Source organism: Citrus clementina, unplaced genomic scaffold, assembly GCF_000493195.1.
Source record: "Citrus clementina cultivar Clemenules unplaced genomic scaffold, Citrus_clementina_v1.0 scaffold_2, whole genome shotgun sequence".
Lineage (NCBI taxonomy): Eukaryota > Viridiplantae > Streptophyta > Magnoliopsida > Sapindales > Rutaceae > Citrus > Citrus x clementina.
The window spans coordinates 23303787-23370867 of NW_006262688.1; the positions used below are offsets into that span (position 1 = coordinate 23303787).

The 67081-nt window shown below is 34.5% G+C and overlaps 12 protein-coding genes and 1 non-coding gene across 18 annotated transcripts; 5 read left to right on the top strand and 8 right to left on the bottom strand.

The window, feature by feature from the left end:
• The first annotated feature begins 3542 nt into the window (after window positions 1-3542).
• Window positions 3543-9292, top strand: LOC18051407. 2 transcript variants are annotated; one of them, XM_024190175.1, is made up of 11 exons: window positions 3543-3636; window positions 4330-4572; window positions 5437-5646; window positions 6208-6288; window positions 6373-6459; window positions 6546-6641; window positions 6774-6827; window positions 6941-7929; window positions 8154-8202; window positions 8298-8337; window positions 8914-9292. In XM_024190175.1, the coding sequence occupies exons 2-11, from the start codon at window positions 4336-4338 to the stop codon at window positions 9063-9065; spliced, it is 1995 nt and encodes a 664-aa protein (XP_024045943.1). In that variant the 5' UTR covers window positions 3543-3636; window positions 4330-4335; the 3' UTR covers window positions 9066-9292. The 2 variants fall into 2 exon arrangements, with proteins under 2 accessions (XP_024045943.1, XP_006447677.1); XM_006447614.2 differs by having other exon boundaries at window positions 3543-3603.
• Window positions 9293-9584: 292 nt separating this feature from the next.
• On the bottom strand, window positions 9585-13440 carry LOC18051408 (protein-tyrosine-phosphatase IBR5). Its single transcript, XM_006447617.2, has 5 exons — window positions 12876-13440; window positions 12148-12247; window positions 11068-11125; window positions 10713-10819; window positions 9585-10244 (listed from the first exon to the last, which is right to left on the bottom strand). Exons 1-5 carry the CDS (start codon window positions 13113-13115, stop codon window positions 9904-9906), a joined length of 846 nt encoding a protein of 281 aa, XP_006447680.1. The 5' UTR covers window positions 13116-13440; the 3' UTR covers window positions 9585-9903.
• An 810-nt stretch (window positions 13441-14250) lies between these two features.
• Window positions 14251-19484, top strand: LOC18051409 (3-oxoacyl-[acyl-carrier-protein] synthase, mitochondrial). The gene is made up of 14 exons (XM_006447618.2): window positions 14251-14583; window positions 14703-14932; window positions 15506-15613; window positions 15697-15768; window positions 15940-16026; window positions 16492-16643; window positions 17063-17143; window positions 17240-17273; window positions 17384-17450; window positions 17550-17626; window positions 18165-18225; window positions 18328-18410; window positions 18554-18625; window positions 18988-19484. The coding sequence occupies exons 1-14, from the start codon at window positions 14451-14453 to the stop codon at window positions 19150-19152; spliced, it is 1422 nt and encodes a 473-aa protein (XP_006447681.1). The 5' UTR covers window positions 14251-14450; the 3' UTR covers window positions 19153-19484.
• Window positions 19485-19661: 177 nt separating this feature from the next.
• LOC18051410 (tRNase Z TRZ2, chloroplastic) lies at window positions 19662-22578 on the bottom strand. Of its 2 annotated transcripts, XM_006447620.2 has the most exons (8): window positions 21979-22576; window positions 21427-21589; window positions 21273-21343; window positions 21029-21124; window positions 20836-20949; window positions 20553-20621; window positions 20380-20454; window positions 19662-19926 (listed from the first exon to the last, which is right to left on the bottom strand). In XM_006447620.2, the coding sequence occupies exons 1-8, from the start codon at window positions 22363-22365 to the stop codon at window positions 19834-19836; spliced, it is 1068 nt and encodes a 355-aa protein (XP_006447683.1). In that variant the 5' UTR covers window positions 22366-22576; the 3' UTR covers window positions 19662-19833. The 2 variants fall into 2 exon arrangements, with proteins under 2 accessions (XP_006447683.1, XP_024045817.1); XM_024190049.1 differs by lacking the exons at window positions 20380-20454; window positions 20553-20621 and having other exon boundaries at window positions 21979-22578.
• A 136-nt stretch (window positions 22579-22714) lies between these two features.
• Window positions 22715-26724, bottom strand: LOC18051411 (putative BPI/LBP family protein At1g04970). Of its 3 annotated transcripts, XM_024191904.1 has the most exons (7): window positions 26128-26724; window positions 25315-25454; window positions 24499-24850; window positions 24016-24046; window positions 23728-23945; window positions 23232-23357; window positions 22715-23135 (listed from the first exon to the last, which is right to left on the bottom strand). In XM_024191904.1, exons 1-7 carry the CDS (start codon window positions 26551-26553, stop codon window positions 22920-22922), a joined length of 1509 nt encoding a protein of 502 aa, XP_024047672.1. In that variant the 5' UTR covers window positions 26554-26724; the 3' UTR covers window positions 22715-22919. The 3 variants fall into 3 exon arrangements, with proteins under 3 accessions (XP_024047672.1, XP_006447684.1, XP_024047673.1); XM_006447621.2 differs by lacking the exon at window positions 24016-24046 and having other exon boundaries at window positions 23728-23976; window positions 26128-26723; XM_024191905.1 differs by lacking the exon at window positions 24016-24046 and having other exon boundaries at window positions 23728-23976; window positions 25315-25492; window positions 26128-26211.
• A 130-nt stretch (window positions 26725-26854) lies between these two features.
• On the top strand, window positions 26855-30588 carry LOC18051412. The gene is made up of 11 exons (XM_024192059.1): window positions 26855-27023; window positions 27288-27421; window positions 28079-28160; window positions 28268-28338; window positions 28471-28572; window positions 28655-28742; window positions 29367-29443; window positions 29552-29584; window positions 29704-29781; window positions 30030-30092; window positions 30179-30588. Exons 1-11 carry the CDS (start codon window positions 26969-26971, stop codon window positions 30347-30349), a joined length of 954 nt encoding a protein of 317 aa, XP_024047827.1. The 5' UTR covers window positions 26855-26968; the 3' UTR covers window positions 30350-30588.
• Window positions 30589-31631: 1043 nt separating this feature from the next.
• LOC18051413 (eukaryotic translation initiation factor 1A) lies at window positions 31632-33056 on the top strand. Of its 2 annotated transcripts, none has more exons than XM_006447624.2 (2): window positions 31632-31774; window positions 32316-33056. In XM_006447624.2, the coding sequence occupies exon 2, from the start codon at window positions 32330-32332 to the stop codon at window positions 32765-32767; it is 438 nt and encodes a 145-aa protein (XP_006447687.1). In that variant the 5' UTR covers window positions 31632-31774; window positions 32316-32329; the 3' UTR covers window positions 32768-33056. The 2 variants fall into 2 exon arrangements, with proteins under 2 accessions (XP_006447687.1, XP_006447686.1); XM_006447623.2 differs by having other exon boundaries at window positions 31633-31774; window positions 32319-33056.
• A 454-nt stretch (window positions 33057-33510) lies between these two features.
• Window positions 33511-35622, bottom strand: LOC18051414 (protein IQ-DOMAIN 1). The gene is made up of 6 exons (XM_006447627.2): window positions 35174-35622; window positions 34835-35101; window positions 34528-34734; window positions 34305-34418; window positions 33838-34215; window positions 33511-33717 (listed from the first exon to the last, which is right to left on the bottom strand). The coding sequence occupies exons 1-6, from the start codon at window positions 35243-35245 to the stop codon at window positions 33616-33618; spliced, it is 1140 nt and encodes a 379-aa protein (XP_006447690.1). The 5' UTR covers window positions 35246-35622; the 3' UTR covers window positions 33511-33615.
• Window positions 35623-37223: 1601 nt separating this feature from the next.
• On the top strand, window positions 37224-42211 carry LOC18051415 (transcription initiation factor TFIID subunit 6). Its single transcript, XM_006447629.2, has 12 exons — window positions 37224-37467; window positions 37694-37780; window positions 37865-37966; window positions 38055-38163; window positions 38670-38770; window positions 38860-38997; window positions 39091-39186; window positions 40010-40134; window positions 40379-40511; window positions 41300-41425; window positions 41548-41656; window positions 41765-42211. Exons 1-12 carry the CDS (start codon window positions 37342-37344, stop codon window positions 42139-42141), a joined length of 1629 nt encoding a protein of 542 aa, XP_006447692.1. The 5' UTR covers window positions 37224-37341; the 3' UTR covers window positions 42142-42211.
• A 95-nt stretch (window positions 42212-42306) lies between these two features.
• Window positions 42307-43048, bottom strand: LOC18051355. The gene has a single exon (XM_006447630.2). It carries the CDS (start codon window positions 42957-42959, stop codon window positions 42441-42443), a length of 519 nt encoding a protein of 172 aa, XP_006447693.2. The 5' UTR covers window positions 42960-43048; the 3' UTR covers window positions 42307-42440.
• A 1485-nt stretch (window positions 43049-44533) lies between these two features.
• Window positions 44534-45252, bottom strand: LOC18051356. Its single transcript, XM_006447631.2, has one exon. It carries the CDS (start codon window positions 45100-45102, stop codon window positions 44686-44688), a length of 417 nt encoding a protein of 138 aa, XP_006447694.1. The 5' UTR covers window positions 45103-45252; the 3' UTR covers window positions 44534-44685.
• Window positions 45253-46327: 1075 nt separating this feature from the next.
• On the bottom strand, window positions 46328-47082 carry LOC18051357. The gene has a single exon (XM_006447632.2). It carries the CDS (start codon window positions 46830-46832, stop codon window positions 46416-46418), a length of 417 nt encoding a protein of 138 aa, XP_006447695.1. The 5' UTR covers window positions 46833-47082; the 3' UTR covers window positions 46328-46415.
• Window positions 47083-56547: 9465 nt separating this feature from the next.
• LOC112101278 lies at window positions 56548-56653 on the bottom strand. The gene has a single exon (XR_002907405.1). It is a non-coding gene; the product is annotated as a small nucleolar RNA R71 (small nucleolar RNA).
• Window positions 56654-67081: the final 10428 nt, after the last annotated feature.

The following is a 67081-nucleotide window of genomic DNA, read 5'->3' on the forward strand; positions in this document are numbered from 1 at the left end:
TACAATCCACTGACAAGCAAAAGACTCAACAAGAAAAGAATCTTGAGCAATTAGTAAAAGTTAACATACCATTGCTAGAGTGCTCCTAAACTAGGACATCATCCATAGGTTCAAGAGGAAGAGGGACTGCAAGGAATTTATGTTGTCAAAGTTGGAAAGTATTGTTAAAAAGTCTCAAGAATTGACCAAGAATTTGTAATAATCAAAGATGACACTTTAGAATTAAGATGCGAAGCAATTTGCAGCTTTGGAAGAGTTTAGGAGAAACAAGTTTCGAAGGGGGCCATATTGATGAGCTTTTTATGAGTACTAGACATGCTGCCAAGGGAGAGATTAAACTGGCCTTTGAAGAAGATGCTCCAAGAATTTGAGAAGATATTCAGGCCGTTTTTAGTAAAGCTGCAAAATTCAGATGATTAAAATCTCGCAGCCCCAAACCACCTTTATTAATTTTTTTGAGAGCAAACTGTGGGCCAAGAAACTGTAACCAGATGCCTCCTGTCACAGCAACCTATCCAAATAAAGTTCTTTGTCCAGCAAGAGATTTGATTAATTAGTGATTTTGGCTATCTGTAGATCATGAAGCTATGAAGGAGCATCGCCTGAACAACTGATTGCACTAGATGAAACCTTTTAGCCATAGGCATCAACTTGCCCATCCAAGACTCTAGTTTAGATTTTATCTTATCGGTAAGACTTTGAAAATATTTTCATTTCGGTGGCCTTTAAAGATAGGAACTCCCAAATAATTGAAAGGAAATGAGCCTTCTTGGAATCCCAAAATGGGTTTGATGAAATCTTTTCTTTGAATGGCATGAGAACCACAGTAGAAGAAACTTTTGTCTTTATTGATGTACTGTCCGGAGGATCTATTGTAGTATTTCAAAAAGCACATGAAATAAAAATTAATTATTTTTGGTAAATATAATTAAAACTAGGAGTAAATGTATTAATATAAACTTTTTATTAAATAAATGTTAGGTAAAATCACATTGACGTTATAACTATAAGGATTTACTAAATATTTTATAACTGTGGCTATAAGCTACATCCCCCAAATAGCAGTTCCAAACGGACTTGGAGTGTGTAGAAGCATGTTTTAACTTCATGAGGTGTAGAGAAATCTATTAATTTTTCAATTTTTCTGTTCTTTTTTCTTTTAGCACGCACTGCATTTTTACATTGCAATGTATATGCTAGGGATGAGGAATAAGGGATCGTTATTACCCTTGTAAAATGTCTATTTCTTATATTAAGAAATGCATCTCTCTCCGAAAGACTGAAACCGTTGAGATTATTAAAGAGAGAGCTTTAAAAATTATGACATTAAGCTAATGATATAAAAATACTCGCTTTTTACATCTGCTTATAATTATAAAATTTGTTAATTTGGTACTGAAACAAGAAATAAACGAGCAAACAAATATGAACTACTAAGCTTTTATGATTTTGTAATTCGGTTTGTTCTTCATGTCTAGATTTGAACTTAGGAACAATTAATGGTGCTTATTATAAATTGCAGTATCATGGTCCCACAGAAACCCATATATCCACGACTCCAAAAACTTTTCTTATTGTTATCTTAACTATCAACCTTCAGAATGACAAGCTCAGTTCTTAAAATGTCAGTCTCGTATTTGCTTCTTGTTCTCTTTCTTTTCCTCTCTTTGCATGCATGCATGCAGTGCCCGTCATGGTGCCAATGATAAACTGACAATAAGCTAGGAAGCATTCACACTGTAGGTAAGGCTTCGATCGATGATGCAGAAAGCTGCAAGGCCAAAAGCCATGACATAAGCTATATAGTGTGGACTACGTCTCGTAATGACCACGCACCACTTGCTCCATCCGTGTGATTCACAATAAGCAACTGAGAAAGATTTACTGGGTTAGCTGGCCAGCTTTTGACCAGTGGATTCCAATGCCCTCACTTATCCACATAATATGTAATTTTAAAAAATTATATTTACCCAAAACAATTAAATTTTATTTCACTATTTCATAGCATTGCGGCTTATTGAGCCACAACACGACAATATCAGATTGAATCAACAACAATTATAGTCATTGTCTGCAAGCCTTCTTAATCTCAGTTTAAAAAGTGTAAAAATTAATTAGCTGTTAGGTAATTGTAAAATAAGTTTTTTTTTTTTGTCAAGATTAATTCGACCAGTGTAGTGGAAAAATATTAAAGATAAAAGGGTCCGTTTGAGATTGATTAAAAAGTAATTTTGAAAATTTAAAAGTTAATTTTGGAGTTTGGTAATTTTAAAAAAAATTAATTTTAGAAAAATCATCCCATTTTACATTAGATGTTGAAAAGTAGGGAATGAGTAGCTTTTCAAAATCTGATTTTGAAAATTAATTTTATGCTTAATGCAATTTCATCTATATTATAAAAATCCAAATAATCCTTATTAATTAGGAAATATAATTATTAACATTAAAGAGATTAATTATTATTGTTACCAATTATATTGAGATAACAAAATAAGAAATTACTAATATAAATATTTATTTTAGTTATCAATTATTATATATACATAGTAAAAAATATTTTATATACATGTATATAAATATGTAAATAAATTTTATTGAACATTATTTGTGTCCAATTCAATCATTTACATTCTTACAATAATTTAACACTAAGATTTATCAAATACATACTGCTTTTAAAACTTACAGAATTTTTAAATACAAATTTTACCAAATGCTTAACTAGTTAATTTTTCAGCTGATTATTTTTACAGTATAACTAATAATAAATATTTTAAAAGCTGTAGCATTACCAATTTGGCCCAAAATATTTCTAACTAAAAATAGTTTTCGTAATCAGTATTGTCCTTAGACATAATTTGTTCTACAATTAAATATTCAAACCGTACATCAAAAAACTAATCTAACAAATTTTAATAAATTTCTAATACAAATATTATAATATTATACTATAAAATCAGCATCATCAATATTAATTTCTTGGTCTTCACTTTTTTTTTATATATGTTTATATTTTTTCTTTTTCAATAACACTATATTTACTAAGTGTAGATAATTAGTTAAAATACTCTTTGACATGTCATCAATCATTTTATAACATGCGTATGATATTCATTAATTTTTTATTGATTATTAACTTTTTATTTTTACAATTCACTTAATAAATAATACATAAAAGGCCCACATTATTAAATATCTCAATTGAGTATTCAAAGTGAATAAATATACCATCTCTCTTTTTTTTTTAAATGTTGCAGTATACATGAAAAAATTAAAATATTTTATGTTGGAAGAAATTCGTAATCCAGCAAAGGATCCACTTGTCTTTGTTGCCAAACGGACCCTTCTAGACGTCTCCCCAACGACGCTACGCCAGCACGTGCGTAACGTATAGAAAGCGGTCGCTCACTTTAGCATCTAGCTGAAGAAAACTTGGCAAAATGCGCAGCCTCTTATTCTACGCCGCGATGCCTATATAAAGTAAATTTACCACTAAAATTCTCAGCCTTGGCACTCAATTTTTGTCTGTAATTAACCAAAAAAAAAAAAAAAAAAAAAAATCATATCCGCTTCTACGTAAAAAATATTCCGTCAATACTTGAGGTCAATTTCTTAATCTTGCTCTTTTCAATTTAGGTAATTGCTTCAAAACGCTTTTGTCAATGAGAAAATGTAATTTTTTTTTTTGTTCGAACAAAATTTAGACCAAGAAGGCTGAACGTGGGAACAATTTTTTTTCCCCGCTTTTGTGGGTTCTTGTAATGGATTGTTTTTTAATTTTATTATTATTCTTTAATTTGATGTTTTAGAGTGAAATGAAATGTCGGTACTGAAAATTGTGAGCTTTTGGTGATGTTTTTGTTCAATTTGCCACCTTTAGCTAATTGACTTGCTTTGGTGTGTTAGCTGAACATGGGTTTCATTTATTCATATTATTCTGTTAGTTGATGTTATGGTGATATTAACTGCTGTGAAAGCAGAAAGATTTTATCTGGGTTCTTTTATGGTTTTATGTTTTTAGTTTATTTTTGAAGGTTTTGAAGACTAAATGTAAAGAATGAGAAAAGCGTCACTCAATTCCTTGCGTAGTCAGCGTATTTACTTGTCATCACATAGATGATCCGATATTAAAAAAAGGAAACTTCTTTTGAATATATTACATATAGTATGTTACTCACTAGTATCTTTGTTTTCAGATTGTCATTAAGAAATTGATATGCTTAATTCTGGTATTACTTGAATTTGCTCTGTTCTAACAAAGGGCTTATGTTGTTAAATTGAGTGCTTTTATATTTTATTTATTTATTTTTCATTTGTCGTTTTCTTCAGCGTAAAATGCAGGATTTGGGGAGTATGCTCAAAGTCTCAGCTATATGGAGAAGAAAAAAATATGTTGTGGAAGTGAATTCTGGTTCACCTCTCAAGGAGCTTGGGCATGAGCTACAGAAATTGACTGATGTCAAGGCAGATACAATGCGGTTTATAGTTCCTCAAAACAAAGGCTCGAAACTGCTGTCTCCATTCTCTGATGAGCACTCTAGCTTAAGTTTGCAGGAAGTGTCTATTATTGAGGTATGTTGTTGAAACATGATAATTTACTAGAATACTTGAGGGATCAAAGTATGGATGGCAGAAATCTCCACATGGATGGGCCCCTGTGGGATTTTCTCCATTCGGGGAAGGTATGAGGATAATTTTATACCCAATTTCTTATTTGGGAAAAGTACGAATGCAATATAATACCCAATATCTTATTCAGGGAGGGGTCGGGGATTCGGTGAAATCTCCATTCCCTCCCCATTTGTCCATTTCTATTTTTGATTTTTAATTTTAATTTTATTTCTTCTAAAATTTTTATTAAATACATTTAAAATTTAAATTGTAATTGTATGGATGTAATGTAAATAACAAATATCATAATATTTATAAAAATAATATAAATAACAACTAATATTAGCACTTTAGGATTGACAGAGATAATTTTATTGATAATTTATACCATGTGACTTTTATGGATGTGTTCAATTTTGAAGCTTTACTTTTTCTTAATTTCATAGATTAACTTGTAATTTTGATGACATTGACTTGGTTTGATAGAAATAATTTTAATTACTTTGGTTTATTTTGATGTTTCTATGTTGGTAATACGATTTTATATTTGTACTTTAATATGATTAAACCAAGTTTAGAAAATAAAATTATCACTTATTTTGGGATTGGGTACCTCGGGGATCCCCATCCCCTACCTCAAGCAATTTTGAAGGGGACAAGGAGGATACAAGGATATACACAGAGTATTGGGATGTCGATCCCCTCCCCATTGCCATCCTAAGATCAAACCATGTCGTGCTTGTTCTTTTGTCACTTTTTAAGTATTCTGAAAAATCTTTAAGTATACTGATGGGGTCAAAGATTTACTGGTTTTTTCTAATTTAGGGGAAGTCCATCAGAATGATGGGAGTATCCGAAGATGAAGTTGACAAAGTTCTCCAAAATGAAAAGGCAGATCTTAGGATAGCTGGATTTGATGAGGAGGAAAAACGTCTCAGGCAGCGAATGCTGGATAGGACCAATGCTCCGCTGAAACTTCCTCAAGGACAATACATGTTCTGTGATTTTCGTACTCTTCAAATTCCTGGAGTAGAGGTACTACCAACTTTGTAGACTACTTTTTATTTTTTATTTTTTTATTTTTTCCCTTTGAGAAAATTTACTTTGTTTCTTTTATATATGTAGGAAAGAAATTGCATCGGAATAGTTTATGTTGGTTAAGTGCTGCTTCAGTTCACAAACATGTGATTTTTCAGTTGCTGAATCTAAGCTAACTTGTTATAACTAGGAACTAATAGATAGATTTGTAATTTGGTGCGACACGGATGATAGCTTTAAATTTCAAGTTGGATCCCTTAATTTTTAAAGTTTACAATGTCTTGATGCCTTGTGGATAAATTAACCTCGTTGGTGGCCATCAAAATACGGAATATTGCTTTAGCTTTATATTTTGGTATTTTAGTTCAATTTTCTCAAAGAGGAGTATAAAGTTTTTCTATGGTTGTAGTTACTAGGTGACAAGATTTTTGATGGTCTGCATACGATGCATATAAATGTGCTCTGTTGTGGCTTCTTGGATATCAGTTTCAAGGAAATAATTTTTTTTTTCCCTTCTCCCTTTTGAACTGATTTAAGGTGACTTTTGCTTGTCTATAGTTGAACCCTCCAGCTTCTGAGGCTTTAAAAATAATGCACATGCTTGCTGCAGATCCTGGAATAATTGCTATTATGAACAAGGTACTAAGAAATGTGCATTGTGTTACTATTAGTTGCCTAACTTAAATTGCACTAGCTCTGATATTTTCCTTTCTACTTTTAAAGCATCGTTGGCGTGTAGGAATTATGACAGAGTTGGCTCCTGTTGGCTATGTTGGTGTAAGTCCAAAATGTGTTCTCGGATTTAACAAGGTAACTTCTATTTTAAGCATATGAAACTATATCATTTATTTTACAACTATCACATAGTCCTTTACCGTTCACTCTTATTTGCTCAGAACCATGGAGAAGAGATATCTCTGCGGCTTCGGACTGATGATCTGAAGGGTTTCAGAAAATACGAAAGCATCAAGAAAACTCTTTTACATGAACTTGTAAGCTAGATTTTCAACAGGTTATGTTGAGTTTATGCATTCGTTTGGGCTGACTCATGGTTGTTGGCATTATGTTTGCAATTAGCAAATGATCTCTGAAGAAAATTACAATGTTCCATTTTTCCTATTCAGGCTCACATGGTATACTCCGAACATGATGCAAACTTTTATGGTCTTGATAAGCAGGTACATTTATGCTTGTGCGCTTCTTATTATATGTGGATTTTAAGTATTCTATGACTTAATTTTACGGTTCACTTGTAGTAGCATAATCTTGATTTAATGTATTCTCTGGGCAGCTGAACCAAGAAGCTGTTGCTTTAGATTGGACTAAATCAAGAGGCCACACCTTGAGTGGAGTCAGGCATACCAGCCATCATGAAGATGACCTCTTTGTCGGTGATAGTAGGAGTTTTTCTCAGAAGCTTGGAGGAAATATTTCAGATCAATTGGCAAGTGCTCGTGCGTCTTCTGTGGCTGCTGCTTATCGTCGTCTAGCAAATGCTTCTGCTAACAGTTTGGGGGTGTCTGAAGTACATGAAGAACCTGACCCTGATGATTCAGGGCTCATTATGCTTGGAGAATCTCATCATACAGTTTCAGCAGCAAAAGGAAGTCTGGATATTGAGAGTCCAAGTAGAGATCAGTGGAAAGGTCATGAGCCTGATCCTGATGATGATCCTGGCTATGAGAACAAGCTTGAGCCTGATCCTGATGATTCCCAGGATGGGGAACCTTTGGAACCTGAAAATTATTCTGACCCTGAGATGGTTCAGCAGGTGTCTCCAAAGAAACTGGCAGCCACAAACCCATATGAGGAGCCTGATCCTGATGACTCAGAAACTGCGTGGAAGTCTGGTGTTGTGGTGGAACCGGAATCTCTTTGCTCTCAGTTAATGGAGGTGGACGACACTGTTCAACTGAGGAGGACCAGTGCTGAACCTGATCCGGATGATTCAGAGGCTGAACTGAAAATAAAAATTGTGAATGACACCACGGAAGATCAAGGCCATCTATATAAGGCTCAAAGGGAACCCGATCCAGATGAATTGCTGGCAAATGAAGTCGTACAGCAAGAGCCTGATCCTGATGATAACTTGGTGCAGCTGCAGGAAATATGCAGTATGAAAATTGATGAGCCAGATCCAGATGATCAAGAATTAAGGAGTATACAAGACACTGTTACTGTTGTTTGCAGTCGTTTGCAGAAGGCCATTGAAATGCTGCGAGCTGAAGTAAGCCCTTTGGAGGCTAATACTGTCCTTAAAACCCTTTGTAAGATAATTAGGTATGGCTATTTAGCTTGATGATTTTGCAGTTCTTCCCCTGCTCCCTTGCACTCAAAAATTTGGTACCTGATTTTGCTTCTTTGCAACCCATAGTGGTTTTGAAGATTCAATCTAACATAGACCTCTAAAGAGATTTGGATAATTGATCAATCCTACAAATATTATGATTCTTTCTTGCACAGAACTTCTGATAAAAGTTCGATATGTTTGCCTTTGCTCTCAGGAATGTGATTGAACACCCAGATGAGACGAAGTATAAAAGACTTAGAAAGGTAGAATTATTTTCTTGTATGAATTTTCCTTTTTGTTTCCTTTGAATCTTCTCTTCTTCTCATTGTTAAAAATATTAATACATGGTATATTGCAGGCGAACCCCATAATCCAGAGGAGCGTTGCCAATTACAAAGGTTTGTATGTTTCTCATTTCGAGTTCTTGTTTTAGCTAAAGCAGATCTGTTGTGATCTAATACAACCGTTGGCATCAATGTTGTATGATTTACTGTTTTTAAATATAGTGGTAATATGATAAGTGATTTTGCCATCTTGCTCAGCTCTGGAAAAAGCTGGCCGACTGGTTGTTCAGGGAATATCCATGTACAATGTTCAGCCTACTAACATAATGGCCAGCTTAGTTGAGAACGTACTCTTTTGTTCTCTATTTTCTTCTACTAATGGTTGCCACGTGAATTTCTCGGGTTCCATAACTTAAGTTGAAGACAACAGCAATAACTTGCATGAATTGGAAATTGTGCCTTTTGGCTGGCTAGTGAAATAAGGTTTTGGACTCGCTATATGAGACCAATAAAAAAGTCACTTGCCTTAGTTTTTTTCCCTTTTTGTGTGTGTGTGTGTGGGGGGGGGGGGGGGATTTGGTGTTTGTATTTGTTAATTAGCTGAAGTGAGGGCTGAATAAAATTTAAAACCATCTTGCGAAGAGTATGTTCTGTTTGAATATGACTTTTAACTTGCTTCTTGTGTAACAGCTGCCATGGAAATTCTTTTTCTGGTTGGTTTCAATGAAGATGTTGTTTTGGATGAAATCGGCAAAGCCGAGACTTATCTAGTGTTGAAGCGGAATGACCTGGCCTTATTGTGGCTTGCTAAGTCCTCTCTTGAAACGTGCATTGCTTACTAGCCGTGAGAGATTCTAGGAACTGTGTGCAATATGTAAATGGTGTTGTATTATTGTTAGCATATTATTAAAAAATTGTGTGCAACATGTGAAATTGTACATTGTGGATTGTTTAATACCGACAGAACTGTACATTAGATTTGATATTGTGACATCCATAAATAAAAGGATCTGTGATAAAAGTCTGGAATGGTGATAAGTTCATCCGGACGGTGATAAGTGCATTTTAATGGTTGCATACTTGACGTTATGATAGATCATGATACTATTGTTTAGATATTTGATGTCCTTGAAGATCATTCCATCAAGTGAATGGCAGTTGCTCGGTACTTTCATTAAATTACTTGAACTATGTATCTCAAGTGTTTTATATTCATATCAATTTTTCTGGCGTCCTTCCTGAAAGCATTGCACCCTGTTCAGGCTGTGTTATATTTGGCATTCAATGATAATAGCGCTGCAGATGCTGCTCCTTCGGTAAACACAAACGCAAGAAGAAAAGAGTTGATGCAATGGCAAATGTAAAGACAAGGAAATAGTATATGATTTTATCCCAAGAGGATGTGTGTTGTCAGTGAAAAGTTCATTTAGTTAACCAAAATGGAGATCTCCACGAAAACAGAAACCTCATATAAAATTTGACAATGAGCCAGATAAGCTGCATTTCAAGAACATTGGAGTGAGGAAGTGTGCATCACATTGTATCCACACGTCGAATCCCACAAAGCAAAGAGTCTGGGTATTAACTCCCACTTTACAACCAAATTTCATTCTGAGTGCACCGAGATGGGATTCACACCACTTCTTGCTTTTGGCCGATCTCACCAATGCTAACAACGAATTAGGAGCTGTCCATTGGAATATCACTGCCATTTGGGTTAGGAATGTTGCCACTGAGAGAGGTTTGAGAGATGTCAGTCTGGCCAGCTCCAAATGTGAACCCCTGTGTAGGAACATTTGAAGGACGACCGGCAAAAATGGAGGTTGCTCCAAAATTAGTGTTGAAAGCAGGGGCAGGGGCAGGGGCAGGGACAGGTACAGGAACAGGATCATTATTACCCTTTGGGAAGCCGAAGCTAAAGGATGGCATGCCTGCAGACAGAGCAGGCAAGGGAGTAGGATTGCTACCATCAACTGACCCAAAGATCTTCTGTTCATACTCCTGCAACTGTTGGTGGACATCTGCAATTCTCAACAGGCATCAAGTCAGGGTGGTAGAGAGTTTCATGCATACATGCACAAATACAATGATCATTTCAAAAGAGAGAATTTCTTTAAAGCACTTTTGATAGCTGAGTTTCTGATACCCAATCATATAAAAATCAAAATGTTAAGATGGCAACTATAGAAACAATAAGAAGTTAAGAACTTTCAACAAACAGGATTCAAATGTTAATGAAAATGAGATCTTCTTTAAGGGCCAGTACCCATGAGATAACCGGTTACCATATGCACTTCACATTCTTCTCATAACTTTGTGCTTTTCTTAAACAATGCCTACAGGGTGAACAGACTGGCCTAACAGACACAATCTACCACATTCTAAAATAATTCAATTGAACTCATTATCTTCCATTGACTAAATTTTCAATGCGCAAAATGCTTCTTCTGTAAATATGTAAGCAGATTATCATTCAGAAATATTACTACCTTCTGTTAAGTTAACAGATGGTCTCCGCTCTTTCACCCACTGATGACTCTGTGCAAGTCTCCATCCTTTACACTTCATCAAGTATGCTATTACAATAGCAGCCGACCTGTCAAAAAGAAGATGATCAAAATTTAATGCTTACTAATGGCCTAGCTGTCCAACAGAATCCTCACTGTAAACCACAGGGGAAGGTGGCAGAATCATGATCCAGAAGGGTCCCCGAAACAAGCGATATGTGATACCTAAGCCTACCATTGTAGTGCCAAAGTCTGTGTTTGTGTGTGAGTGGTAGTATGTTTGCTTTTGTAATTGCCTTTGTCCGAAAAAGTAAAGTTATTTAAGATGATAGGCAACCTGTTTTTTCCAAACATGCAGTGCACGAGAACACGAGCTTTGTCCCTCTCACATTGTTCTGCCAGGAAGTAAATTCAAAAGATAAAATAAAGTAAGTTAATTGCACTCCCTGCATAGTGAGAAATTAACTGCAAGACATGTGAACACCAACACCGAATTAAATTGATATATTAGCAACTGCAAAGCAGTTGATAAACTACAGCAACAAAACCTTTCATCAATTATATTTGAAATACTTTGTGACAAGTTTTCCTACTCTCCTTAATTATATTACATAGCAAGCACAAGCAGCAAGGGTTTTTCCACCCTCGACATTTTGACCTTCATCCAGCCATAATTACAGATATTATAAATGGTGACTGATCAGCAATGCATAAACTGAAAAATCTTTCTTTAATGTCGTGTCGTGATAAGCATGAGCAAAGTTCCCACCTAAAGTCTAACTTGCCAGCAAAAGTAACACATTTTACCATTTGAATATATATATTTTTGTTTTGGATAAGAGTTTACCATTTGAATATAGAAGCAGTATTTTAAAAAATTTGAATTTCATGGCCTCTACATAGAAAACTGAATCGCAGAGAGTAAATCAAAGGCTTGTTACAAGTTTTAGTGACTACAAAGCATAATTTTGAAGCCAACTAAACTCAATCTGTTCAAACCAACAACTCCCTCAGATGCTAATGAATGTAGAAGAATTTTCACCTGAAACCAAAGCATAGGAATATTGGGTTCAAAAACTTAAAAGTCCTAATTGTAAACCAAGAAAATTATGCAAGGTGTGTATAGAATCATCTAAGAGGATATAGCTTTTAGTCTTGAGGATGCCTTAGAAGGGACTGAGCAAACTTTACATAGAGCAAATACTGTATTGCTCTATGCAAGAGCCAAGGAGAATGTTTCTCTTTTCAATTTCCTATGCAAAATCAAGCCTAAGTACAACTGACAAGAGTCAAATAAATAAAAATTTAAACATACCAGAATTAAAAACAATTTCAATGACCGGCATTTATACACACAAGTACTAAACCAAAAACATTCACTAGATCAGCAAATCACAAGCATCGATAAGAAACACACCTAAAAACTGAATTGCATCATCGAATTGTAAAATTTTGTCATCTTCAAGGCAGTGATAGGTAAATGAGTTCTTGTAGAGATTTTGACAAGAAGGTACCGTCTGCATACAGACGAAATAGGTGGTATAAGTAACAGACAAAAGTACTATTTAAATAACTGAAACTCTGAAAGCCATTTATATGCATTCTTGGACTAACACAAACAGCACTTGCAAGAGGCAGTTATTCTCCCAGCAGAAGCACAGATAACAAATGATGCCTTTAACAACATACAAAACACGATATGGAAAGTCACAAATATTGAGTTACACACCCAACGGAACAAACAAAAGAAATGGAATTTGGCACAATAAAAAAATTGCAATCATTATATCATTAAACCATAAAAACTAAAGTTTGTGACGGTAATGAGAATAGCATCTACGGATCCTGTGACAAAAAAAAAATAAATAAATAATCAGCGACTGTGAAACACCAATATGCAAGGGGAGCACCAACGTTCATTTCATCAATCGATTCGCTGCAGGCTACGCCCACACATCTATGTTCGTCCCTAAGCAGTGAACCTTTTATCCTAAACCAGCTAAATTAGATTCACATGTGTATCAATCAATTCCTATTGAATTTTTTTTTCTCCTCAGTGTTGAGCCCTAACAGAAAAATCAAAGGACATAAATAAATCCTATACAAAGTAAAAAAAAAAAAAAACCGAATTTCAATTAAACTGACATTAAGAACACGCGAGATCCCTTGAGTCTTCAGAAGCCCTGAGCGAGACGCGTTGTCGTAGCTGCCCAAATAGAGGAAATCGGGCAGGATCTCAGACGGAAACGCGCTGACTTGGAGCGTCGTCGTCTTCTCTGCCGACGACGCAGAGCGGTGGCCGCAAATCCCGCAAACTTCTCCTTCCTCGTACTTGTGGTAGTGCCCGCACACAGAGCAGGGGTTCTCTCTCTCCCTCTTCCTCATAACAAACAACCAAATCTTTATTATTTATTTCTCTAAATTTTAATTACTATAATTTCCTTATTATTAATACGGTAAATTAGAACCGAAAATGTTTGATAAAAAGAAAGTTGATTGATGTTTGATGAGACTGTTGCGGTGGTTTGATTGATTGATTTATGATTATGCAATTGCTATTGTCACTGTTATTGACGTTGTGAAATTTAATTTATTATTATTATTATGGATTAGCTGTTGTGTATATGTGTCAACGTTTTGAAGGGGATGCTTGATTTGAGAGATTCTCGACGGCCATGTGCGTGTGTGTACATACACACATATTAATGCATCTATTAAAATTGTTTTTAGGCAGGTTATGACTTGTGATTTTATTTTTGTTTTGCTTTGGTTTCTTCTTTATGATCGGATTGCGTAGGCTCTTTATTTCTTAGATTTGTACTGGGGTTGTCGACCAATCGTTGCCCGCCACGTTGACACAGGTGACCTCTTAATTTCCCAAACAGCATCTTTACCATATTAAGTATTTTGATCCTTTTTTAAAAAAAGCCAAAAAAAAATATGCAATTGATTTTCTTTTTAATTGCACCATTCTAATTATTATATCATCTTGTATATATGATTAATGTTGTATGAATGTTCACGTCTGTTTATAAAAGTTTACTGAGTTAAACAGGTCAATAATATATACGAAGTCACGAAGAAATCGATATTAGACAATTAATTAATAAATTATTAAAAATGGTTTAATTTTCGATTGAATGTGTCTAAACTCTTAAGGACAATTGTTCGGAATTGTCACAAGAGAGGTTGTCTTATCGGCGACGTGTTTTTGAATTTTCAAATAGATTTTGATGTGGCTATTGTTAGTTTTATTTGTAAATATATTGGTAATTGTGCGAAAATTTAATGTTGTGAAATTATTTTATGTTTAACTAATGAAGTTTTATTTAAAAACTCTATGATCATGGTAGGTTAATCTGTTAATCCACCGAATATTTGATATCATGATGTTTTAAATAAGTTAGGACAAATAAATTTACCATACAATAATTTCTTTTGGTTTAATAAACAAAAATAAAATTCTACACCGTTAATAAAAGAAAAAAAAATCATTCTCAAAAATATATCCGAAGACTACTTTACCCCTGAATGTACCAGCAATAGTGGCAGGCAGCAGCCAACTGCAATTTCCCAAGATAGAAAAAAAATCACTCTCAGTCCCCGACTCAAGCGTGAAGTACCGCCACTTTTGTACTAAAACACTCGAACGCATAATCCAAAACTCAAGAAACCAAGTGGAAACATCGTACGAAGTTCCAAACATTCAGACAGTTAACGATGTCAAACTCATCTTGGCGCCGGCTCTTTTTCACTCGTCGCTTTGATCTCTCTCGTTACTTTTCCTCTTCTTCACGCGCTGAAGTTTTCGACCCGCCTCCACTTTCGCCTCTTCGCCGAGTCGTCGTCACCGGTAACACTAACGAATATTGAAACTAATAGGGTCTGTCTTGTGTATTAGCCTGAGTTTAGGGGGGTTTTAATGAAATTAACCTACTGCTCTGTGTGTGTGTTGAATTTTCATTTTCTCAGGCATAGGAATGGTGACGCCGCTGGGCTGCGGAGCGGAGACCACTTGGAGGCGTTTGATAGTGGGTGAATGTGGGATACGGGAAATTACACCCGAGGACCTTAAGATGGGTAACTTTGATAGAGAAACTCAGTTGCATGCATTTGGTCAGTTGACTTCTAAAGTTGCTGCTGTTGTGCCTTGTGGGATCAGTTCTGGTGAATTCAATGAGGACTCGTGGCTTAATTCTAAAGTAACCTCCTTTCTGCAATGCTTGTCTTATTTCAGTTGGATAGCATACAGTGATTGCTTCTTTTATATGTGTTTCTGATTAAACCGGTGAATGATATTTGATGGAATTGGAATATTTGGTATTTGTTTGTGTCAAGGTCTTAAGTAAGGGGTTAGTTAAGTGGTTATTGTGTGGGGCTCCAGTATCAGGCTGGAGTTTGTTGAGTGGATTCAAGGAATTTACAAGCTGTTTTGAAAAAATAAATGTTAACAGAGTTTAGATGAATTTTGATTTGAATGTTTTGAATTAGATTGAGAGAAACCTAGTTGAGATTGTTTTGGGGTACCTTATTAGGAGCTAAATAGTTCGTGTAATGGTTTGATGGCAAAATGTTGATAGAAGAGAGCTATTAATTGATTACAATCAGTGGGTGGAGCAGCATGGCTGGGATTTTTGGCTATCGTGAGTGCTAGAAGCATTAGTCTCTGCTACAAGCTTTTGTTTTACTGGTTCGTCATATATGATGGAGTTTCAGCTGCTTTTCTGTACTCCTTTTGAGTACTTTTACATCATATAGTTACTTTTTACCTTTAGGATCACAGGTCGATAGCAAGATTTATAGCCTATGCGCTATGTGCAGCTGACGAGGCTCTTCATGATGCAAAATGGCTACCCAGTGATCAGGGACAGAAGGAAAGAACGGTAATTATTTCTTATATTCAGATAATATGTGGATTTATATTCCATTTTAAGTGGTGGATATTGTCTCAACCTTAAGAACATAGGGAGTATCTATTGGCGGGGGCATAGGAAGCATCAGTGATACAGTGGATGCAGCGCAAATGATCTGTGAAAAGGTTGGTTTAATACTTCCTATTTCTACTTATAGAACCATGTTTCATTGCTATCGGACATTGCAACTTCTTGACTGATCAATCAGTTTTTCCTCTTGTATCAAGTATGGGATGTATAAAGCCATATGATTCTGGAATAATGAATTTAAATTACTGGTAACTCTGCTTTTTCAGCGACTTCGTCGGCTTAGTCCATTTTTCATTCCAAGGATATTAATCAATATGGCATCTGGTCATGTGAGCATGAAATATGGATTCCAGGTGCGTTCATAACTTCTGTAATTGAAAACTAATATAATGAGCTTTTGAGGATATAAGCGCAGTCATGGAATTGTACCTTTGTGTTACTAACTTATGCATTGATCAGGACTCGATAAATTGTGCTTTATCTCTCTATTGGTTGCGTTAAGGTCTCACTGTTCATTGATCAATTGTTTTGGAGAAATCAGCTTTTCGAGCTAGGGCTAAAATTTGGTAGCTAGGAAAATATGAACTTGTAAATTATATAGTTGGTGATTGCACATCATGTTGGTCCATGTTTCTGGTTAGGCTATTTAAAAGTGAGACCTTATAGTTACAAGATTTAAAAAAATAAGAAAAAGAAGGAACTGTATTAGCCAGAATTCTGTTCAAATAGTGATTTAGCAGTTAATGCCCTCAAGAAGCCAATTGAACTTCTCTTTGTTTCATTTTTTTTGCAAAGCTTTATCTCACTTTTGAATATAGGGACCAAACCATGCTGCTGTAACTGCCTGTGCTACCGGCGCACATTCTATCGGTGATGCTGCAAGGATGATTCAGTTTGGAGATTCAGATGTCATGGTGGCTGGGGGCACTGAGTCCAGTATTGATGCTTTATCTATGGCAGGATTTTGCAAGTAAGCATCAGACTGAATTATGTGCCTTTATCTCCATGGAAGCTATTGACTCAACTTTCCTTGCTGCAGTGTCTCCTTTTTCTTAACAACAGAAATGGTTCATGAAGGTGGAGAACAGAAACACATAGGGGCAGTATTTGAAGTGTTACTAGATGAATTGAAAAAACTAACTTGGCTTTAACTCTCTATGATGGTTAAAAGAATTCTCTAAATAGAACTAAGGAATCTAGTGCTGCTTCTTGGATTTTTCCCTTTTGGGTACACACAGCTTGCAAATGATTTGTGGCTGGATACTCGTTAATTAGGCTTCACAAGTTTCATTTTTAGTGAGGTCTGCTCGATGGAATTTATAGTTCTTTTCTATGTATGTCATCTTAACTAAGTTATTCAGTAGCGTATAATTATTTACGGAATTTCAGGTCAAGAGCTTTGACTACAAAGTACAATGGCACCCCACAAGAAGCTTCACGACCTTTTGATTGTGGCCGGGATGGGTTTGTGTAAGTAATTGCAGATAGTATGTTAATATTTCATATAATAGTTTGTTGCTGATTTGCTTTATGCTTTCTTCTGTCGAACTTATACTTCGAGCTCAGAATAGGTGAAGGTTCTGGTGTCTTGGTATTAGAGGTGAGTAGAGACATGCCTTGGAGAACATTTCACTCTTTTTTATCCCTCATTCTCCATAGGCTAATCTTCATTGTTTTTGGTTTTGTTTTCTTTTATTTCCTCCTTGCAAGGAACTTGAGCATGCTAAAAAACGAGGAGCAAAAATATATGCTGAGGTTCGTGGCTATGGGATGTCAGGTCATATTTCAGAACTATTTTTTAAATAGCCAAAATTTGCATCTATGGTCCTGCTTTTGTGGTGAAGCATTGATTTCTGAAGGCAATGATGTTGTGTAGGCGATGCACATCACATAACCCAACCACATATTGATGGAAAAGGTGCCATTTTGGCCATGACACGTGCCTTAAAACAGGTAGTACACAATGTTGATGGCTTTTAACAGTTGTCCATCCAATAGTAGTTGTTAGCAGCTGAACTAAATTACATGTGAAGACTTCAGCATTGGATGTAGTTGTATTAGCACTTTGATCAATTATAGCCAAGGTTTGGCGGTCAGCATTTATCTTGGGTAGTTTAGACAACAATTCAATGATTTTTGACTTCGTAGTGATGCCTCACCCGGACTCTACAAGAGCTAATAATTAAGAGCATCAAGATTATGCGTGTTCTTACTTCTATATGATTACTGTAGGCTTACTGAAATTAAGTTGGAGTACCTATGATCATAAGAACCCTGTTGCTTCATTTACTGGGCGTTAAGCAACAGTTTGTTGCTGTCCAGTCTTGGCACATGTAGCTCATTGATGGTAGAAGTTGGTTTCCTTTCTATTTTATGATCCTATAGGTGTGTCCTAAACAAATTTCTTCTATTGTTATTAACTTTTTAAGTCAATGTGTTTATTAGTTAACTTGTGCGTTATCTTTATATGATTTCATTTCACTTGTTGCAGTCTGGACTTCAATCTCATCAAGTGGATTACGTGAATGCCCATGCTACATCTACACCTCTGGGTATGTATTTGGTCCTACAAATTGCTGTTGACCCAGTAACTTCGGAATGTTGTATTTTCTGTAGTTTCTGTTTATGTGCTATTTGCTGGAACCTTAATTCAGGTGATACTGTGGAAGCCACTGCTATCAGAACTGTATTCTCTGACCATGCAACATCAGGTTCTTTGGCCTTTTCCTCCACAAAGGTATATATTTAATTCTAGATCTTATTGGTTTTTTGAGACAGGAGGATATTGGAAATGGTTTTCTTGGCCCAGTTCATACATGTTGCACTCAACCACCCCTTTGTATTGTGATTATTATTTTCACAATTACGTTTTCATTTTAGGGTGCCATTGGTCATCTCCTTGGAGCAGCTGGAGCCGTTGAAGCAATATTTGCAGTTTTAACAATTCACCATGTAAGTAATGTTATCCTGATATGCTTTTTCAGATAATTGAATGTAAGCATACATACGGTAATGATTGAGTAATTGAGCATGAACTCAAAACCAAGATATGTGTGTGTACTTGTTAATGAATTTGAACCAATAAATTGACTGTTTTATAAGTTCCACATCCCCCCTTATTACAAATGACACTTACCTTAGTGGCTCTCTGACTGAGATTTTGAGTTGTTGCTTCTTTTTGTTGTTTTAAACATGTACACAACTTGAAAGATCTACTTTTATTGGTGGTTCATATTACCAACATGTTCTAGACATTTCAACATTTGAAAAATTTTCTCTGATTACTAAATAGATGCTGTGGTTTCTTTTCCCAGGGAGTTGCACCGTTAACACTCAATCTTGCTAAACCAGATCCTATATTCAATGACAATTTCATGCCTTTAACTGCTTCGAAGGATATGCCAATATCAGCAGCTTTGTCAAACTCTTTTGGCTTTGGAGGAACAAATGCTTCCCTTCTCTTCACCAAATGTCAATGACATTCACGGAGTAAAGAATGAATTGTAGCTATGGCACTAATGAGCTGTTCTGAGCATCATAATGGAAGAATTTTGTATTTTTTTTCTTTTTCCAAAATTTATCATTTTTACAAATTTCGATGTAAATTTTTTTGTAGAAATTTTGAAATTATTATTGGTTGAACTTGGTTGCAGGAGATGGCCTGCTGTGGCTGCCAAGCAAAATGTTGTAATCGTTAGTTCATTGTTTTTATAGAGATCAGGAAACTTTGTACTATCAGTTTTCCCATATAGATATAATACTCAAGCTGTACAGGGGGAGGGGCTTTTGCAGTGAAGAGAAGTATTCATTATGTATATCAATGTCGACGACTGATAAATGCCTGATTTTACTTATTTCAACTGATTGTCACATTTGTTTTAATTATCTATAACAATCATCATTTTAGAATTTCGACATAATTTGCCATGTTTGTATGATCGTTTGACAATGGTAGGGAAGCCATTCACATTCAATTTTACACCGCTCGTTTGATTTGAATGCCTCTATCATATTAACAACATGATGCATTACAGAAGATTTCCTATTAAGATCACAAGCTCTCTACAAAACTGATAAAATTACAAAAAGAAAAAGTAAAAATAATAACTGATTACAGATCCCCACCCCTGTTAAACAAAAGTGAATCCTATATAAATGACTTAAGAGGTGTACACCGACTTGAAGCCTTCAGTTAGAGGAACCACTTTTGCTGACACCTTTGACTGCAACTTCAAGACGGCTTGGCGAATATCCTGCAATTGTTACGAGAGAATCAGTTAACAACATCCATAAAATGAAGAAATGAGGTTCATCCCTGCTACAGATGGTTCTTACTAAAAAAATACTGCTGCTCAAACAGTGAGCAATGAACACTTTCGAGGGTTGCACTGCACAAGATGCTTAAATCAATGGAATATTTCAGCGGATAATGAATTAAAACCATCTTATTAATCTGTATCCTAAGGTTTGGAAAGAATTTAACAATAAACAGCAGGGCTCAGCAGATGGTAAACGATCAAATTAGAGTGACTGGAAGGGAGTGTCAAACTGGCGTGGCCTACATGTTTAAAGTGCCTTTCCTGTGAGAGGCACCATTCATATTGAGGAACCATTTATGACCTCAGATAGAAGCTTGGATATTCACATTCTCATATAAGATGATATAAGAACATCATAAAAGATTTTAAATTTAATCAAGTAGTCACCTCAATATGATAGCGGGAGGAAAAATGGGTCAACAACACTGCTTTATTCCGAATCCACTTAGCATTTTCAATGATCTGCAGTTTTAATACATTCACATTCCATATGAATTAGCTAGCATCAACTGAAGTCATTGATCTTATTTAGTGTGTGACAAAATCAACAGTTCACATACCTCAGACAAATGAGTATGACCATGTTGTTGAGCATGTTCAATGCTCATCTCATCATCTAAGAAAGTTGCCTGGTATGAGAGCTTCACTGTCAGAGGTCAAGATTCAACAGATTGTAACCATAATGATATGATGACAAGAATGTTGGCTTCTTGGGTTTTTTTTTTTAAAAAAAAATTTTTCAAAAGAAGATTATTGCTAGAAGTCTGCATGCATAATCGGACCATTTCCAACACAGAATTATAATGAGCAACTCGTCAACATAGGAGCTCCCACACATGTTACCTCGGTAATAAGAATCTTTGCCCTCAATGCATCAGCATTACGTGGATTAAGCATAAACTCTGAAGTTGTATCTCCTGTAAATGCCACCTCTGGAGACAAAATGATGTCTGTAATCTATAATGAAAAGTTCAAAGAGAAATGAATTCTAAGTAACAGAGATTTAAAGAAAATTCATTTTGTTTAAGTTACAAACCTCAACGCCAGACTTTTTCAATTTCTCAATTTGCTTCCCTTTCAAATGAATATACTGCTTCTTCAGTTTTTTCCTGAGTAAGTAAATCACATAACCCTGGGATGCACATAACTTAGTGTTTTAGACAGTAAGCAAATCCCAATTTCAAAAGAGTTTATACTACAAGTATGACAGATTAACATATTAAACAAAATGAAAGGTCAAAAAGAGGCCCAATAAACTAACAATAATTTGATGAACCCACCTGACTTGGTATGACATGGTGAGTTTTAAATGGACGGACAACAATGTCATTCCGCATCTCGTAAGTTTCCCCTGAAGCCAATATCATAAAGTCATCTTCGATAAAAAGGAAGTCATCAGCCAAATGCAAAACTTAGACAGCCAAAGCAACATACCCACATCTAATGCAACCAAATCGAGGTTTAGTTCCACATTGCCCAAGGACCGGTGAATTTCAAACAGCTTCTCCACATCTTCTTTAATGGAAGGAGGAACAAATATCGTAGGTGGCTTTAAGTTGTACAGCCCACGACTTGCTACATACATTGGCAGCCCACCCTAAGCCAGTAAACGCAGCATAAGCTCATATAATATAGGCAACAACAGACAAATCGCAAGCAAGGAGCTCCAAGCACAATCAAAACAACTAACTAGGTTCATCACATGCTTATACGATCAATATAAGGGCATGCTTTAAGCTTATAACTGTTTTTTGCTTAATTTTGAAACCATGGGAATTAGAGTGTCACTTTTACTTTGAAGTTAATTTTTATTAACAATCTACCAGCTTATACTGTATTAGTGATTCTAATTCCGCGCCAGCTCACAACATCCCCATCCTAATCGTATCCTTAAATATGCACTTAACTTACATGAACTCACTCATAATGACGTTAAAATTACAAACTTCCACAGTCATTAACTGAAAAAAAAAAATAGCTACTTACAATATGGTCAAGATGGCCATGAGTGATAAAAACAAAATTCTGCTGGATTGCTCTAGTGGGGCACCTCCCAATATCGAAGGCACACTTCAATTCAGGTATAATAACACATGTTTCGTGGCCGCCTATCGAAACGCCTTCGATAGTGTAACCTTCCAAATCGATGCCTTTGCGGACGACGGCGGCACGAGCCTTGCGGTATTCTTCTTCTTCGTCGATAGCGCGGCTGATGGAGGATAAGAACCCGGCGGATTTGAGGGCGTTTAGGGGACCGACGTGGGATTGGAGCGAGAGGTGGTGGGGAGATTGTGGGGTTTTTGGGATTGAGGAGGGATGAAATGGGAAAATTGTTGGGAGTTTGGAGGGCGAAGTGGGCAGTGAAAGTTGCATTATGAGAGAGGTTTTTCAGAGGTTTTGCCTGAAAGAGTGATCCGGTTTCAAATTTTCAGCCTTTCGGAGACGGGCGCAGATACCCAATTTGTGGGAAGACGAATTTGAAACGGTGCGTTTTCTTAAAAATTTAAGCTAATTGCTTAAACGCCGCGTTTCACTTGGCTCCTCGTCTCAATTGCAGAAAATTCTTACACTGACGTTGGATCACTCTGTGTAGATAATTTTATAATGTTTTTCTACCAGTGCATACAAACTTCAGATTTTGAAATTTCATTATGAAATAATTAATGACAACATGGAATTTGATTTTTCTTTAAAAAAAAATTGAATTTCTTAGCAGTGAAAATGTTAAAAAACCATGTATCAAAATAAATAAATAAATAAATATTTGAAGTTTTTTTTATCAAACTTGTACACTGAAAAGCTGGTGAAGAAGAACTGTAGCTGAAGCCTAAATATCAACAACTCTGTACAAAGGCGTTAGAATCTGGAAAACTGAAACTTTGTTTGCTTTCCCTGCAAGCATTTCCAGGACTCCTTGAAACCTTAATTTATGTGTATCTATTGGAAAATGGAATGAAAATCTGATTAAGATTGTGTGAATCTGCATATGCCACATCGCTGCAAACTGTAATCTTCGAACTTGAGCATATAATCTCAGCACTCTTAACGGTGAAACCGTGAATGATGGGCAAAGGGAAGCCTTGTCCGAGATGGGAATTTACATATGGCACAAAAACGGTTTGGATAACTGCCCACACCACCGGCTGCAGGAATCGAATAAGATGTGAACTTTTCATCAGTTAACTAGTAACTTGCCAATTTTTATCAATGTACTTATTTTGGTAAGTAAAGAAGCATGCCTGAATGAGATACAACCGCAGTTTACCAATTTTGCTCCAAGTCAATGACATCGTAAAGCCGTTCAATTTCACACTACCACCAAGGTTATTACGTAAGATTTTAACTGAACATGAGCCATGAATAACCTGTACCAAAGTAGCACAAGATTGTGATATTCAATATAAAAGCCTGAGGATTAATCAATTTTGATCACGTACACCACAAAGTTACATAAATTTGAACACTGCAGAATGTAAATGCCACAGAAAATGGAAAAGGAAGACAATGCTCAAGCATGCGAATTGCACCTTCTCAGCTGACACCTTGAGTCCATTAAGCTATCAGCCCATCATTAATATCCCATTGATATTGGTGATACAAGTTTCAAGAACTATGGACTAATGAAGACCAATTATGCAATAGGGGTGAAGTAAATGCAAAAATAGGCAAAACTGCATAAAGAAACAAAGGAAGTAGAGTATATATACAAGTTTTGCTACATATCTATAAGCTTACCAATGAAATGCAAGCAACTGGTATCACTTCGCCTGATTCCAAAACATCAATGATCAAGTCTGCATGAACTGTGGCATCAATGTTATCCTCTGCAACCCTTATGACTGGAGGGGAAGATAAAGAGATATTCAAATTCATATCATCATTTGGGTATTTTCTGTACAGTTGAGGAATGATAAACCTCCATCCCGCTGTGTTTAAAAGGGACTGATCTGGTACTTTATCCACAGTCCATTGCATAAATTCTGCCTAACAAGGGAAAAACAACTTCCATTTAAACTTACAGACCTTTATCCACAGTCCATTGCATAAATTCTGCCTAACAAGGGAAAAACAACTTCCATTTAAACTTACAGACCAGACAAATATAAGAATATGATAAAAAAAGCATATACTTTCAAGAATTTTTTTTTTTTTTTTGGTTTGGCAGTAGTAAGCAACCATGATTCTAGATACTCAACACCAATGTTTCACCAAAATCTAACTCAAAATTACTCATGGATATGACAACGTTCATGATATGAAGATAGATCTAACTCATTGCAGAGTAAATCCTAGTTCAATCTGATGGAATAATTTGAAATGGTGGTCAATGCCCCCATTGGGTCCAATAACTTAGCTCAAGGCATCATTCTACACTACCTAACATGAATACAAGGCAAAATTCCTGTGAAAAATCAGGTAGCCACTGCCAAAAACCTCATCACTTAAGAAACTTATAGAGCACAGTTCAGTCGGTATAGTTAATAAAAGTTAAATTTCCAAACTTACATCATAATATAAGGCTGATGCAGAGTTCAAGACGGTTTCATCTAGTGAAATTCCAAGCATTTTAGATTGATCTGAGCAAAAGACAGGAGGTTGCAAATTACTGTTGTAGTAGTTAGGGATTGAAGCCTTCTTCCTTGCTGTAAATAACCCATTGATGTCAAACTCAATTGAAGAACTAGTCAATAAAGGATTATCCACAAAGGTAATATTCAAAGAAGCATGATCATCCACTGGAATTTCTTTTGGAAGAGATTGTAGCAATGAATCAAGCTTTGAAATCCCTTCTTTAAGTTTCTTGGTTATAGCATTTTCCACTGCAGACACTATTTGCTCTTCAAACGCATTGATCATTCTGAAAAACAAAGAAAAAATGGTTAAAATCAAAGGAAAGAAATTATTGCTCCTATTATTCAATGAAAAGAAGAACAATTGGTGCATATAAGGCACTGCAGCGGCATCTGCAAGGATAAACAAAATTCAATGGGGAAAGCAAAATCATTTGCCGTCAGAGCTGTTAGAAATAAAGTAAATGATAAAAGAACAAACTATGGAGTTCTTCTGGCATGGGGCACAGCACAAAACATTCAACCCACAGAGCCATACAGTTTTAATAACCAGACAGGAAGAAAAGGGTCTCCAGATATAGCAAGATACAACTTCCAGTTTCAGCAAACAAAGTTGTAAAATTGCAGGATCCCCAAGATATGATATTTAAGAGATGATAGATGCATAACATTCCATAAGACAGCCAACTGAAAATACAGAGTGCAGATAACAACTAAAACAAACAGCCTAAAACAATAAAAAATGACTTACCCTTGATAGAGCCAAGAAGCTCCTCCATCCAATTTTATAGAGATGTCTTTGACGTAGCAACCACAGTCAACAAGGGAAAGCTTCAGAGTTCCTTTTTGAGTCTCTAAGCCTAAAGTGAGCCCCACTTGCATGCCTTCAACCTTAACCAGAAGCAGCACTACATCAAATTTCCCTTTTTCTTTTGAAGACAAAAAGAATACAGAGGATAATCAAACAACAATGATAAAGCATCGCCTCTAAGACTAGCAACAACCTTAATAATCTAAAATTACACCACTATAAAAGCATATCTAAGGAAAACCTCTACAGCCACAAGCCAGTAAAATTGTAAAAACAGAAATTAATTCCAAAATTGTCTCAGTGCCCTGTATCACAATGGCAGCAAAAATCACCAACAGTACCAATTACAAATGAAACACAAAAATTATGTAGCCAAAAAAAAAAAAAAAAAAAATCCTTTAATGATTGAAAATCAATCACATAGTATGCAAAGACAGACATTTTCAATACCCATTTTCTATGAAGTCCTTTCTCTAATTTCAATAAAACATGTAAAAGCCAAATCACTAGCTACACTTAAAGCACAAAACCTACAAACCGGACTCATAACTCGATATAACTCGATAAAACAGCATTCCGAGATGCAAATCTATACACCCCATTAGTAATTGCAGACTATTTTAGTAACATTTGTCTACCAACATCACCAGTTACACATAAAGTATAGCAAGAAACTTACTTTCAAAAAATAAATAAATAAATCTTATTTGCATAAAATGTTATAAGAACTCAACATTAAACAAAATAAACTACCTGAACAGAAGCGATTCCATGATCAGAAATCTCAATGGGCAAAAGCCAAGTGGTGTATTCATAAAACCAATTCGCACTCAAATTACACGTGGTCCCGTAGGCAACAAATACAACACCAGTGTCCCCCGGCTTAACGTAAGAGGACAAAACATCGATGTTATATATCGTGATGTTTGATAAGACCATGCGAACATTGCCCAAAATTGGGATTTTAACAGCCCTTTCAATCTTGGGTAGCGCTAACGGGATTATTGAAGAGATTGCTTTCGTTATGAGCAAGTCCTTTACAAAGTCGAGGCCCGTTTGAGATATAATTATTGATGTGAAGGATTCTTGGTTTGAGGCGCCAACTTGGGCTTGTGAAGAGAAGAAAGATGACGTTATCAAGAGAAGAAGAAGCGGGAGAATTTTTGATAAAATTTTCATTTTTTTTGGAATTGAAATTATCAGTTATTCCCCCCCGCTCTCGGTGTTAGGTTCACCGTTCACGGCAATGGCATTGGCGGGGCTTGAAGACGCGTGGAAGTGGTAGGCGGGTGGTAACTGTCAAAAGAATAACAACGTTAACTCCATTTTAATCTTTCTTTTCCCGCGAAATGTCCAAAATGACCATTATATTTTCCATTTCATTTTTTAAAATCGAGAAATATATCAAACAAAATATGGCATCTTGCAAATTGCAATCTTGGCTTTAGCAATAATTGAAAAGGGGTATTCTAGAACTTTCATCTAATTTTTTTGGACTCGTTTCACAGTTTCCTTTCCTTGCTTCAAGTGAACCCAACATTATTCTTGGGCCTGAAACGAGGAAACGACGACCGACGCCTCAACCTGCAAAACAATGGCGTTGCAGGCTGGAGTCTCAACTTCCAAAGTCATTGTGCTTCTCGGCGCAGGTCGCTCTCTGCAATCATTTTCAGTCCTCTTATAATCACAGACCGATTAAAATCATTAAATTTGATATGATTTTAAAGTGTTAGTTTTACTAAATATGTGTAACGTTTTAAGTATGCTATCAGAATTTCTCAGAAGTCATTGGTAAAAATTCATTTTTTTCTTTTTTCTGTTTATTGGACGTAGTTATTGTCGTAAGTTTAATTTCATCTAGTAATTTATTGTTTATTTATTTTCTTTGCCTTTAATCTTGGTCAATGATTTAGGTTTGACCGGTTCAATTGTTTTGAGGAGCGGAAGATTGTCTGAGATAATTGCACAGCTTCAAGAGTTGCTTAAGGGTGTGGATGAAGTTCAGATTTCGCCATTTAAGTACGATAGCGCACTTCTTGCTGCTCAGGTACTGCCAATTGTTTGCTTCATTGAGGGTGTTTGAAAGAAAAAGTGTAAGAAAATTGCTTGTCTTTTCTCAATATTTTAAGGGATGTGAGTGCTACTTGGATGATTTAGTATTAAGGTATCTAAGGTGGCCTGGCAATTGACATCTTGAACTTCTATCTAGGTTATTACTTATTGAGAATACGCTAATTTTGTGTTTAAGACCAAAAATGTTGAAAATTTAAGTTCTGTAATTTGTCACTTCATCTAGGCCTATTACTGTGAGTTACCTCTGATTATTTGGCAGCTTTAACTTTTTGTATTGATGATCCTTCTTTTAAAGGGAGTGGCTGTGATACAAGTTATAACTATACCTGACATGTTAGAATTGTAGCTGGAATTGTTAGATTAGCGACCTAAAAGTTTTGGAGTTGTAACCTCTATCATCAAGACAACCCTTGTATAGTATCCTAACCATATTTAAACTGTAGCAACCTGTTAATGTTGGAATAGGTAATTTTCAAAACAATGGTAAATTGTTTTCTTTAGCTGGGTCCTTTCTGTTTTTACTTCTTCTATACAATGAAGGTCACTCTGATTGTTGGAAATTATCTTCGTTATTCATCCTCATGAGGGATGTACTTATTATTTATGTACTTCTTTCTGCCTTTACCTTCAGATTCAACAATTGTCACAAGAGATCAAAGAGTTAACATTATCCAATCCTGTAACCATCTTCAATGGGAATCCATCTTCTAGCGGTATGTGCATCAGTCTCTATTGAACCCAAAAGAAAAAAACGCATATGAGTATATAACCCAGTATTAATAAGCTGCTAAGATCTTATGCATTTCTTCTGCACATATAGGGGGTTATTCTTCTTATTTAGCTCCAGCTGCTGCCATTGGAGCAATGGGATATTGTTACATGTGGTGGAAGGTGAGTCTTTTTTACAACTTCTAACTCAAAGCCTGAGCATTTGCCAGCACAATGGCTTCTGGTGTTGTGTTATTTAAGCTTGTTGTTTTTGCTGATTACATCATATTTTTTTTGCTCTTATCTTATTCACAGGGATGGTCATTGTCAGATGTAATGTTTGTCACAAAGCATAACATGGCAAATGCTGTTGCATCTGTGTCAAAGCAGTTAGAGCATGTATCTGAAACACTGGCTGTAAGTAGATTTAGGTTGCCTTCTACTTGATTACTTGTTTACCATATGGCAATTCTCTAACTTATACAGACTACTTCTGCAGTCAACAAAGAGACAACTATCAAAGAGGCTGCAAAACTTGGACTGGAAGCTGCAGGAGCAGATAGAAACGTCTAAGCTCATTGCAAATGATGTACATCATCTTTTTGAGCTATCTGCATCTTTTGAAGTAACTAAGACGTAGGAGCTGCTGTCTATTCAAGTCAGCTAATCTTGTTAACAACATAGGATCAAACAGTGTCGCTTTCTCTTAGCTGTCGAAATAAATTTTGAAAATCCTTACCCACATGCTAAAAGAGATACCATAAGATTTAAAAGGTGAAATAAATCAATCCAGATGCGAACCTGTTCCTTGTCATTTACTGCTCCTCACTTTTGTAGATCCTGACAGTTGATGATGATTAGAAGACCAAATTTTGTACATCCTGACAGTTGATTATGCTTAGAAGATCAATTAGAGAATGGCGGCATTGTATCTTCAACAATGAAGAACATTAAGTGTTTGTAACATTAATTAAGAGAGTTTTGTGTCCATATGGATATTTAATTCCTTTTAAGATTACACCGTGTAATTCTTTTCTATTTTGGGTATGAAATTTGGTACTTTATTCATTAAAATAGAATACTATACACGATCTGGACTTTGGATCCTAATCAAGTGAAAAAAGAGGGGATAATGTAGAGGCTGCATCTTGCATCTAGCTACACAAAGGAACTTTGCTTATGCTGCTCGTTTTCATTGTTTACTTGCATACGGGTAGATGTGATGAATTCAAACCTTTCTCAAATTGGGTTTGACATTGAAATGATTCGTCAAATGGTAGCTGGCTTGGTGAGTTTCAATTCTCTGTCTAAATAACTCTAATTTATAACTAGCATGCAAATTTGGTAAGCTCACAACATTACTTGCTGATGCATTGTCTTTCAATGATTTCAACAGGAAGGAAAGCTTGAGCTTCTTGAGGGCAAACAGGTTATATTTGAATTGTGCAACTGAAAGGAGTACCTTCTGCTTTAATTCTGCTTTAAGTAATTACTCAAAAAACAATTTTTAATGTTTGATATTTACTCTTTTCCTTGAACATCATGCAGGATATGGCTAACTCAGGTCTCATGTATTTATGTCAAGTCGCTGGAGATGTTAAGAATGCTTTAACTCAACCTTTCCAGGTTAGATGGTCCCTTTGTCTCTTTCTGCCTTGTTCCTAAATTAGCGTAGTAAATGAGTACAAGGAGATTGCCCTAACAAATTCAGGTTACGTGCCCGCCCTTCTTCAAATGCATAACCCTTATTTTACTTAATCCTCCCTGCTCCGGAGGATGGGCAATTGGGCATATAGGTGGTCAATTGGTCATGTATTCATTATTCCTTATTCTCTATTGACCTACTGATTAAATCACTATTTTTTGTACTTAAGCAGGAGGTGAGTGCTCAGCTACCATATCATCCATCAGTGAGGTATGAGGATAACTCATTGAAGGTATGTTAGGTACTAGATATCATTTATTTTGCTTGTATCTTTTTAGATTCTTTCAGTGACATGGTCTAATAATAATAATCTTCCAGGGTCTCCAATTCCTGACGGAAGCTAATGAGTCTCCGGTGATTGAGAAATCAATAAGCACGAAGAAAATTGATCATGCCAACTACCTTAGTGAGCAAATCCCTGCCATCAAGACCAAGCTACACAGGTCATATCCAATTGGAATTTCTGTGATAGACCTTGTAAAGTCTTGACATGTGATTATTTTTGGTTCCTTGCATTTATAATCAATTTTTTACTCATCACAGCAAGAACATTCATGCTTTGCAGAATTCATTTATTTGATTCACAGCAATAAAAAATAGCTGTGACATGTGATTTATGTACCCTCGTCTGTCCAAAAGAATGTAGAACACAAGTCTTTGCAGTCTGTAATTACAATTTTTGAGTATTATACAAAAATGAAATAAGACAGTGTTCTCAATTGTGTCAATGACAATGCGCAGTCGTAATCTATGGGAAGCGTTCTAGAATAGCACTTTGTTCAATTGTTTCTTTTCAGTTATTAAGACGTAAAAAACGCAACTTACAAAACTAGTTAATTATGCAAAGTATATTCTTATAAAAAAAAAAAACCACTTGGCCTTTGGGCGAGTGGCTAGAACCTTACTCTCATAACTGTAAAGGTAGTGGTTCGAGTCCTTGCAACGCATGTATGGACTTATTTTTTAAAGGCAGTTAGCATCCTCAAATATTAAAAAGGGTAAAATTAGAGCAATACTATATAAAAATTAATGTAAATTAGTCTCAGTAATTGTCTGATTATAAATATCAATTATAATTTCATACAATATAAATTGTAATCTAAGTATTAATCTCATATAATTCAAAAAAAAAATATTCTTATAAAAACATAAAAGTAAAAATGAACTATGCATTGACATTATTAATTTTTGGGCTTTGTGACTATGTCAACATTTTCAGTAGGCCTTTTGGCACTTCTCAAAATCCCTCTTAAAATCTCTTTTTAATTGAATTTATTTGAATAACCTAATACATTTTTTATTTTGAATGAAAATTCAATTAAGTACTTAGATAAATTATTTTGACGAATTTTTTTATGCCTAAGCTATTTTATAATTTATATTTATATTTTAAATTTTAATAAAAAAATATTTTTTTAGAAAATTATAAGAGTTTAGAGTTATAAAGATAGAAATTATATAAACAAAAGAAAAAAAAATCAGATAAATTATTTATACAATTTATACAATTTTAAAAGGAAATTTTGGGTAAATTTTTATATGAAAATAGTTGATTTTATATATGGATTAGTATTTTGTCAATGATACTGAGGATCGGAAATGAAATTAGAAAGGTTGTTATAAGGATTTTAAAGGGTTGTTAAAAACACTAACTTTTTTTCTTAGCTAAACTAGTTGAGCGGCCCCAATAACCTTGGCACTGTGTAATTCTGGACACCCCTTTTGATGTGACTGTATTCATAAATAAAACGGGGTATATTTAGTAAATCTGGGTCAGTTAGGCCACAATAGCCGACAGCTTGACCTGATCTTTTCGGTACAAAAACGCTAGGGTTCGTAATTATAACTTCTCAGAAACAGATTGATTTCAATCTTGCTGCTTTTTAACTCTCCGACTCCACCTCTCCCCCAAAGGTATGCTCGTTCCTCCTCTTTTCAATTTAATTTCCTTTTTTCTTCCTGATTAGTATTCGAAATCGACTAAGTTCGTTTACGGGGTAAATTTGTTGTTTTTTTTTTAATCAGTTTGTTTTAGGATCATTATCTGTATCGCTTTGTTCTACGATCCGTTTAGGTTTAACTGTTCTTTTTAACTAGAGCTGAAAATCCTTGTTTTCCAATTTTATTAAATTGATCAGTTGCGATTGAGCTGCCTAATCAGTTATTAGAATTACGTTTTGTTAATTTTCTGATTAATCATGCTTTCCAATTTAATCATTAATCTTATTTAACTTGAAGATCGAAAAAGTATATCTTGTTTGTTTGCTATTTCTGATGAAACCCTAGTCATTGAGCAAAGTTTGCATCTGGGTTGTATGTGGTACTCTTCAGAATTAATCCAAAATTTAATTTAAACTATAGCGGTGCTGCTTTGTAAATTTTGAATGTATAGGCTGCGTTAGATTTCTTTTTTCTTTTTATTTAAATCTTAAATAACCAATATTTATATTGGTAGTAGAATTAGAAACCATGCCGAAGAATAAGGGAAAGGGAGGAAAGAACAGGAAGAGGGGAAAGAATGAAGCTGACGACGAGAAGCGTGAGCTTGTCTTCAAGGAAGACGGACAGGAATATGCCCAAGTCCTTCGTATGCTCGGCAATGGTCGGTGTGAAGCTATGTGCATCGATGGAACCAAGCGTCTTTGCCACATCCGTGGGAAGATGCACAAAAAGGTTTGGATTGCAGCTGGTGATATAATACTTGTTGGCCTACGTGATTATCAGGATGACAAGGCTGATGTCATCCTCAAGTATATGCCCGACGAGGCAAGGCTTCTGAAGGCTTATGGTGAACTTCCAGAGAGTACCCGTCTCAATGAGGGCATTGCTGGTGGTCTTGATGAAGAGGATGATGGCGCTGATAATGATTACATCGAGTTTGAAGACGAAGATATTGATAAGATCTAGGCTCCGAGAATCGACTCTGTCTGGGGTTTATGTTCAATATTTAGCAAAAATGGAGTATGCCAATGTATTGGTTACTTAAAAGCTGAAAATATGTGTTTGCAGCTTATATATTTGGAATTTTTAATGGTGAGCCTGTCATATTTTGTGTAACGCCTATTACTTGCTTATTAATTTTGTTTAGTTCTGCACTTTTTTTGAAGTGGTATTTCTAGAATGGAATCTTATACTGGTATGGTGCAGATCTTTAATGTCAATAATAATTTGTTGTGGCAATTAGGAAGACGGTAAAGTGCCGGAATCTTTTTATCGTAGTTTGTGTTAAAACTTGTGTATTGATTTGCCGATTGCTATGAATTTTCCTATCCACGCAGAATTGCATCATAAAAGGTATTGATGCTTGGCATTGTATATGCTTGGTATTTTGTTTGACGGTACGTGTTATGTTAATTTAATCAGGATGTCATTTTTTCATAGTGACTGTAATGCTGTTGTGTTTTGTGGCTATGCTCTGTGATTACAGCATTCTTAGTTTTATCAGAGTTTTAAGTTTCCACTTTTCATCCCATTCAAGGTTTCTTGAACATAGGTTCCTCTTCTTCACCTGACTGGATTTCTTTTCTTACTTTTGTAGTATGTGTTTCTGGAGCAAGATTCTTGCTTTGTTTGATGGCTGGGATGTGGCTAACAAGTTAATTATTAAGATAAACATAGCATAGAAAAGGCAATTTGATATGCCTAGAAGCCATGCAACGATGATTTACATTAAAAGTACTAGCATGAAGCCGACATTATCTTTATAGATGAAAAGGGGATATGGATCTGTTGCTGCTCCGGCGATCATGTGATTCTTAACCAGTTGTATCGCTGCACTTTATTTCTTTCTTGTTCCCTATTTGCTTTTGCATCTTCTTATCAATTTCACTCTCCTTTGAGCTATTTTTCCTGCTTACCTGTAGCAAATTGAAGGTTCTCAAGTCCCAAATTTGCATTAACCATATTCATTGCTAAATTTTAGTAAAATATTCTCTCTTTAGACAGGTATTCTAATAATTATTGTGAGGAAGTTCTACCTTGCTACCCTCTTTTGGGCACTGGTAGCTGGGCACAGTTTTCCGCCTTGACACTGTTCTTGTCTTTTTCAGCCTATTCTTGGTAGGCTTGAAGTCATCCGTCTCTGCTGCTGTAGTTACTGAAAAGCTGTCAAGTTGTACAGATACCTCATTGGATCCACAGCTTTCCTTTTCTTCCCCTGCTACATCGAAAAAACCTTTTCTCACCATGAGTCTTTGATCGTTGGCTCTAAATGGCTCAAGTTGATTGCTTGTATGACTTTCAACAGAGGATCTCTCAGGAACCCGGGTTGCCATCCACCGTTCTAGCCAGCTCCATCCCATGTTGAGTTCTGCGCCATCAGATTTTCTTTCTTTCTTCTTTGAACAGATTCTCAGCTTTAAATCAAGTGGATGGAACTAAAGTTAGGTTGGCATTTGGCTTTTTAATTCTTTGTTTACATTCAGACCAAGTACTCAAGCTATACCTGCTGTGAAAAGGCATATGCTAGAGCTCTCTCTCGCCTGGTCGAAGCTTCCAGTCTGTTCTGAATCCTCATTTTTGATACATTGCTACTGACTGTGCTATCATCCCAGTCTTCCTGTTAATATCATCTCAAAAAAACAAATCAAAGTCAGGTGAGATTCCTTAGTTCAGCCAACATATGTCACCCCATATAACTATTTTGTTAACATTCTTCTTTGCTTTACCTTTACCCTGAAAATCTGAGTTCTGGCTTTTTGATGCACATGGCGAGTCACAGCAGTGCTTTCTTCTCCAAATGAGGATCCTTCTACAGAATTTCCGGTTTGCACTTCAATTGATGTGCCCATAGACTCCCTACTTGGACTCCCCCTCCCTGAAACAGGCTCCTGCTTACTATCATTTGCTTTGTCTTCTTCATTCCGACGTGTAGCCTGAAAATCAAGTACCATAATGACTATAAAGAGTCACAGTTCCATAATTGTAGGAACTACTTATTCTATTGTGTATACAAATATGTAAATAGAGCTTAACCAGAAAGCGTCTAAATGCTGACTGAATAATGATCGCGGCATCTTCTTCATGGAATAATTTGGACATTGAATTACGCTTTTCCTTTGTCTCCACACTCTGAATATCTCCCTTGTCTGTTAAGTCTTCTACTATAGGCTGTGTGACGGTAGCCTCAGAGCTCTTAACCGAAGCAGAATCTTCCTCTGCAAGAACTGAATTGAATTCTTCACCACACGCGTATAATCTTACTGGCCTCCATTTTCTCTTTTCCACCACACTACTTGCCCGCTACATCAATTAGATAAAAGAAATTGGTCATAATAGATTCAAGATTACAAAAGTTATGTTATGGAGACTTACGCTGGTCCCTTGAGTGCTGACAGACCGGCTTCTAGAGAAGACACTCCTAACAAACTCTCCAGTAATACCCATCTCGGGGAGTAAACAATCAACGCCAATGCAGAAATCTCGTATGAGATGTTTTCAATTATTTAAGAAACCACCAGAGGCAGTGAGGTACTAAAAGATTCCCGGAATTATTGTTTATGTCGTAGAAAAGTTGAAACCCGCAAGTGGCATTCTTTACTCGGTTGTTTTCAGGAGACTATTAAGCCTCACTGAACTATTATTTATAACGGTCGGTGAACAACTAATTCTGTTAGTATTTTGATAACCTATATGTTAGCTATTATTATGTCTGAATGTTTGCAGGTTTTGTCAGAGCTTTAGAGCTGGACTTGTGAGCTTTAATTCCAAAATAATAGAAACTGAAAAAGTTACAAAAGAAAAAAAAAGAGATTAGATGGAAGCTTAAAAACTTCACTTTACGCACATGGGTTGCAGCACATTGGGCTCGCAAAGTTTGCTTGCTATTGGGGCTATGTCTATTCCTTTCTGCTTCCTGCTCTTAAAGTGCTTCTCCTTAAATTTCTTGCTTCTATTCCATTATCTTAAACATGAAAAACACGACGATTACTTTTAGCAGCTGTTTGTTTAATTCAAACATGACAATCACTTGCTTCTCTATATCATTCACTAGATACCAAAACCGTCTAATGTATTGCTGTGGTAACTGGTAAAATGAAAACGCAGGCTTTGGAATCTTGTGTGGTTTAAAGCAACTTCCAGAAGTGCTTTTGAGAGCAGCATAAGTGATCATGACTTGCCATGTTTGCACCTAAAGACAACTGAACTTTCATTACCAAGAACAGCAATGTTCTGGACTCAATATACCCACATGGACAACGACTAATATCCAAAGCAATTAGTTATCAAATAAAAGTTTACACATGAGAGAGCTGTTCTAATAGTATTAAATTTAACTGTTTAGTACTTAGTATAGGGACGTGGGCTTCTAGTAGCTGGGGATAAGATCAAAATAAAAGGATTGGCATGAAAATTAGAAATCATTGGTAATGTTGTAAGGACTCAGATGTGTGGACAGTGTGGTCCATAGAACTGCAAATGGTCAGACTGGCGGCCTATTCCATGTGAAAAATAATTGAGCCTAATTGATTTGTTTTAGCGAAGGCCAATCATATAATATAATGCCTCCACCTGTAGCTGGAAATTATAATCATCACAAACTTTCATGCTCAATTTCTCCCCTCCTTCCCCCACTCTGAGCAATAAGTGAGCATCCACAGATTTTAGGTTTGGTTTTCTACATAATGTTCAATACATACACTAATAGGAGTTTGCTTCTACTTATTGGTTACGAGTAATTTGATTTTTTAAAAAAAATCTGATTGTCTTCTATTTCATTGAGAATAACATCTTAATTAAAGAGAACTACTTTATGTGTAATTCCACTAGTCATAAATTATATTTTCTCTTTACGGTTTCCTATAATAGAGAATCAAGATTGGTGTTTAGTAGGTGAGATTTCTTATCTCTATCCAAATATATTAAAGAGAAAAAAAAGTTAAAAGTAATCCAAATTAGTGATCCGATGACAATCATTCATGTTTCAGATGTTGGGAATAAAAATTTAAATTATGAATAGGGTTGAGACATAGATTGATTCGGTTTTGAATCAAATTAAACCGACTGACTTTTGTCTAATATTATATAAACCAAATCGAATTGGTTCGGTCTTGTTTTTTTTTTTTTAATTTTAAACTATTAAATTCTTTATATTTTATGACTTTTTATTTTTGATTTTTTATATGAACGGATCAATTTTTTGTTAATTTTTCAAATCGAACCGTTTTTTTAAGCACCAACTTTTTAGCAGAGAGGTGAATAGGGATTTAGTGGACGGGTGTACTTAGCAAATACTTAGGGTGGAGCAAAAACTATAGCCCACAATTCAACGCCAAGGTTGGGCCAGGTTAAAAATTAGAACCCGGAAAACCGACCACTCTTTGTCCCTTGTATATAAGTACCATTCGGATCCTGAACCTGCAGCAGATCCGTGTTCATTAGTTACAGTCTAAAAACTTAATTCTTAAAAACATACGTGCGCACCTCAGTTGCAGAGTTGCAAGTAGAAAATGAAAAACTACTAAAAGCTAGAAGAAGAGAAAATGAGTATCGTACCAAAGGAAACAGTAGAGGTTATAGCGCAAAGCATTGGTATTAGTAATTTTTCTACCGATGCAGCGCTTGCCCTTGCTCCTGACGTCGAATATCGTATACGCGAAATCATGCAGGTAAAAATTAATTTTTAATTTTTGAATTATTTTTTTATTTATTAAACCTGAGATTATTATTGTTATTTTTAGTAGTATTATTATTATTGATTAAATGGAATACATTAAGCAGTTATGTTCTGTTAGGGTAAAGATATTTCGTTAGTTGAAGAAATAGACAAGTTGATTGAGCAAATTTGATAATTATTTTGCGGAATTAATGTAATTTCCTTAATCTGGACTATAGGAGGCAATTAAATGCATGCGGCATTCAAGGAGAACCACATTGACAACTGATGATGTTGATGAAGCTCTTAAATTAAGAAACGTGGAGGTGAGTTTCAAATTCTTTAATGGTATCAATTTTGGTGCTTGTTCAAATCTTTAATGTTTAACCTGTTTAATCGTCTGGTATCAGCCGGTGTATGGTTTTGCCTCAGGGGGTCCTTTGCGGTTCAGAAGAGCTATTGGGTATAGGGATTTGTTTTACCTTGATGACAAGGATGTGGAATTTAAAGATGTAAGGAGATTTATGGTTATTTGTTGGCTTTTATACTGAAATGGGTAGAAGCTATTATTAATTTTATGGGATTGTTTTTCACTTGTAGGTGATTGAAGCTCCTTTACCTCGAGCACCACTTGATACATCAATTGTCTGTCACTGGCTTGCTATTGAAGGAGTACAACCTGTAATCCCAGAAAACGCTCCGGTGCAAGGTTGGACTCTATATGTGGGCATTTCATCAAGTTTTGTAATATATCAGGCATAAAATTTGAATAGTTAGCATACAGTACGATGACCTATTTTCTAAGACTTCCTAGTATCTGGTGTGTTAGTATGTAAACCTGGGTTTCTTGCACATGCATACTGGTATGGGGAGGAGTACCAAGGCAGTGCCAGTTTGAGTGATCTTTTGCTTTGTTTTAGGTTTAAAAATGGGATATCTTGCAGGTTACAACTTTTTGTGGCAGAATAGCTATACAGGTGGTCTTGAATGCAATGTAGTCTGTGGTAGATTAGGTAAAGCTTTTCTTTTTTGGGGTTAAGTGTACGTGGTAAAATTACAAATTGAGACAGTTCTTCTTAAAACATTGGTTTTTTTAGTATTTCATGTTTATGATAATCTCAAGACCAAGATAACAGTGGGTATTAGTTGGTATTTAGCTATCTTTATTTGCCAAAATTTGGCACCTAATTTTAAATTGGTTTTCACTTTTCTCAGCAATTGCTGCTCCTTCTAATGGCACAAACAATGAACAGAAAGATGGGCTTCCTGTTGAGATTAAATTACCAGTAAAGCATATATTGTCTAGGGAACTTCAGGTTTGTAAAAATCTATCAGTGCTTATTTTATTATTCTGTTTTTCTTTTCTGCAACTTATTTTACTTTTCCTTTTCTGTCACCTTTGCAGCTGTACTTCGATAAAATCACTGAGCTTGCTGTGAGTAGGTCCGATTCAGTCCTTTTCAAACAAGCGTTAGTGAGCTTGGCCACAGACTCAGGACTCCATCCATTGGTTCCTTATTTCACATACTTTGTAGCTGATGAGGTGAGGAATTATAAGCATACTTTGTTAGCATGAACAGTTAAGGGAAATATTCGACAATTCTCATTCTAACTGATCCTTCTCCAATGATATCAGGTTTCTCGTGGTCTGAATAATTATTCCCTTTTGTTTGCTTTGATGCGTGTTGTTTGGAATCTTCTCCAGAATCCTCACATACAAATAGAACCTTATGTAAGTTAACCTTTAATTTATACAGTTTCATATAGAACTTCAATAAGCTAAGCCTATTCTTCAACTTCAATGTGGATGAAGCTCTGTTCAGCGGGCTCTTTTAAGGAAATCACATGCATTTCTACCATTCTTCTTGGACAATGTTAACTGCCAACCGTTTGACCTATATTCTGATTGTTTGAAAATTTTTGTTTAATTACTTGTTGGTGCTTAAGAGTAACTGGAACATATAAGTTTATGTGAGAGAAATTTGGAGCCTGTAATATTAACAAAAACCTGGAAAAAATTTGGTCATTAATGTTTAATAGAAAAAGATATTGTGGAAAAATTCTTCTAAGGAGAAAAAGGTGAATGTACTATCATTCTGATATTTTATCTAATTTGATTGATACTGAAAAGTACCAGCGGCATTCGGTCACTGAATTGTTATTTGAGCTGCAAATGTTGAGAGCATATATCTTCATGTGGTTTATTGATAAATCATGTTGTGTAAAACCATGTTACAATGGTCTTAATTGGACTCGGCTTAACTCACAACCCATGCATACTGAGTTTTCTGTCTGCTAGATGAATCCTTTTTTTTTTCCATTATATCCATTTTCTTGCTGCCACTTCCCGCTTCCCACTTCTTTTTATTTTTACATTTTGGTCTCGTCCTGATCAACTTAATTTCCTCGGACGTTTGTAGCTTTTGTTGCTTGTGGCTGTACAATCTTAGAGGGCCTTTTCTTTATGAGTAATTGTTCAATACATTGATATACCCTGCAGTTTGTTTGAAGGATCTCCTATTCATGAATCTGAGAAGGCATTCTTTTCTTGTCAGCTTCACCAATTGATGCCATCTGTGGTTACCTGCCTTGTAGCCAAAAGGTTGGGGAATAGACTTGCAGATAACCACTGGGAACTTAGAGACTTTACTGCAAAACTTGTTGCTGCAATATGTAAACGGTAAGACTTCTTTACTTAGATTTATGTTGTACATATTTAGAATATGATTCTGGAGGTGCCATCTTGACCGTCTAGAGCTGTACTTGGGCCTAAATTGGGTTCCCTTCTCATCCTCCCTTCTGACCTCAACTATTTCAGTTTAAAAAATGGTGTTCTATATATTCAGACAGATCTGTTTAACTTAGTCATCCATTTCTAACAGATATGTTATAATTAATTGATCTCTCACATTTGGCGTATGCAGATATGGGCATGTTTATAACACTCTTCAGACACGTCTAACCAAAACTCTTCTTAACGCACTTTTGGACCCAAAACGAGCATTGACTCAGCATTATGGGGCAGTCCAAGGGTTAGCAGCGCTGGGGCCGAATGTGGTATTCTCTTCTCTCATGCTATAGATGATTAAATAAAAATGTTATTATGTTTGAATGCAAATGAGTTTGCTTTTCATACATTTGGAAAGTTTCATGTGAATCCAATCTAACCCTGTCAATATTGGGTTTCGAGGAAGTAATGGAGAAGAGAGAACTAATAATTGTATTGAGAGGAGAATAACTGAAGGAGGGCGGAAAGCCTCACTATGCTCCTCTCTGATTTGGAGATGTTGTAACCCGAAAAGAATTAACTGAATTGATATTATGTTTCTGTGTGTGCACGCACCAAATTTCTTTCCAAGTCGTTGCATGGATGTACCTTTAATTATTTTGTATCATGTATCTTTCCTCTTATATATAAAGCTAGCAAGTTGAAGATATAAGATTTTGATGAGACATGATTACATTTTTGAAGTCTAGGATCAATAAATACTCTTTATCATATATTCTGAAAGATGTGATAGCAAATGCTCACTGTCAATTGTCTCTCTTCACTTCGTACAGATACTTTCTTCCTACTCCGCCTGTTGTACTAAACTTGAATTTCTTGATTGTGATTCTCTCAAATGGAGAAAAGAGAGAATTTATCTTTTAGCTATGATCAGTTTTGCTTGCCATATAAACTAACCAATACCATCAGTAAAAATTTTTTAACAAAACACTCCATGATTTGAGTTTCTCCCTGCAGATGATCATATCTTTGTTTTATGCCCTGTTTGAGCTCGTATCCTTTTTTATTAAGAATCTTTTAACATTTAGCTGTTTATGATGCTTCACTTTGCAAGTAGGTTCGCCTCCTCCTACTGCCAAATCTTGGTCCTTATCTAAGTCTTCTTGAACCGGAGATGCTTCTTGAGAAGCAAAAGAATGAGGTGAAGAGGCATGAGGCTTGGCGAGTTTATGGGGCCCTGCTGGTGAGACTTCCTTATTTTTTTCTCCCCCCTCCCCTGACATATATAATGATTGCATCAAACATCCAGTAGGATTAATTCTTAACAAGGATTTCTAATGAGTATAACTGGACTGCATTTTCCAGCAAGCAGCTGGTCAATGCATATATGATCGACTCAAGATATTCCCTCCTTTGTCATCTCTGCCTGCACGTTCTGTCTGGAAGACCAATGGAATAGTTGCTACTTTGTCAAGTAAGTCAGACAGAACCTAATTCTTCTATAACAAAGCTCTATGAATATTTTCTTTTTGGCTGAATAAAATAAATGAGTGATACCTGCTTCGCCTTGTACATATTCAAGATAAGCGGAAGACAAGCATGGATTTAGAAGAGCAGCCACCCCTCAAGAAAATTGCAACCGATGGACCGGTCGATGCTGTGTCAACCAGCTCCATGCCCACTCCCATGGAAGAGGATGCAACAGCTGCAACTCCTTTGGATAATTCTGATGCGGATCACCCCTCACCATCTTCTGTGCAGATTCCTCCTGATAGTGGGTCAGAGAGCAGAAGTAAAAGAGACAAGGGTGATAGTCAAGCTCAGAAGTTGTCAGCAATCCTTCCTCAAGTTTGGAAGGATGACTTAAATTCTGGTAAGCTTCTGGTTTCACTGTTTGAGTTGTTTGGTGAAGGCATTCTCTCCTTCATTCCAGCTCCTGAAATGTCTTTGTTCTTGTGAGCTGTTATGAAAGAATGATACTGTGGTGAATTATAAATATTTTATCAATGAAATTCGGCATTTTTGTGTGGCTCATGTTGATAATTTGGAATTAGGTGTTAGGCCCTTGGATTTGACCGTCTCTGATTGATTCTCTTTCCAGTAAACCTTAGAAAATAGAGTGACCTTTTTTTTAAATTTAAACTTGGTACAATATCTGTAGCTCAGGAATCACATACAAGAAATATAAAGGAGTAGAAAAAAGTGAAAAACGAAAACAAAACAAACAATTAATTCAGTCAGAAGTCAGAACAAGCAATTTAAACTACCACTTTGGCAGTTGATTCCTTCTCCACAACCTTCTTCAGGATGCTATCCTCTTCCAGAACCATTTGCACAGGCAAGAAACCGAGACCATTGGCCACGGCAAGCATCATTTGCTTGGTCTCTGCCTTGAACTCCTCCAAATCTACCGTCCCATTCGAGTCATGATCGAATTGGACAAACAAAGAGCTGTAAACTCTCGCAAGCTCGTCTGGGTCTGGTTTCTCATCTATGCCAAAGTGCGTCTCAAAGACCCTCAAACACTTCAGCTCCTTCATCATTTCTGAATGAGAAAGGAGACCATCGTTGTCTGTATCAAGATGGGCAAAGCGTTCACGTATCAAGATGTTGAATGCATATTCATCTTCCACAAAGCTGACGATTGTTGCGCCATCTAACACTTCAACACTCATATCGCTCTTTCTCGACTGTGAAAAAGTAAAAGCTACAATTAATAGAGTATATTTTGTGATTTTACAAGTCAAAGCAGAAGAGAACTTCACTTGTTGAAACATAAGTTGGGTTGCGTTGTTATTTATAGTTAATTAGTTACGCTTAAAGGACGGTTTTACTTTCAGACTTTCCCTTTTGAGCCTGTTGTTTCTTACTCCCACAGGAGCTTCTTGAATTAATTATTATTCGAAAGTATATTGAAGGTTTACGCCTAATAAATAAATGACACCTCATAGAAGACGAGTCGGTGGGCTGGCATGAATTAATGTGAATGTATGTCTGGCGCCTTTGAACCTTAGAAATTCCATGGGCTTACAGTTGCAACGTCTGAAAAGTCCAAATCAAAAGAAATTTCACCACGATTCTACGCGCCTCTAAAAAAACAATGGAGGTTTGAGACCCACAGATCATTCTCAGTGGGCCAGTGGCCACCACCTCGAGCATTGTGTATCTGTAATTTTTCTTTTTTAATTTATACATAATCCTTCGCATCGTATGGTATATTAACAAGAAATGTCGTAAGTGTTACACGAAATTTGAATATTATTATTTACGCTGATTTATGATGGACGTTGAAATAATATAAACAACTTATTTTATAAGTTTTGATAAAAACAGTATTAAATAATTTTTTTTAAATTATTTATTTTATAAATTTTTCTATTTTGATAAAAAATTTTAAAAGAAAATAAGGAGTTGTTTTTTTATAAACTGCTATTTTAAATCTCTCCTAGTTTTATTTTAAGAATTAGGATTTTCTCCTAGTTTTTTTTTTCGGCCTCCCTCCCAGCCTCTCCTGATTCTTTAAATCTAGTGAAAAAAGTTAACTTAATTTGAAAAAAAAAACTAACTTGATTGTCAGTATTAGAATTCAAAATTCAATCTTACCCACTCATTAAAATATGGAAGAATCCTTGTCCATCAGAACATATTTACCTCAAGTTTCTGTGTTTGAATTCACCGAACGACAGAAAGTAGAAGAGTCTATGGTTTGAAGCTCATCTTCAATCTTTGGCTTGTTTTATTATGTACGTGACTATTATTCTACATATGTTTATGAGCATGCTGCTTTGCGCGGGCGAATTAACCCGAGTTTTGTCCAAACAAATCAGCTTTTTCCTATGTTCAATTTCTCTCAATAAGGTTTTGGGTCAAGCAGAAGCGGTAACTCAGCACTAATGTATCTATTTATCTACATATGTTTACATTTAATTTATATTTATGAGAAAAGTTGAAAACGAGTTTTGGGATGGGAATTATTATTTTTTTCAGCCGATCTGTTCATTAAAAAAAAAGATAATTAATAATTTTTTCTCTAAAAATGATGTTTGTTTTAGGAAATTGCTTGCTATTTACTGTCTATGAATTTATGCATTTATTGAAAATTTAAATATGTACAATGGTATAATAATCTTCTGTTGATATATAGGGAGAAATCTACTCCACCCACATCTACAAGAAGAGAAATATTTTGGTCTTTATAGGAATTCGAGTTAAAGGGCACATATCTACCACTAGGCTAAAACCTTAGTGGCGATTACTCCTGAAATCTGCCTATACCAAATTGAAAGTAGATTTTATGGAATCTACAATCATGTGCGTTGATCAGTTTGGTATCTACTTTTGCTCCAAGAAGTTGAAATAGAGAGACTTTTTATTTGTTTGAACTTAATACAACGCTTTATCAATTATCGATCAGGAATAACATGCAAGAAATGAAACAAGAAATAAAAATAAAGCAAAACAAAACAATTACTCAGGTCAGAACTAGCAATAAATTAGTTAAGCTTAAGCAGCCGCTTTGGCAGTGAACTCCTTCTCCACAGCCTTCATCAGAAAGCTATCTTCTTCCAGGACCATTTGTACAGGCAAGAAACCGAGACCATTGGCCATGGCAAGCATCATTTGCTTGGTCTCTTCCTTGAACTCCTCCAAATCCACCGTGCCATTTGAGTCATGATCGAATTGGACAAACAGAGAGTTGTAAACACTAGCAAGCTCTTCTGGGTCTGGTTTCTCGTCGATGCCAAAATGGGTCTCAAAGACCCTCAGACTCTTGAGCTCCTGCATCATTTCTGCATAAGAAAGGAGACCATCATGATCTGTATCAAGGTGGGCAAAACGGTTTCGTATCGAGTTGTTGAATGCTTCTTCATCTTCCACAAAGCTGACAATTGTTGCACCATCTAACACTTCCACACTCATTCTGCTCTTATATATGCTGCCTTCTTTTGCTTTATAGTAATATGTAAAGTCAGAGGATCGGAAGTTTTCGATCTTGTTGAAACATAAGTTGGGTGTTGTTTGTATTTATAGGTGCACGCTTCAAAGGCAGTTTCAAAATTTTGCCATAGCTTTTTGAATCGATCGCCTGAGAAGTAGTAGGTTTGCAGAAAAATTCGAGTCAGTGGGCGTGCATGCATATTTGTGTAATTTGCTAGTGTGGCCATTCAATTACTTTTGAGAATCGATGGGCTCACCATGTTCTCTAGAGAGTCAAACATATCAACAGAAATTGACCAAATAAAGTCAAAGGTGGAATTTAAAAATACAGCTTCAAACTTCAATTCAATTCTACGCATCTTTGAAGAACAGTGTAGGTATGATTTATGAGATCCATAGCCGCAGCTATATTAATATATGAAATTCGATTAAGTTTGGTAAGCGTTATATATATATATAGATATATATGAATCTTCGCATGAATGTACGTATAATAAAAAAATTGTGGAAGCTGTGTGAATATGAAAACGACTGCGTTTTATGTGTAACTAACTATCATGGGCCACACGCTTGACCTAGATAAGTCAAACGCCAATCAAATGAGCGTTAACTGCTGTTAGTTTTGGCGCTAAAGCGCTGGGTAGGTTGCATTTACAAAGCTGTTACAACAGCTTTGTAGCGGCGGAAATTGCGGGATTTTTGCAAATGCTTAGCAGAAATAGAGTAGCTGAGACCGTAATCAGGGGTTTATTTTATGAGCAAAGTTGAAAATGAATTTTGGGATGGGAATTTTTATTTTTTAGCGATCTAGTCATAAAAAAATAACTATAATTACTAATTTTTTCTTTGAGAAAGATGTCTGTTTTAAGAAATTGATTACAATCTATTGTCTACGAATGCTATGATTTAAAATTTCTTGAAAATTTAAACACATATAATAGTAGTATAATTTAAACGTCTTCTAACACTAATCAAAATTATACTCCTACTAATATACAGGGAGAAATCTGCACAAATCTACCTCTAGGCCAAAGCCTTAGTGGCAATTACTACAGAAATCTGCCTATACCAAATTGAAAGTAAATTTTATGGAATCTACAAGCATGCCTGTTGATCAATTTTGGTATCTATTTTTGTACCAAGAAGTTGAAATAGAGTGACTTTTTATTCATTTAAATTAATACAACATTATCAATTATTGATCGGGAATAACATGCAAGAAATGAAACAAGAAATAAAAATAAAGCAAAACAAAACAATTACTCAGGTCAGAACTAGCAATAAATTAGTTAAGCTTAAGCAGCCGCTTTGGCAGTGGACTCCTTCTCCACAGCCTTCATCAGAAAGCTATCTTCTTCAAGGACCATTTGTACAGGCAAGAAACCGAGACCATTGGCCATGGCAAGCATCATTTGCTTGGTCTCTGCCTTGAACTCCTCCAAATCCACCGTGCCATTTGAGTCATGATCGAATTGGACAAACAGAGAGTTGTAAACACTAGCAAGCTCTTCTGGGTCTGGTTTCTCGTCGATGCCAAAATGGGTCTCAAAGACCCTCAGACTCTTGAGCTCCTGCATCATTTCTGCATAAGAAAGGAGACCATCATGATCTGTATCAAGATGGGCAAAACGGTTTCGTATCGAGTTGTTGAATGCTTCTTCATCTTCCACAAAGCTTACAATTGTGGCACTATCTAACACTTCCACACTCATTTTGCTCTTATATATGCTGCCTTCTTTTGCTTTATAGTAATATGTAAAGTCAGAGGGTCTGAAGTTTTTGATCTTGTTGAAACATAAGTTGGGTGTTGTTTGTATTTATAGGTGCAAACTTGAAAGGTCGTTTCAAAATTTTGCCATGGGTTTTTGAATCGATCGCCTGAGAAGTGAGAAGTAGTAGGTTCGCAGAAAAATTCGAGTCGGTGGGCGTGCATGCATATTTGTGTAATTTGCTGGTGTGGCGATTCAATTACTTTTGAAAATCGGTGGGCTCATCATGTTCTCTACATAATCCAATATATCAATAGGAATTGCCCAATAAAGTCAAAGGTTGAATTAAAAATACAGCTTCAAATTTCATTTCGATTCTACGCTTCTTTGAAGAACAGTGTAGGCACGACTTACGAGATTCATAGCGGCAGCTATATTAATAAATAAAATTCAATTAAGTTTGTTATGCGTTTATATATATATATATGAACCTTCGCATGAATGTACGTATAATAATAAATTGTGGAATCTGTGTGAATATGAAAACGACTGCGTTTTGTGTGTAATTAACTATGATGGGCCACACGCTTGACTTAGATTAGTCAAACGCCAGTCAAATGAGCGTTAACTGCTATTAGTTTTGGCTCCAAATTAAGTGCTGGTTTGGTTACATTAACAAAGCTGTTACAACAACTACATAGCGGCAGAAATTGCGGGCTTTTTTCAAATGCTTAGCACAAAATAAAGTAGCTGAGACCATAATCAGGGGCTCCAGATGTATTCCTTCTTCGTAATTCTCCGTAAACAAACAACTGATTCATTAATAAAGTAGTATTGATTGTTCCTTGGTGGAAGTAAGCCAAGTTCTTGGCTTAAACACTAATTAAACCCTTTTGTGTTTTTTATATCTTTTATGTTTCTTGTACATAGAGATAGGTTAATTTCTTGATTAATTTCCTGTTGATCATCATTCTTTGCGCATGATCTTGTTAATCAATCTGTGCATTGGTTGCATTGAGTTGTCTGTTTCCTTTATTACTTGTACTTGTTCAACAATATATCTTTGCTTCCTCCTTATACCATCAGTAATATGTGGCTGAACTACTGTCATTTGTTGAAAGAATACATTATTGGGTTTCTCACACTTAATTGGGAAGCTGATAGTATTGTTGACTGTCTAGTTAATTTGACTGTGGATTTTTCTGATTTTACTTGGCTTGACCATCTTTCTTGGGATATAAATCACGTGTTGTTTAATAATCCCAACGGATTCCTTCATTAATGTTTTTGATAGCTATCTCCATAGTCCTTTCTCTGTTAATTTTTTACTTTCGTATATCAGTTTCTTAGTCATCTTAAGGGGCAAGGCTCATTATGCCCCTTGATTAGGTGTATCTCTACCCTTTATTTAATAAATTTCTCAATTTTTCAAGGTTAAAAGAACTTTTATATTTTCTTGATACAATATTTCTACTTCTACTAGCTTTGTTAATTAATATGATATTGTTATATACATAGTTATATGTATGTTCTAGATTTATATATGGTGAAAGTATAAAATATATTTTTGGGAGGGGATAATTACTGCTCAACGGATTTGGGTTTAATGCTTGTATGAACTCTGTCCTATAGTCTTTTGATTTGGAGCCAGGGAGTACTTGCTTTTGATTGGTTGAAACAAGACTAGAAGAAGTTGCTCCTAATAAACTAATAATGAACTAATTAAGCTCTATTCAAACATGGCATTTCACGTGAGCACAAAAGTTCAGACTCATCACTGGCCTTATTCATTCAATACAAAAGCTCACAAACCAAAGGTACAACTGAAGCAAATATTGGAGAGGATATTAATTAGTTCTCATCATCTTCAAACTCGGCGTCGGGCTTGTCGGCAGCATGGGAGCAGCAACTGTAGCAGTCATTTGAATAGCGGTAGGTGCGGCAGCATCCGTGCCGGCAATATCCTCTTCGTGGTGGGTACCCTCCAAATCCACCGCGACTCCATAATTTCCGTTTGGTTACCCATATCCGCAGCCCCCATACTTTGCCTCCTCGATGCCGTTGAGATTCACATTTTCCTCTGCAATAGAATATAATAGTAATAAATGGATTAGTGAAAACATAAAAATCACAGTGATTACATGGAGAAATTTTAGAATATTTTAAAGATATCATTTTAATCATATAATAAGTAAATGATGCTCTGATATGTGTGCATTTATTTTGAAAAGCCACCATACAAGTGGTGATTATATTAAATTCAATTACACATATCATATATATATTAATTAGTTGCGTTACTTTTGAAGTTTTGATGTATTCTAGACTTCCTTCATAACGAGAACAATATAAATGATCTAATTTTTCATCAGAGCAAACATACTTTCATCATTGGTAGTTAATAATTGAGAATATAGTAATTACGTAAATCATGACCATACATAAATAAAAGCGTATATGTGTCAAAAGATTCTTCAAAGTTCAAATATGATCAGATCATGAAAGGATTCATATATAGTATCAAGATTTTCTCACGATCTGATTTTTTATTTGAGCAAACATACTTACATATATAATTGGTAGTTATGAGAATACAATAATTAAGTAAATCCTCACTATATACACACACACCCGTGCGCGCGGGTGCACGTGTGAGACTAATAAAAATAATTTAATAGTCGCATTATGCTTGCTTTGAACTATGTAGGATTATATCTTATTGTATAGTATATACTCCATAGAAATTCAAAAACTAACTCATATACAATTTCTAGAGTTGAGAATAACCTCTAACTTGCATATTTTAGTATAATAATTTATTATAAGTTGATGTGAGATTGTATTTTCACTCGTAACATGAATTAAGGTAGATATGTTGAATGTTATGACTTCTAATCTACTGTTGTTGTAGGAATGTATCATTTATGAGTGTGTGGGCGTGCAGTAACTAATAAATATTAGCTAACAAATGACGTTGCATGCTTATTATGCAGATTTAGAAATTAATACGCACAGCACACATACTATAGAAAGCGAAAATGCAAATAATTTCATGCATGCGTGGAAATGAAGAAAATGAAAGCATCATTTTCTTTTTTCTCTTTTTTTTTTAGTGGTGATATAGCCACAAATTCTTTTTCAAACTTATTTTGTACAAACTGATTTAATTTTAATTCATTGGTTGAATAAAAATATAAAATAATTAAAAAAAATAATGTGGACTAAGAGATATCTAATCCAACCAATTAAATCATGATACATTAGTTTATAAAAAAAAAATTGTACAAGAATTTGTAATTATATTATTACTTTTTTTTTCTCTCCCAATCGGTTTACTCGCTTGAGTGATCATCTGAAGAGATGGCAAAAGAACAAGATCAAAGAGAAAACAAGTAAGAAAAATCAAAGTGATCTTAGATGAAGCCATTGTTTTCTCTTCCGAAGAAGTTACTGAGCTTGATTTTATCACTGTGATGTTACTTGAAAAGAATGTTAAATAATATTGTGTCCCATGAGGTTATCACGTGCATGGAGTCCCCACGTCAGTTAATGAAATTGGATTCAACGTCAATGCAAAAAAGCAATGTCATTTCGATCTGCGTCATACATGACGTACGCTTCTCTTCAGAACCAGAACATATCTCATCATATTTCGGGGTCTTGCTACCTTACAGTTTATGTAAGGTACATCCAAGCTAAAACAACTAGAGGTGGGCCAACAAGCAATTAAAGGTGGAGCCCAGGGCCAGCTTTAGAGTATCATGTCCTTAGGTGAATTTTTTTTTTTAATGAGACCTCTTTTTATTTAGCAACTTCAATACTCAATAAAATAAAATAAAAAACTGAAAATTTATTTCTGTTTTAGTTCTTGAATTTTAACAAATAATCAAGAAGATTCTAAAAATTTTCAAAAACAAAATCTAAATTTACCATTAGAAATTCTATAAAAATAAACAATCGAATAAATGAGAACAATATTATTTTTAAATAAAATATTTAAAATAGTAGCACATAGAAAGTTGAGATCATAAATTGGTGGTTAGATAATGGATATGGATTTTGTATTTCAAGTAACTATTTTTTTTTCTTTTTTGAATGAACTAATTCATGTAATAATCTTCATTGTAAAGAAGAGAACAAGAAATTTTTCATCTATGATTTTCTAAATTATAAGATTTTTAATAGAAATTAAAAGGAATACTCAAAGCCAAAAATTCTAATGTTGAATAATTGATCTTTTTAAGAAGTTGAAAAGGTAAAAAATTTACTTATTTTTATTGGAAAAACTAATAATGAATAAATTAATGGTTAGACAATATTATTAATTATATCTCTTTAACAATAAGATAACTAATTATAGTTTTTTTATATAAAACATAATAATTATTAATTATAGGATAATTATTAATTAAAGAGATGTCTAATAGACTTTTCTACCACACATAATTTTTTTTTAAAAAATCTTTACTAACTAGAGAATTATTACTAATACTAAAAAAATAAAGCCTTTCTAAAATTTGGGGTCTTAGGCGACCGATTTGTTCGCCTATACTTAAAGCCACCCATGGCGGGGCCAATCACTCATTATATAAGGGGCTATATTTTACATAGTTTGTAAGCTAGCAAAATCCTTCTCTCATAAGTCATAATTAAGCCAACTCTTTGATTTTTCTTAGACCTATTGTTGAGTTCACCAAGATTTTGCTCTTGAATTTCTAATGAATTTTAATTCTCAAGAGATATGTGGATGATATTTGAAACAACTGCATCTCTAATGATGTGTATACTTATCAGATTAGGAAATCGAAATTCAGGATCGAAATTATTAATGTCGTTTACTATGTCTAATAGAGGTGGGAATTAAAATCAAAATCATGGGGTCTACCTCAATTTGCAAATGAGAAATGGAAGAGTGATGATGATGATGATGATTATTATTATTATTATATCGATTATAATACTTTTTATCATCATCATCATCATAATTTTGTAATAAAAATAATCATAATAATTAAAATACAATTTTGTAATGATTGTTAGAAATTACAAATTTATTATTATTGTTGTTGTTATTGATAAATGTATTACAATTAGTTAACATATTAATTTTAATAATAATAATGTTGTTATTAATGATAATTAATAATAATAATAATAATTATCATTATTATTATTTTTGAACAATAATAATCACAATAATTAAAATGCAAAATAATAATTATGATAACAGTTGATTAAGGGTATTTTAGTCATTTGAAACTATCTAATTCATTTTTATTCTGATTCCAAGATAAAGTAAACAACATTGATGATAATACAGCTCAATACAATTTCGATTCTTACAGCTCAAGTAAACAAATTATTCTAATTTCAATTTCTCATATTGAATCCAGCTCATTTTGATTCCAGTTGATTTCTAATCCCATTTAGTAAACGCACTATAAAGTTATTCATTATTTTTTTGGGAAGTTGCCAAATTCTTCCATGCTCAAATTAATATATACCACATAGTTCTTTAAAATTTTTATAATATCTAAACATTCCCCTAACATAAAAAAATTCAAAGGAAAAATGGGCTAAATGGGTAGTTTATTTTATGATTTATCTTGGAAATATAAAATATATATTTATTATAAGAAAAATAGTTAAAAATAATGAAAAGTATAAAAAAATATTATTATTAATTTTTTTACATCAAAACATAGATTTCTTATTTTTAGTACTTAATTTTTTTTTAATCTCCATTCATACAATTTATTTAATTTATAATAAATATGAATAAAAGTGTATTTGAAAACAAACAAAAAAAAACTGCAAAATTATGCTATCAAAAGGATGATTGACAGTTACGAAAACTATAAAAGAGTAAGTGGTGTATATTAATTTTAATGGGGAGAAACTAATAATCTCTCATATTCTTTGTAACATCAAAAATGAAAAACAATACAAGTACGATAAGGATTTAGTGAAATAGGTGATCAAAAAAGAATTATATAATATTGCGAACACTGGGGCAAGTAATGCACGGCAGGGAGTTAATAATAAATTCATCTACATATATTTAATATTTTCTCACAGAAATAATGGATTTATGGGCAATATTTTTTCTGCAGGTTTTCAGGAAAGACTCCGAAATATCACATGTTGATCTCTGCCGTGACTTTATTTCCTAGTCTTTGTTTATTCTTCAAAACTCACTCCAACTCTTGTAGCTGTTAATTGCCATAATTCAGAACTCGTTCGTAAGTGTTACATGCTTCAGTTTAATTTTGAAAATGTTACAAGCTAAAAGATTGTTAAAACTTTATGATAATTCTTTTTCGATAATATGCAATTAGTAATTCCAATTAACCAACTAACATAAAATTTTAATTAATATAGTGGATTAAGCGTCAAAATACCTTAGGGCCTTTGTTTTTAAAGTACCAATTAATATGATGGGTGCGGCATTGTCAGAATCTTCTTCACTCTTTGGAAACAAGAAAAAAGAAAAGTAGCCACCTCATTTAGCTAAAATCAATGCGATTAGATGTCGGAGGATCATGAAAATGTGAAAAGTCTAATCAAAAGGAGCATGTTTGGATATGCTGTGCACTTCATTTTCGTGCTAAACGACATAAGGATCGATGATCTTATCTCCAGCTAATATATCCAAGTATTGCCTTCGACATCAACTGATTACACACGTACGATTAGATCAACTATCACACACAAATATTAGATCAGATAATCAACTAAAGCATAAGATGACTTTGATCGAATAAATGTTAAATCAAAAAATTAATTAATAAACGTTACATTTCACTAATTGTAAATCTTTAACTATCAAATCAGTTAACCAATTATTATTAGCTTCCGAAATTAGAGATTTTGGTTCTGACTTAATTTCTCAATAATTAAATTATCCCCAATACACACGCACAATATTACTCTTGGACTCTTTATCTAGTACGGGCGCTCTTATTTTTTTTATGTGTAAACACGATGTTAAATTATGGAATTTAAGAGAATTTATTTTTAATTCTTTTAAACCGCATAGTTTAAGAGCGTGTTCACATTAAAAAAAATGTGGGCATCCGCACTTTATAATTATATAGGAGTGGCTTTTTCTCTAGACAACTAGACAATTGATTAAGACCCTGTTATAGATTAAGGCTTTATATTTATTTTAAATCTATTATTTTATAGTAAAAATATATAAATTTCTAAGTTCTAACTAACTCAATCATGATTAGTTTAATTTATTATTGCTTTATAATTATCTTTTCTTAAATGAATTATCAAAATTCCAATAAATTCTCTCTAGAATTAATAGTTTTAATTCCTATAAAATTTCTGTGTAACGTTAAATTAATAAATTTTAATTAAAACATTGTTAATTCCTACCTCTATTTTTTTTTAAAAAAAACCTACATTTGCGAACTTACCTGTTAGCAATATTTTCTCCTAAAACAATGATACCATAAATGCATTACTAGAAAAAGAATTAATAGTTTATTTTTTTATATTTTCTATAGTCATAAAACCTCCAATCATCAAACTTAGTTTGTGATTTCATATTAAATTTTCAGGTTTTATCTTTCTACTCTATTTTAAATTAATTTTGTTATTGAGTTGTCTTATTTCTTTATGAAAATATTATTGTATTCATCGGGTGTTGTGTTTTAGCATAAGGCCATTCCTGCTAGAGGTTGAGGGGGGGAGACCCGGTCAATGACGGTTGGCAAGACGTGCATTCCTGCTCGAGAATCATGGCACGAAGTCCACTCAGCCACAACTACGATAATGACGCACCCACTTCCGAGAGTTGAGAGAGGTGATGGACGTGGATTGCAGGAAGGGCCAGATTCAAAGGAAGACTATAAAAAGGTAACCAACGAAGGTAAACGGGTTAGACTTTTTGAGATTAGAACTTAGGAAAAGAGCTTTCTATTGAGAGATCATAAAAGAGCCATAATATTAGTGGCCGTGTGTTAGAGTGCAATTTATGCACTAGTTTTGCATTATTTACTTCCCTTAATATCAATGTTTTGCACTTAATAATAGTGATTTACTTATGTTTTACTTTTGTAGGTGCAATTCTATTGATTGATGATAAAATTGAGCTATAAGATGATGTTTAAGGATGATTGTTCCCTTGGAGAAATTATGAGCGGCAGAAGAATTTTGTTGATAAGGCGTGGGCGCGTGCTGTCAATTGCGGACTTGCAGTTTTTAGTTTAACGTGTTTTATATTTTTGACTATTTTTGTAATTACGAATTTAATATTTTAGATATTAGTATTTTATTTTAAATAGAACTCTAAAAGAGAAGAGAGAGAGAGTATTTAAGGGAGGAATCAATTGTGAAAAAAAGGGGATTTTGGATTGGAGAAAAAGAAACCCTAGATCTAATTTTTCTCTTCTCTCTATGAGGAACTAAACCCATTTTTCTGGTTGAAGGTTAATGAAGCTTTGATTCATCACTACTGTGAGATCTTTCTTGTGCTTTAATTGTTTTATTACTTTTGGGTATTTGTTTATTCTCTGAATTATTTTCATGATTATGTTTGTTAATTAGGTAATTGGCCACTATTTTATTATCAACTTAATCTATTGTCAATTAAAGGATTCATCGTATGAAGAATTTAATGTTTGTGACAAATAACATAGCAGAGAGTTGTGTTGTGAGAATAAACAATCTAATTTAAATGAATCATCATATGTGTTGATTAGGATTTGGGTCTCTCTGGTTTTTCAGGCTGTCAATTGATTAAATTCTATGATCGTATCTAGGGTTGTCTATTGATTAGGGAAATAACCAACGGTCGTACCTTGGTTATCGACTAGTTAAGGAGAGATTGGCTATTAGAGGGTCTCAGTAGCTATAACCGGTCTATTCATGAGTAATAATAATCTATATTTGAATCAATGATCAGTAGTCGAATCAAGCTGAGTTAATTCCTTCAACCAGAGCTTTCTCCAATTTGAATTACAACTTTAATTTGCATTCTTGTTATTTTTAATTTGATTTTTATTATTGTCAACAATTCCCCCATTTTACGTTTTACGTTTCAAAAGGATTTAAATAATTACCGATCTCTGTGGACACGAACCTGCTCAATCACTATACACAATTTATTTAGAGTAGGAATTTATTTTTGTTGGCTTCGACACCCATCAAATTTTGGCGCCGTTGCTGGGGATTGGTGTCATTTATTTAATCCTTTTTATGTTTTACTTGGTGTATGGTTCGTTCTTCTCGTACATGTACACTTTCGTTTAATCCTGAAATTGAGAAGACAGCTCGCTAGCTGAGACAGCAGACGAAGCGAGCTAAGTAACGATCCTCGTCGCCTTTACTTTCTGAAACAGATACAGTGCCTGATTTAGTTGAATCATCTAGCGATTCAGAAGAACAAGTGATGGATAGACCTGCACCTGTAGAAAGAACTCTTAGAGAGTTAGCTGAACCAGACTTGAATCAACAACTATTACCCAAGTTTCATGGTTTTGCAGGTGAAGATCCTCATAAACATCTTAAGGAGTTTCATGTTGTGTGTTCAAGTATGAGACCACAAGGCGTGACTGAAGAGCAGATTAAGCTGCGTGCTTTTCCGTTCTTTGTAGATGGGCTAGCTAAAGATTGGTTGTACTACTTGCCTCCTGGATCGATTACAACGTGGAATGGTTTGAAGAAGCAGTTCCTCGAGAAGTACTTTCCTGCTTCAAGAGCTGCCAACATCAGAAAAGATATTTGTGGGATCAGACAACTTCCTGGGGAGACTTTGTATGAGTATTGGGAGCGATTCAAACAATTGTGTGCCATTGTCCTCAGCATCAAATTTCTGATCAACTTCTTATTCAATATTTTTACGAAGGATTATCATTGATGGATAGGAGTATGATAGATGCTGCTAGTGGAGGCGTGTTGGTGAACAAGACCCCTACTCAAGCAAGGGAGTTGATCTCAAATATGGCTGCCAATGCACAACAATTTGGCAGCAGGCAAGATGCCACTTCAAGAACGGTGAATGAGGTAAATATTTCTTCAGTTGAACAACGTTTAGATAAACTCACTTCTCTTGTGGAAAAGTTTGTTGTAGGTAATGTGCAACAGGTGAAGACTTGTGGTATTTGTTACAATATGGGTCATTCAACTGATATGTGTCCTACACTTCAAGAAGAACCCATTGAACAAGCCAATGCAGTTGGAGGATTTCCAGGCATGCCTCAGAGGAGGTATGATCCTTATGCACAAACATACAATCCAGGATGGAAGGATCATCCCAACTTTAGCTATGGAGTTAGGCAGTCAAGATTCCCACAACAGTATCCACCAAGACAACCAGCACCTCCACAGTCAAACTCCAAGTCAGGTATATCTCTCGAAGAAATTGTTAAATCACTTGCGACTAACACACAACAATTTCAACAGGCAACTACAGCAAGCATTCAGAACTTGGAGAACCAAATGAGTCAATTGGCAACTACAGTGAGCCGTCTGGAGTCTCAAGTATTAGGGAGATTGCCTTCACAATCTGATGTGAATCCAAAGCAAAACGTTAGTGCTGTCATCCTTAGAAGTGGGAAAGAGTTGCAAGAGCCTAGTAAGAAAGTGACAAAGTATGTAGAAGATGAGCTTGAGAAGAATGAATTGATGCCTCAATCTCAAGATGCGCAACCCACTAGAGCGAAACCCCTACCTATTGTGATACCTCCTCCTTTTCCAAGCCGGTTTGCAAAATCCAAAAAGGAGGAACAAGAGAAAGACATCCTTGAGACATTTCGCAAGGTTGAGGTAAATATTCCTTTATTAGATGCTATAAAACAGATACCTCGATATGCTAAAGTCCTTAAGGAACTATGCACCTCTAAGAGAAAATTAAGAGGAGATGAAAAAGTTCACATGGGGGAGAATATTTCAGCAGTTCTTCAAAAGAAACTACCTCCTAAGTGCAAGGATCCAGGTATGTTTACTATTCCTTGTAAAATTGGTAGTGTTAGAATTGAAAAGGCTTTGTTAGATCTAGGAGCTTCTATTAATGTCATGCCTCGTTCTATTTATTCATCTTTGAATATTGGTCCATTAAAAGAAACTGGCGTGATAATTCAACTAGCCGATAGGTCTAATGCATATCCTGATGGGGTATTAGAAGATGTCTTAGTACAAGTTAATGAGTTAGTTTTTCCTGCTGATTTTTATGTACTTGATATGGAAGATGATAACTCCTCTAATTCTGTCCCAATTTTGCTAGGAAGACCTTTTCTTAAGACTGCTAGGACTAAAATGGATGTACATAAAGGGACTCTCACTATGGAGTTTGATGGAGAGGTTATAGAATTCAATATGAATGATGCCATGAAATATCATAGTGATGAACATTCAGTATTCTCTGTAGATGTTATTAACTCTATAGTGCAGGAAGTTTTTTTACAAGAAAAAGACGAAGACATTTCATGATAGAATGATTTTGAGAAAGGAGTTCTCTGTTGGTCAAAAAGTTCTTCTTTTTCATTCTAAACTTAAACTTTTTCCAGGTAAATTACGTTCTTGCTGGGTTGGACCTTTTATTGTTACTAATGTTTTTCCTCATGGTGCAGTTGAGATTCGGAGTCCGACCTCTGACAGAGTTCTTAAGGTTAATGGTCATCGCTTAAAACCTTTTTATGAAGGTTTTTCGGTGAATATCGTGGAGGATGTGGCTCTCGAGAGTCCCAATTATGGAGATTGATGCATAAATGTGTCTAGCCAAAGACATAAAACAAAGGCGCTTTTTGGGAGGCAACCCAAATGATTTATTTATTTTGGTTTTTGTCATATCTTCTTTTAATTTTGATTCAGATTTTTTTAAAAAAAAATAATGTGTTTGCTTATTTTGGTCAGAAGAAAATTTTTGATAAGGCGTGCCCACGTCTTAACTAATAAATACTTCTGTGATTTTTAACGTGAAATGGTTTTAAGGCGTGCCCACGTGCTTATTAGAAAAGTACTTCTGAAATTTTTTTTTTTTTTTTGTGTCTCAAAGTGGTTCATCATAAAAAAAAAATTATTTATTTATTTGAAAATTAAAAAAAAAAACTTTTTTTTTCTTTTCCTTTCTTTTCTTTCTTTTATATATATATATTTTTTTTATTTGAAAAAAAAAACGAAAAAAAAAAAATTTACTGTTCACAAAATCCCTAATTCACATAATTGGTTTTCTTCTCCAGCCTTCACCGAGCAGCCACGCAGCACCAGCGATCCACCATCGCGAACCAGCCCACGCAGCAGTAGTAGCAACTGTGCGCGCAGCTAGCTCCATCCCACGCGTGCGCATATTCAGCCTTCACCAAGCAGCCACGCAGCAACCCGCGAGCGCAGATCCAGCCTTTGCCTAGCAGCGCGCAGAACCAACGTCAGCCCAGCTCTCACGTGCAATCAACCCCAGCGCGCAGATCCAGCAACCCACTAGCGCAGCAGAACCAGCCCCAGTAGCGCGCAGCATCCCGCACGCAACCAGCATCACCAGCGCGCAACCAGCAATCCCTCAGCGCGCAGCAACAGCCGCAGCACGCAGATCCAGCGTCACCAGTTCGCAGCATCAGTCCCATCCGCGCGCAACTGAACCAGCAACCGTGTACCCGCAAGCTCCAGTCGAGCAGCAATAGTCCGCAACCAGCCTACGACCTGCATTCCAGCCGCGTGAATCGAAATCCGTGACAAGATGGAGCAGAATTTGGCCGCATACTTCGAGAGTGTGGGATTTACCCCACCATTTCCGCCAAGCCCATAGACGTTATGTGGATCAAAGCTCACAATTCAGGGAAGTTTCTTTTTGCCCTTAAACTTTTATCCTTACGCTTTAATTTTTATGTGAGCTTTGATTATCTTACATTGGGGACAATGTAAGTTCTTGGTGTGGGGGAGGGATTTTTGCATTATTGATGTCTGGAAGTAGTATTTTCACTCTACTCATTTATTTTCACTCTACTCATCCTTAAATGATTTTGGAGTTAGTATGCTTTATATATTATTATTTTATCTTTTCTTTTCTTTCTCACTACTTTTTTTTTCCCATCTATCTCAAATTATTTACATCTATTTTTTTTTCCTATCATACTCTTTCATCACTCACATTTTATCTTTCATTTTTTTTACTACATACATCTTTCTCGCTTATTATCATTTTTACCTTTCCTTTTATATCTCATTCATACCTTCATCTCATTCTACACCACTATTGATGATTGATTCATTTGAAGAGTGTACATGATTTGATGGCAAATTTACCAACTTTGTGAGGATTTGAGCCTATGAGCAACCACTTTGCTCTAATTATTTTTGTTATGTGAATATCAATCCTAGTTTGTTTATTCTAGAACTTGCTTTATTATGCATGTTGAAGCCACATTACGGGATTTTATGCATTAAAATGATAAGGGCAAACCATTTACCATTTTTCTATTCTCGCATTTTCCTTTTTCTTTACCCGAAGACCTTTATTTGCTACCTTTGTTTGAGCCTTAACCATTACCCATCTAATTCTCTCCATCTACTTAACCATTTTTTTTCTTTTTGAGCCTCAATTTAAGGAGATTTTTGGACTCATTGTGTGGATATATTTTGTTGCTTTTTCTACCTTGTAATAAAGTTTCTCAATTAGATCAACAAGCATTATGCTTGAATTCAATTGTGCAAGGTTCGTTTCTTTTGTTTGATTCGAAAAAAAAAAAAACAAACAAAAAAAAAAGAAAAAGAAAAGAAAAAAAAGAGAAAAAAAATTGAAAAAGAAAAATTGGAAAAAAAAATCAAAAAAAAAAGAGAAAAAGAAAAAGAAATGTTTGCATTCGTGGTGACTTGAGTAGAAATAAGCATTTTGATATCATAAGTTCATTCAATGAGTTCATTCTTCTCATTTTGATCCCTTTTTCTTTCATAGACCTTTCTTTTTCATTTAACCTATTTAACCCCATTACAACCCTTTTAAGACCCTTAGATTTTTGCATTTTATTCATGTTTTGTGGATTGAGATGTGATATATGAGCAAGCTTATGGTAATAGCATTCTTTGATTTGATTTGAGTGCATAAATGATACCCTAAACACTTTGAGTGCATGGAGTGAAGTCATTGAGAGGGCTATTAAATCTTGTTGCACTTGAATTTTGAATGGATCTTCTTGGTGGTTGAATGTTCTTATTCTATCTTATGAGATTCTATGCTTTAAAATCCTTGTCTCTCGAATGTTGATCGACTTAATTTCTTGAGGTATGCTTGCTTAAAATTATTTTTGGATGAGTTGAGATAAGAATTGAGTGGAGATTTGGGATTAATCTTGAGTTATATGCTTGAGGACAAGCATCATCTTGGTGTGGGGGAATTTGTTAGAGTGCAATTTATGCACTAGTTTTGCATTATTTACTTCCCTTAATATCAATGTTTTGCACTTAATAATAGTGATTTACTTATGTTTTACTTTTGTAGGTGCAATTCTATTGATTGATGATAAAATTGAGCTATAAGATGATGTTTAAGGATGATTGTTCCCTTGGAGAAATTATGAGCGGCAGAAGAACTTTATTGATAAGGCGTGGGCGCGTGCTGTCAATTGCGGACCTGCAGTTTTTAGTTTAACGTGTTTTATATTTTTGGCTATTTTTGTAATTACGAATTTAATATTTTAGATATTAGTATTTTATTTTAAATAGAACTCTAAAAGAGAAGAGAGAGAGAGTATTTAAGGGAGGAATCAATTGTGAAAAAAAGGGGATTTTGGATTGGAGAAAAAGAAACCCTAGATCTAATTTTTCTCTTCTCTCTATGAGGAACTAAACCCATTTTTCTGGTTGAAGGTTAATGAAGCTTTGATTCATCACTACTGTGAGATCTTTCTTGTGCTTTAATTGTTTTATTACTTTTGGGTATTTGTTTATTCTCTGAATTATTTTCATGATTATGTTTGTTAATTAGGTAATTGGCCACTATTTTATTATCAACTTAATCTATTGTCAATTAAAGGATTCATCGTATGAAGAATTTAATGTTTGTGACAAATAACATAGCAGAGAGTTGTGTTGTGAGAATAAACAATCTAATTTAAATGAATCATCATATGTGTTGATTAAGATTTGGGTCTCTCTGGTTTTTCAGGCTGTCAATTGATTAAATTCTATGATCGTATCTAGGGTTGTCTATTGATTAGGGAAATAACCAACGGTCGTACCTTGGTTATCGACTAGTTAAGGAGAGATTGGCTATTAGAGGGTCTCAGTAGCTATAACCGGTCTATTCATGAGTAATAATAATCTATATTTGAATCAATGATCAGTAGTCGAATCAAGCTGAGTTAATTCCTTCAACCAGAGCTTTCTCCAATTTGAATTACAACTTTAATTTGCATTCTTGTTATTTTTAATTTGATTTTTATTATTGTCAACAATTCCCCCATTTTACGTTTTACGTTTCAAAAGGATTTAAATAATTACCGATCTCTGTGGACACGAACCTACTCAATCACTATACACAATTTATTTAGAGTAGGAATTTATTTTTGTTGGCTTCGACACCCATCACCGTGTTTCCCAGAAAGGAAAAACGTACGTTTTTGACTTGAGCGTCGGAGGGTTTACGCCGGGAAAATACCTAGCGTGCTCTGACCTGTCTCTGTGTACACAGGAGTCTGCGGAGAGGAAGTCTTACGAGGAGAGATTCTGGTCATGGACGAGTTAGTTGAGGAGAGCTCTTGGTCGTGGACGAGCAGAAAACTAGAATCTCGCATCAACACCCACAAATTCTTATGCAAACTTATTGTGTACAAACTGATTTGATATTAATTTATTGGTTGAATAAAAATATAAAATAATTAAAAATAAATTGTGTGAACTAAACGATATCTAATCCAACCAATTAAGTCATGATATATCAGTTTGTACAAAAAAAATTTATAACTATATTATTACTTTTTTTTCTCCCCCAATCGATTTACTCACTTCAGTGATCATCTGAAGAGATGGCAAAAGAACAAGATCAAAGAGAAAACAAGTAAGAAAAAAACAAAGTGATCTTAGATGAAGCCATTGTTTTCTCTTAAGAAGAAGAAGTTACTAAGCTTGATTTTATCACTGTGATGTTACTTGAGACGCGGTGACAAGAACATTGCAGCTTCGCCCTATTTATAGATAGCGAAGGCTGCTGATAAATTGAAAAAGATGCAAAGAATGTTAAATAATATTGTGTCCCATCAGGTTATCACGTGCATGGAGTCCCCACGTCAGTTAATGAAATTGGATTCAACGTCAATGCAAAAAAGCAATGTCATTTCGATCTGCGTCATACATGACGTACGCTTCTGTTCAGAGCAAGAACGTATCTCATCATATTTCGGGTCTTGCTACCTTACAGTTTATGTAAGGTACATCCAAGCTGAAACAACTAGAGGTGGGCCAACAAGCAATTAAAGGTGTGCCAACCACTCATTTTATAAGGGGCTGTGTTTTACAGACTGCAAGCTGGAAAAATCTCTCTCTCATAATTAAGCCAACTCTTTGATTTTTCTTAGACCTATTATTGAGTTCACAAAGATTTTGCTCTTGAATTTCTAATGAATTTTAATTCTCAAGAGATATCTGGATGCTATTTGAAACAACTGCATCTCTAATTGTGTGTATACTTCTCTAATTGTGTGTATACTTCTCAGATTAAGAAATTAAAATTATTAATGTCGTTTATTATGTCTAGTAAAGATGGAAATTAAAATAAAAATCATGAGATCCATCTCAATTTGTAAATGAGAAATGAAAGAGTGATTCGCAAGGAGGACTGAGATCAGTTTTCCGTTCGCAAGATTACCAAATTTGTCTCACCAAAAATTTAAAATTTTGAAAATACAAATAGCAGAAAAAAAGTAACAAACATTTCGAACACTTGAGAAAGCATCCATCGCAGCCACATCACTTGAAGAAGCCTCCATTGAACTCTCGCAAACAAGCCTCCATCGCAGCTAAACATTTTTGGCCTCCATCACAGCACTGGGATCAGACACCAAAACAGTAGCTCCCCAAATTGCATCGGGCAATAACACAAATTGCATCGTTAGGGCATCTCTAATGTAGCACTATCTTTATTACTTTATCTTATTTACATATATGTCTTATTTTATATAATATTTTAAGTTATTATTTAATTTTTGAATATTATACTAATATTTTTTTCTGCAGATTTTCGGAAAGACTCCAAAATATCACATGTTGATCTCTGCCGTGACTTTATTTCCTAGTCTTTGTTTATTCTTCAAAACTCACTCCAACTCTTGTAGCTGTTAATTGCCATAATTCAGAACTCGTTCGTAAGTGTTACATGCTTCAGTTTAATTTTGAAAATGTTACAAGCTAAAAGATTGTTAAAACTTTATGATAATTTCTTTTTCGATAATATGCAATTAGTAATTCCAATTAACCAACTAACATAAAATTTTAATTAATATAGTGGATTAAGCGTCAAAATACCTTAGGGCCTTTGTTTTTAAAGTACCAATTAATATGATGGGTGCGGCATTGTCAGAATCTTCTTCACTCTTTGGAAACAAGAAAAAAGAAAAGTAGCCACCTCATTTAGCTAAAATCAATGCGATTAGATGTCGGAGGATCATGAAAATGTGAAAAGTCTAATCAAAAGGAGCATGTTTGGATATGCTGTGCACTTCATTTTCGTGCTAAACGACATAAGGATCGATGATCTTATCTCCAGCTAATATATCCAAGTATTGCCTTCGACATCAACTGATTACACACGTACGATTAGATCAACTATCACACACAAATATTAGATCAGATAATCAACTAAAGCATAAGATGACTTTGATCGAATAAATGTTAAATCAAAAAATTAATTAATAAACGTTACATTTCACTACTTGCAAATCTTTAACTATCAAATCAGTTAACCAATTATTATTAGCTTCCGAAATTAGAGATTTTGGTTCTGATTTAGGTGGCGTTTATTTTTTTGTCTAAAATCTGAATAAACCTGAATTAGTTTGAATTCTGAATAAATCTGAATGTTTGAGTCTGAATAATATATTTATTTTTTCGTCTAAATCTCAAAAAATAAGTATTAAATTATTTTTTTTTCAACTTAAAAAGTTAAAAATATGTACTTTTACATTTGTATCCTTATTAAATTTGAATGTCAAATAAATAATATATTAAATACCACAATATTTTAACATTTATAAGCAAAACTATATTCAAGTGAATACATAATTATTTTAGAATTTTAATATATAAAATATCATAAATTTTAAATTTTATCGTATATAATATAAGAAAGAAAAAATATGGATATTTTTATGTGGGGTAAATGTCTATGGGTGAGTTTGGGATAGACATGAAAAATAAATTATAAAGCAAGGATATTTTTGATATTAACAAGTAATTGACTTAATTCAGATTTCTCCATTAAGTAAAAAGCTAAAAAAATTGGCTTATTTTATTAAGTCAAAATTATCTAAAAAGTCTCATTAAGTTATAAAAACAAACACCTCTAATTAACTTAATTAATTAAGTTAAGTCACTTTAAGTCATTAAGTTAAAAAACAAACGCCACCTTAATTTCTCAATAATTAAATTATCCCCAATACACACACGCACACACACACACACTATTACTCTTTGACTCTTTCTCTAGTATGGACGCTCTTTTTTTTTTTTTATGTGTAAACACGATATTAAATTGTGGAATTTAAGAGAATTTATTTTTAATTTTTTTAAACCGCATAGTTTAAGAGCGTGTTCACATTAAAAAAAAATGTAGGCATCTGCACTTGATAATTATATAGGAGTGGCTTTTTCTCTAGACAACTAGACGGTTGACTAAGACCCTATTATAGATTAAGGCTTTATATTTATTTTAAATCTATTATTTTATAGTAAAAATATATAAATTTCTAAGTTCTAACTAACTCAATCATGATTAGTTTATTTTATTAGTGCTTCATAATTATCTTTTCTTAAATGAATTATCAAAATTCCAATAAATTCTCTCTAGAATTAATAGTTTTAATTCCTATAAAATTTCTGTGTAACGTTAAATTAATAAATTTTAATTAAAACATTGTTAATTCCTACCTCTATTTTTTTTTAAAAAAACCTACATTTACGAACTTACCTGTTAGCAATATTTTCTCCTAAAACAATGATACCATAAATGCATTACTAGAAAAAGAATTAACAGTTTATTTTTTTATATTTTCTATAGTCATAAAACCTCAAATCATCAAACTTAGTTTGTGATTTCATATTAAATTTTCAGGTTTTATCTTTCTACTCTATTTTTAATTAATTTTGTTGTTGAGTTGTCTTATTTCTTTATGAAAATATTCTTGTATTCATCGGGTGTTGTGTTTTAAATTTTTGCAATAACTGTATGCTTTTTCATCAGTTGTTGTTTCTAATTCTAGTAATAATGTTTTACAAAAAAAATCAAACGTTTATTTTTTTTCTTTTCATGGTCATTGGTTAATGCTTAACACCAAAAACCATTAAAGTTTAATTAATGATTTTGTCTCAAATTTTTAAATTTTACCTTTACATTTTCCTCTTACTTAGTTTGTTATTTAGTTGTCTGATTCCTTTATGAAAAATATTACTATGTTCATTGGGTGTTGTTTTTATTTTTCTAAAATAATTGTGTACTTTTTTCATAGGAAATTGTTTATAATATTGATAAAAATACTTTTGCAAAAAAAATAAAAATTTTCAAAACTAAATTGTCAAAAACTTATTTAAGATAGGCTATAGTACGTTATCATTTGAGAAAGATATGTTAGTAAAATTTAAAAAGAAAATTAATAATTTTATAACTTAAAAATATAAAAAAATTGATTTGAAATGATAACTTTTATAATAAAATTAATGTATATATTTTATCTTAAATTTTTAAGCTGGCATAATTAAAACAATTTGCTTGAAGTCTGCTAAAGGTTGAGCCGCCCCTATTAATAACGAAATGCCATGAAGAATGAAACATGACACGAAATCGGCATTATTGAACTCATCGCGTTCTCTAGTTAAATTAGCTCTATCCTATCCAGACTGTAGACGCCGTGGCTTTAAAGTCAATTGTGATGAGAAGAACTGTACAAGTGGGTGACTGACATTAACAGGTCGCGCATATGGGGTCGCAATTAGGGTAATTTTTAAAAATTTCTTTTGAGGTTTGGATTTGTTGCAAGTAGATAGTAAAAATCTATTTATTTATAAAAAATCTCATACCGTCAATTAATTTTAACATTGAC

Bases quoted from the DNA above. Each gene is read 5' to 3' on its own strand.
- LOC18051407 (XM_024190175.1), top strand. From the start codon at position 4,336: ATGCAGGATTTGGGGAGTATGCTCAAAGTCTCAGCTATATGGAGAAGA. The intron at 5,647-6,207 runs GTACTACCAACT...GCTTGTCTATAG, and splicing joins TTCAAATTCCTGGAGTAGAG to TTGAACCCTCCAGCTTCTGA. The intron at 7,930-8,153 runs GTATGGCTATTT...CTTTGCTCTCAG, and splicing joins ACCCTTTGTAAGATAATTAG to GAATGTGATTGAACACCCAG.
- LOC18051408 (XM_006447617.2), bottom strand. From the start codon at position 13,115: ATGAGGAAGAGGGAGAGAGAGAACCCCTGCTCTGTGTGCGGGCACTAC. The intron at 11,126-12,147 runs GTGTGTTTCTTA...ACTTCCTGGCAG, and splicing joins TGATGCAATTCAGTTTTTAG to AACAATGTGAGAGGGACAAA. The intron at 10,820-11,067 runs GTTGCCTATCAT...TCTTTTTGACAG, and splicing joins TGCATGTTTGGAAAAAACAG to GTCGGCTGCTATTGTAATAG.
- LOC18051409 (XM_006447618.2), top strand. From the start codon at position 14,451: ATGTCAAACTCATCTTGGCGCCGGCTCTTTTTCACTCGTCGCTTTGAT. The intron at 15,769-15,939 runs GTTGGTTTAATA...CTGCTTTTTCAG, and splicing joins CGCAAATGATCTGTGAAAAG to CGACTTCGTCGGCTTAGTCC. The intron at 16,027-16,491 runs GTGCGTTCATAA...TTTTGAATATAG, and splicing joins GCATGAAATATGGATTCCAG to GGACCAAACCATGCTGCTGT.
- LOC18051410 (XM_006447620.2), bottom strand. From the start codon at position 22,365: ATGCAACTTTCACTGCCCACTTCGCCCTCCAAACTCCCAACAATTTTC. The intron at 21,590-21,978 runs GTAAGTAGCTAT...TTACTGGCTTAG, and splicing joins ATGGCCATCTTGACCATATT to GGTGGGCTGCCAATGTATGT. The intron at 21,125-21,272 runs GTGGGTTCATCA...TGTGCATCCCAG, and splicing joins ACCATGTCATACCAAGTCAG to GGTTATGTGATTTACTTACT.
- LOC18051411 (XM_024191904.1), bottom strand. From the start codon at position 26,553: ATGAAAATTTTATCAAAAATTCTCCCGCTTCTTCTTCTCTTGATAACG. The intron at 23,946-24,015 runs GTCTGTAAGTTT...CTGTGGATAAAG, and splicing joins GCAATGGACTGTGGATAAAG to TACCAGATCAGTCCCTTTTA. The intron at 23,358-23,727 runs GTAAGCTTATAG...ACTTTGGTACAG, and splicing joins CAGTTGCTTGCATTTCATTG to GTTATTCATGGCTCATGTTC.
- LOC18051412 (XM_024192059.1), top strand. From the start codon at position 26,969: ATGGCGTTGCAGGCTGGAGTCTCAACTTCCAAAGTCATTGTGCTTCTC. The intron at 28,743-29,366 runs ATGTACATCATC...TTACTTGCATAC, and splicing joins GTCTAAGCTCATTGCAAATG to GGGTAGATGTGATGAATTCA. The intron at 30,093-30,178 runs GTATGTTAGGTA...ATAATCTTCCAG, and splicing joins ATGAGGATAACTCATTGAAG to GGTCTCCAATTCCTGACGGA.
- LOC18051413 (XM_006447624.2), top strand. From the start codon at position 32,330: ATGCCGAAGAATAAGGGAAAGGGAGGAAAGAACAGGAAGAGGGGAAAG.
- LOC18051414 (XM_006447627.2), bottom strand. From the start codon at position 35,245: ATGGGTATTACTGGAGAGTTTGTTAGGAGTGTCTTCTCTAGAAGCCGG. The intron at 34,216-34,304 runs GTATAGCTTGAG...CTTGATTTAAAG, and splicing joins CATATGCCTTTTCACAGCAG to CTGAGAATCTGTTCAAAGAA. The intron at 33,718-33,837 runs GTAGAACTTCCT...AATTTGCTACAG, and splicing joins GCCCAAAAGAGGGTAGCAAG to GTAAGCAGGAAAAATAGCTC.
- LOC18051415 (XM_006447629.2), top strand. From the start codon at position 37,342: ATGAGTATCGTACCAAAGGAAACAGTAGAGGTTATAGCGCAAAGCATT. The intron at 37,781-37,864 runs GTGAGTTTCAAA...GTCTGGTATCAG, and splicing joins TTAAATTAAGAAACGTGGAG to CCGGTGTATGGTTTTGCCTC. The intron at 38,998-39,090 runs GTGAGGAATTAT...CAATGATATCAG, and splicing joins CATACTTTGTAGCTGATGAG to GTTTCTCGTGGTCTGAATAA.
- LOC18051355 (XM_006447630.2), bottom strand. From the start codon at position 42,959: ATGTTTCAACAAGTGAAGTTCTCTTCTGCTTTGACTTGTAAAATCACA.
- LOC18051356 (XM_006447631.2), bottom strand. From the start codon at position 45,102: ATGAGTGTGGAAGTGTTAGATGGTGCAACAATTGTCAGCTTTGTGGAA.
- LOC18051357 (XM_006447632.2), bottom strand. From the start codon at position 46,832: ATGAGTGTGGAAGTGTTAGATAGTGCCACAATTGTAAGCTTTGTGGAA.